This window comes from Dreissena polymorpha, chromosome 3 (assembly GCF_020536995.1).
Source record: "Dreissena polymorpha isolate Duluth1 chromosome 3, UMN_Dpol_1.0, whole genome shotgun sequence".
NCBI lineage: Eukaryota > Metazoa > Mollusca > Bivalvia > Myida > Dreissenidae > Dreissena > Dreissena polymorpha.
Genome location: NC_068357.1, coordinates 93460135 through 93532223, shown reverse-complemented (window position 1 = coordinate 93532223; position 72089 = coordinate 93460135). Strand labels below are relative to the sequence as shown.

The 72089-nt window shown below is 34.8% G+C and overlaps 1 protein-coding gene, 2 long non-coding RNA genes and 1 other non-coding gene across 4 annotated transcripts in view; 2 read left to right on the top strand and 2 right to left on the bottom strand.

Moving 5' to 3' along the window:
* Nucleotides 1–24249: 24249 nt before the first annotated feature.
* On the bottom strand, nucleotides 24250–24331 carry Trnas-uga (transfer RNA serine (anticodon UGA)). Its single transcript has one exon. It is a non-coding gene; the product is annotated as a tRNA-Ser (tRNA).
* Nucleotides 24332–31737: 7406 nt separating this feature from the next.
* On the bottom strand, nucleotides 31738–32538 carry LOC127872737 (uncharacterized). The gene is made up of 3 exons (XR_008045764.1): nucleotides 32501–32538; nucleotides 32178–32262; nucleotides 31738–31837 (listed from the first exon to the last, which is right to left on the bottom strand). It is a non-coding gene; the product is annotated as an uncharacterized LOC127872737 (long non-coding RNA).
* An 18579-nt stretch (nucleotides 32539–51117) lies between these two features.
* On the top strand, nucleotides 51118–58414 carry LOC127874424 (multiple epidermal growth factor-like domains protein 11). Its single transcript, XM_052418735.1, has 7 exons — nucleotides 51118–51246; nucleotides 55962–56025; nucleotides 56365–56451; nucleotides 56732–56854; nucleotides 57175–57273; nucleotides 57732–57860; nucleotides 58085–58414. The coding sequence occupies exons 1-7, from the start codon at nucleotides 51244–51246 to the stop codon at nucleotides 58150–58152; spliced, it is 573 nt and encodes a 190-aa protein (XP_052274695.1). The 5' UTR covers nucleotides 51118–51243; the 3' UTR covers nucleotides 58153–58414.
* A 12958-nt stretch (nucleotides 58415–71372) lies between these two features.
* LOC127875331 (uncharacterized) overlaps nucleotides 71373–72089 on the top strand; it is a 2408-nt gene continuing 1691 nt past the window's right edge. Inside the window, exon 1 of the long non-coding RNA XR_008047369.1 lies at nucleotides 71373–71544. This is a non-coding gene — a long non-coding RNA (uncharacterized LOC127875331). The remainder of the gene's footprint in view (nucleotides 71545–72089) is intronic.

Here is a 72089-nt window from a genome sequence, read left to right as displayed (position 1 = left end):
ACACGGTAGGAAGCAGAAATATGCGAATTGGCCCCGGTCAAAAAGTGAAATATTGGGAAAGGGTAGGTTTCCATGTCAAATTTGAGGGTAATAGGTCTTATTGTATCCCCAAATTGCATTAAATCCTGAGAATATGACCATTTTCAAATGCGAAACTGTGGGGTCATGACCTCTTGTTGTTGTTGTGTTCTTTGTTACTCAGGAAGGAAAACTGCGGTAGGCATATTGTATTTTGGGTTCTTTTTAAGCTGGAATCGCTAGTAGGATCACGCTGTGAAGTATTGCGCGAAAACCACCTGGTTACGTGGTATTTATTCATGGTTTGATGGGTTGTGCTATGTTTTGCGTGTAAAAATATCATTCCAAAAGCAGGCTATCATTTCCATTTCATTCGTCCCCAGCCACTTTCGTACATGGTAAAACGTTTATTTTGAAGGCACTGTTTGCGGCCTTGCAATTCTTTCACTTTTGTCAATAGTATCACCTGTACAGGTTCCATATGCTCTTTTTTTATCTTAAATGTAAGTTTCAGACTACTTGTGTGCAGTGAATGTGTTTTTATGATTGCAGGTTCATTGTTTTCTGAATTGAGCGTGGTGGAGATCAAGAAGGCGTCCGCGGCTCCGAGAGAGTGTGTGTCTACCGTGGTCTGCTACCTTAAGTGGTAAATGACAAATTTTTGTTTACACAGCCTGCCTGTGAAATGTATTTTTTTAAGCTTTTGCACTAACGTGCAGTGTGAAAATGGGCTTTTGTGAGCTTAGTTTTCATAATTTGGATGTAAATAGCTGATCTGAAAAAGGGAGGTAATTCAAATATTAAAAAATGGCTATTTTCAGCTGGAATCCGAAAAAAGCTCTTACAGTGATTTCGCTGTCCGACATCCAGTTTGTTATTATTTTATCACGTTACTCTTACTGAAACATGTTATTTGAGTATTTCTCATGTTCTTATTGTCTTATGTATACTTGAAAAGTTGTATTAATGTAAGAAAAGGAGCCAAATAGACAAAAATCAAGGAAATTAGCACCCCGAAGGCTGAAAAATCAACTATTTTTTTCAAAAATTAGGTCCAGACATGTTGGGAAAGGTATCGGCGGTGCAAGTAAGATGTATATAAGCATGAGCAGAGTGTTTAAATGGTTTCCAAAAGGTTCCAGGAGACATTTAAAGTGTGTCTCTCTTGGAACTCTGAAAGCATGAATTATCAGTGAAATAGGAGTAAAGTGTCACTTTGGGTTAAGTGTTTGGTGTGAAGAAAGACAGTTTTTTTTGCAAAACAGTTGAGTGAAAACAGTCTGTTTTTGTTAGGAATTGTCTAAAATACTAGAAATTGATGCTTAAACAGTTATGAAAAAAAGTACTTGGTGTCCTTAATTGGTAAATGACAAAACAAATGTACACAGTCGGCCTTTGAAATGTATTTTTTTAAAGATTTTTCACCACCGTCCAGTCAAAAAATGGGCTTGGATGAGCTTAGTTTTCATAATTTGAATGTAAATAACTGATCTAAATAAGGGAGATGATTTAAATATTGAAAAACGGCTATTTATGTTCCCCAGACTATACTGGGGGACATATTGCGTTTGCCTTGTCTGTTGGTTGGTTCGTTGGTTTGTTGGTTAGCGTCAAACTTTTACATTAATCATAACTTATGCAATATTAAAGATAGCAACTTGATATTTGGCATGCATGTGTATCTCATGGAGCTGCACATTTCGAGTGTTTAAAGGTCAAGGTCAAAGTCATCCTTCAAGGTCAAAGTTCAAGGTCAAAGGTCAAATTTTGCAATATTGAAGATAGCAACTTGATATTTGGCATGCATGTGTACCTCATGGAGCTGCACATTTTGAGTGGTGAAAGGTCAAGGTCATCCATCAAGGTCAAAGGTCAAGTACAAAGGTCATATATATGTGGTGGGTGTACATAGTGTTTCACAAGCACATCTGGTTTCAGCTGGAATCAGAAAAAAGCTCGTAACAGTGATATGGCTGTCTGACATCGAGCTTGTTATTATTTTATCAGGTTATTCTTACTGTTTCATGTTATTTGAGTGTTTCTCATGTTCTTAGTGTCTTATGTATGCTAAAACAGTTGTATTAATGTAGGAGAAGGAGCAAAATAGACAAAAGTCAAGGAAATTGGCACTTCGCGGGCTGAAAAATCAACTATTTTTCTCAAAAATTAGGTCCAGACATGTTGGAAAAGGTATCTGCTGTGCAAGTAAGATGTATAAAAGCATGAGTAGAGTGTTTATAAAAAGGAAACATGTTTGAAAGGTGTCTAAAAGGTTCCAGGAGAGATTTAAAGAGTGTCTCACTCAGAATTCTGAATGCATGAATTCTCCGTGAAATAGGAGTAAAGTGTGCACTTTGGTTTAAGTGTTTGATATGAAGAAAGACAGTCTATTTTGCAGTACAGTTGAGTTAAAACAGTGTGTTTTTGTCAGGAATAGTCTACAATACTTGAAAAAGCTGCTTTTGCAGTAATGAAAAAGAATAATTGGTGTCCTTAAGGTAGCAGTACACGGTAGGAAGCAGAAATATGCGAATTGGCCCCGGTCAAAAAGTGAAATATTGGGAAAGGGTAGGTTTCCATGTCAAATTTGAGGGTAATAGGTCTTATTGTATCCCCAAATTGCATTAAATCCTGAGAATATGACCATTTTCAAATGCGAAACTGTGGGGTCATGACCTCTTGTTGTTGTTGTGTTCTTTGTTACTCAGGAAGGAAAACTGCGGTAGGCATATTGTATTTTGGGTTCTTTTTAAGCTGGAATCGCTAGTAGGATCACGCTGTGAAGTATTGCGCGAAAACCACCTGGTTACGTGGTATTTATTCATGGTTTGATGGGTTGTGCTATGTTTTGCGTGTAAAAATATCATTCCAAAAGCAGGCTATCATTTCCATTTCATTCGTCCCCAGCCACTTTCGTACATGGTAAAACGTTTATTTTGAAGGCACTGTTTGCGGCCTTGCAATTCTTTCACTTTTGTCAATAGTATCACCTGTACAGGTTCCATATGCTCTTTTTTTATCTTAAATGTAAGTTTCAGACTACTTGTGTGCAGTGAATGTGTTTTTATGATTGCAGGTTCATTGTTTTCTGAATTGAGCGTGGTGGAGATCAAGAAGGCGTCCGCGGCTCCGAGAGAGTGTGTGTCTACCGTGGTCTGCTACCTAAGCACATGCATTAAGCCATGTTTTCACATAGTGTGCTACTTTTCTCCAGATATCAGTATTTGAGACGTGTTCTCAGATTGCACAGGCTAATATGGAGCAGTACATTAAGCACATATATTAAGCCCAGAGGCTGGCTGATATCAAATGTAATTCTATTTTCTCAAGAAAAATAATAGACAAAATAAACTAAATGATTTTCTCATGATAATTTTACATAAAAAATTACTAAAAATAATGTTTTGTCTTGTTGCTAGGTTACAAGGACCAGATTTCGGGGATTCAGCGTGGACTGACCAGGACGGCTGGGGACAGAGAGGAAGAAGGTAAACAAGATAAGGGCTTGTTTTCTTGATTTAGGGAAAGGGTCTTGCCTTCCATTTTGGGAATAAAAATATCGATAAAAATGAAAAAGGGGGGATCCCAAAGCAAGCTTGAAATTTACATCATTTTAAAGAAATTCCCTTTGAAAAGGGGCCTTTTTCTTGTGTGAAGGGGCCTACATTAGGTCCTTGCTTAAGAAGAATTTACAGTTATTACCCTTTGTCAATATGCTTCACAAAATCAGGCCTCGTGTTCAAAAACATTTTTGTAATAGAAAATTGATTTTAACTGACATTGATTTTCCTTTTTACCTATCAACTGCAATAGAAATCCATTTTCAATGACAAGCAAAATCGATTTTCAATTGCAAAAACTGTTTTGTGAACACGGGGCCAGGATTTGAATTCATTGTTAAGAGGATCAACAAAAATGCACGAAAATATCAGTCACGTGATAAACAGGCTGCATGAGTGTAAAGTGTCATCCCAGAAAATCTAGAAAGGCTTATCAGGGAAAACACTTTCTGTCAAACCTGGATTTGCACTAAGAGGAGACTTCCTTTAAACCAAAAATACAATTAAAGTGAAAAGTGATGACCCTAATGAGCCTGTGCAGACAGGACTGTGCAGGCTAATCCTGGACAACACTATATGCACATGCATTTATCCCCATTTTCCCAGAGCAAGGCTAAGATATATTAGTGACAGCATGGAGGATATAATAAAGCATGTTAGCGATGCTGAAATAATTTTGGCCCCCACCCACCCCAAACCCCCTTCGAAGAAGAGGGGGTATATTGTTTTTCTGGATGTCGGTCTGTCGGTAGTTAAGTTCGTTTCCGATCAATAACTCGTCAACGGATAAACCGATTGGCTTAATACTTCACATGTGCATTGGCCCTGGACAGTAGATGACCCTTATCGAAATTGGGTTCACTAGTTCAAAGGTCAAGGTCACTGTAACAATAAGTGGGCAAATCGCTTGCAATTAATAACTCTTAAATGAATTGACCGATTGGCTTGATACTTCACATGTGCATTGGAGTTGGACAGTAGATAATCCCTATTAAAATTGGGGTCACTAGGTCAAAGGTCAAGGCACTGTCTCAATAAGTGTGAAAATCGATTCCGATCAATAACTCGTCAACCTATTGACCGATAGGCTTGAAACACTGAATACACACTGCAATTTTTCCCAATTTTAAGGGACCTGGCCCTATTTTCAAAAATTGTGAAAAAAACACTGGTAATAAATAATGTGTGCGCTCTCTTCAGATGAGGATGTGGGAGTTCCCCTGGTACCCTTGACGGAGGAAAACGAGACAGTTATGGAGGACGAAGTGTTCTTGGACTTCTTGAAACGGCTAGGCATCGCCCCTCCAGCCAATGAACAGGTAAATATAGCCTGCTTCAGGTGGGGTGAAGCAGCATATCTTTGTTGTCCCAAAGCATGAAAAAACAACATAAAACTGGCATAAAAGCGTAAAGTGTCGTCCCTGATTAGCCTGTGTCGATTGCACAGGCTAATCTGGGTTGACACTTTACGCACAAACATTAAGCCCAGTTTTCTCCAAACGCAAGTCATATATATATCAATTAAATCAAGCTTCAGACTTGTTATTTCTTTACTCAACAATTATATTTCCAAACATCTGAAAGTCAAACCATCAATTGTTACTTTTATAACTAGATTTGGGAAAAAAAAAACTTTTTGCAATTGTGAATTATAACGGCTATAAAATCCGCCAAAAAAAAGCCCTTCTCTTAGTTGCCTCCAATATATCTTATTACTGTTAAATCATAATTGTTCGGGTGATATTAATTTTTGCTGATTTCCTGGGTTGAACTGATCTTATACAAACACGAAGGAACATGGCCAACTCAAATTCCAAATATTTTTTTTCAAAACCGCAAATCCATGAATTTTCCTGTCTACTAAAAATTCTAAAATTCTACTTCAATGCCCCCTATTGCGCTGCTTTGAAGTCATATATTTGACCTTCAAGAATGACATTGACCTTTCACCACTCAAAATGTACAGCTCCATGAGATACACATGCATGCCAAATATCAAGTTGCTTTCTTCAATATTGCAAAAGTTATGGCCAATGTTAAAGTTTTCGGACAGACGCACAGACTGACGGACAGTCGAACTGCTATATGCCGGGGGCATAAAAATCTCATGAATATAAAAGATTTTTAAGTATCACTAAAAATAAAGTTTTTTGAAAACCTCACAATTTCTTTCTCGTGAATATAAATGATTTTACGGCATCTGTCTTGCAGGAGGCATTCTGGCGCATTCCTGCAGGAATCTCACCTGCTGAACTCAGAAACATGGCTGACGGACTGGTTCTGGACGAAAATGGTGAACCAGTCAATGCTAGTAAAATAAAGATGAAAGCGCCTATAGCCCCAAAGAAAAAGGAGAGGAAAGAGAAAAGTAAGGAAAAGAGAGAGAAAAGGGAGGAAAGGAGGAAGGAAAGGGAGGAAATGAAGCGCCAGAAGGAAGAAAGGAAGAAGAAAGTGAATAAGAAGTTTGCAATGCTGAAGGAGTTTGTGAAAAACAAAAAGGAGACAAAGAAAAACAGCAGGTCAGTGTAAGGATTTGTTTTGTGAATGTTACTTCAACCACGGGACATGGTTGCAATTATTAACTGAGTGCTTGTTGACAATCGTTAGATAATAAGGTTTGTTTTTTCAGGAATTTTCATATTGCGAATTTTATTTCATAAGGGGCAATACGATCCCTGGTGTTGTCTGATAAGGTTTTAAAAGGAACATGGCTTTTTTGTTCCAATGTGGAACATTTGTGTACTTTTTTAGCATTGAATTTGAACATATAATTTGTGTCACCATAATCTTTTATTTTTTTTAATCATTTGAACAATATTTTAACAAAATCTGAAAGTTATACAATTACTTTGAATGTTTTGGGTTGGAGTTTGGAAAGAAGAAAAAATCGCCTTTTAAAAAAATAACCCAATAACAGAAAAAACATTTTGCAAAACAATTAAATAAATTGAAACTTTGTTACAACTCCAACCTCATTGTTGTATTCTGTCGTATACTCTAAGTATAACGCACACCTGATTGTGTAATGCCAAAATGGAGGAAAAAGCAGTTTTCTAATAAAGAAAATTGACATGGACTTTAAATCTGCGTTTTGCTTTTGTGCGGAAATGTTGATCAAGAGAAAAGCATTTTTATCACTCTGGCCTTTTCCTGGCTATTTTTGGAAAAAATGAAATTGCAGAATTGTGATTTTGTTCGCGCAAAAAGTCCACTGGTTGTGGGAAAAATGATTTTAATATAATTCTTTATTCTTATTCAAATTAGTACTTTCTTAAATAAGAGTAATTGACTGTCTTTGTATAATGTAACTTTTCAGGGCTATATTTCAGATATATTACAAGATTTAAAAATGAAACTCCAAGTGTGTTTAGAAATCAATAAGGACAATTTCAATGCATGAAAACAATTACCCTACACTTAATTATGTTGTTTTAGGATAATACTGTATATCAAGAGATTAGCAACCATTCATTAACAAACTTTTTTTGTGGGGATATAAATTTAACAAATTTACTTCTTATTTACATGCATGTCCTTGATTGGTGTATATTGTAAAGAGGCCGCACAAGATTGACTTTACAACTTTCAATACAAAAAAAAAACTTTACATGGATAAATAATTGTTAACGCGATCATTTAATGTCAGTATCAGTTAATAGTTTATATATAAATATTTGAAGTATGATTATTAAATTAAGAAATTTAGTTGCGTAAGATAATCTATCACTTATGACCAACTCAATAGCTTAAAAAGAATTTTGCAACACAGAAATGATCCATAGAGTATATCATTTAACATAGGTCTGTTGGAATGTTAAAGAAATGTTTAAAAGCTGAATAACAGATCTATTAACATATTTCTCTTGACTATAATTATGGCACAAAATTTACATTGCTTAATTGATCAATTGAATTATTAACGCACTTCAATAATTAAAATGGAAATGCTATACCTTAATATGTTTTTTGGTCCAATTATGACTTTTAAAAATTATTCAGTACCATTGCTTCAATAGCTGCTACAATGAAATAACCCTACCCAGTGAATACCTGTAAATCGTAATATATTAATTAGATATAATGGCTCCACAAATCTCTTTGTGTGAGTGTAGTGTCAGGCAATTTGAAAAGATCTACAATCCATTGAATTGCTTTCATATCATACCTGACAAGTCACTCAAAGCCTTTGACTAGTAAGTTGAAAATAGTTGAAATATGAGAACCATATCTGAAACTTTCAATGTAAAATCCACTTGTGATCAGCAATTAAAGGGACGTGTTCACATATTTGGGCATGTTTAGGCCCCTGAAGGAGTGCGTATATTAGTCACACTGTCCATCTATGCCTGCATTCTGTTGTGTGCATGTGTGAGTATTCTGTCTGAAATTAATATCATCACTGGAATGTTTGCATTCCTAGAAGGATTTTAATGTCAGTTCATATTTAATCTTCCCTGACTACCAGAACATGTGTCCCCGAAAACTTCCATGCTCTAGGTTCAAGTGTCTGATTTGTAAAATAAACATGCCTGGAAGAATTTTAATATTACTTAATATCTTTCCCAACTTGACCATGTATCACTCATTAACCCATTGCTCCTTGGTGAAAAGTTGCAGCTCAAGATCAAAGGTCATGAGTATACAGTTCTCCTTTAAAATATTATTTTTATGCCCCCCTTCGAAGAAGAGGGCGTATATTGTTTTGCACATGTCGGTCCGTATGTCCGTCCACCAGATGGTTTCCGGATGATAACTTAGAACACTTAGGCATAGGATCATGAAACTTCATAGGTACATTGATCATGACTCGCAGATTACCCTATTGATTTTGAGGTCAAAGGTCAAGGTCACGGTGACCCGAAATAGTAAAATGGTTTCCGGATGATAACTCAAAAACGCTTATGCCTAGGATCATGAAACTTCATAGGTACATTGATCATGACTCGCAGATGACCACTATTGATTTTGAGGTCACTAGGTCCAAGGTCAAGGTCACTGTGACCCGAAATAGTAAAATGGTTTCCAGATGATAACCCAAGAACGCTTATGCCTAGGATCATGAAACTTCATAGGTACATGATCAATACTGGCAAATGACCCCTATTGATTTTTAGGTCACTCGCAGATGACCCCTATTGATTTTCAGGTCACTAGGTCAAAGGTCAAGGTGACCCGAAATAGTAAAATGGTTTCTGGATGAAAACTCAAGAACGCTTGTGCCTAGGATCATGATTGATTTATTGATCCCTATTGATTTTCAGGTCACTAGGTCAAAGGTCAAGGTCACTGTGACTCAACTTAGAAAAATGGTTTCCGGATGATAACTCTAGAACGCTTATGCCTAGGATCATGAAACTTCATAGGTACATTGATCATGACTGGCAGATGACCCCTATTGACTTTCAGGTCACTAGGTCAAAGGTCAAGGTCACAGTAACTTGACACAGTAAAATGGTTTCCGGATGATATCTCAAAAAAGCTTACGCTTAGGATAATGAAACTTCATAGGTTCATTGATCATGACTCGCAGATGACCCCTATTGATTTTCAGGTCAATAGGTCAAACGTCAAGGTCACAGTGACAAAAAACGTATTCACACAATGGCTGCCACTACAACTGACAGCCCATATGGGAGGCATGCATGTTTTACAAACAGCCCTCGTTTAAGATTTACTTGTGAACTTTTTCTTGTACACTTATTCTTATCTTGTGCTGCCAGCCCCTCCCCGCCCACCACGCCCCACATACTACCTGGCAATAAATAACATTTATGATGTTGTCGTGCTTCATCGTAAGTCACACAAACAAAACCTGGAACAAGTTAAAGAAGACAGCATTTGTGTCAACTGCAAATGAAATCAGCAGCACTAAATGTAAATGTAGAATTAAATTAAACATTTAATTGCATTGCATTCAAAATTGTATTCTCTGAAAGTGGAAGGGTCAAGGTTTAATATTTGTCTTAAAATCATATAAAGGTACTTTAATAAGTTGGTTCAAATTATGGCCCGCATAATCAAAACTGGCCACACCCTAGGAATGACATAATTTATATTGATTCTAAATAGTATATACATGTAACTGTACATAAATTATTCCAAACCACAAGGTTAGGGATTTGATATGTGTTGTACATCATGATATAGCCATATTTTACCAAGCTTAATCAGATCATGCCCATTGTGTCAAAACTGGCTGATGCCAAGGGGTTTATTAAAACTGGTCAAATAAATAACTAACCAAATATTCTATACTGATACAACAAGTCACAGCACTTTGATATTTATCATTTCGTTGTCCTCTACACGTTTTGTCCAAATCATGCCCCTGATGCCCCAGTGGTCTCATGATTAATAAAGACTTATGACCTAAAAAACATGATTCATAAGTCTCAGACCATATATTAGGTATGACACATCTGATAGATCCTGTACAAAGATGTTTAATTGGAGCCCTTTGGAAAAAAAATGGCCAAGCCCCAAGAATCACATTTTTTTCATGGATTTATTTAGCATAATAACTTCTTCTGATAATCCACAATCCATACAGCTTTGATATTTTGTCTGTGAAATCAAAATGTGTTCCACTGTTCTAGTTATTTCTCCTCGGTTTCTAAAGTGGAAATGCTCCACTGTCACATAATTGATGTATACCAGCATAGTTAACATATTTTTTTTTAATTGTATCTACAGGCCAAGTCAGAGGTGTAATATTTTGCATGTAACATCATATAGTGGTCCTGTACTAAGTTTGATTAAATCCTTCTTTGGGGTCAAAATCTGCCTTCTCTGTACAGTAAAACTGCGATAACTTGAGGACGCACAGGACTGACCTCAATGCTCGAGTAATCGCAAGTTTCGAGTAATCCATGGTATCATTTGTTTTCACAGTTTTGGTTGGTGATGCTTAACTTCTGACCGCAAACGCTTTATTTACATGTAAGACTGTGCTTGGAAAAGAAAAGGATTTATAAAAAAAAATCGCTTAAGGTTAAAGTATACTAAACTAAACAATAAGAATGATCGTTCATTTTTTTTTATACCATACATTTTATCATAATTAGTGATTGCTGGTTATCATTTAATTATCATTAAAACGGTGTAGCTTTTATTTGCGTCTCAAAGGATGGCAATTTACTGTGTTTCTCAAACTGCGACTAACTTCACACCTAATCAAGCTTTTTGTCTGCTTGATTGCCCTGTTTTCACAACTCGAATATTTTTAGCACCGACCACACGAGAAAGTGTCCTCGAACAATTGCCAGTTAATTAGGTGTGAAATGCCTTTTAGGGACCAGCACACATCCTCGAGTTATCGAAAATCGCATGTTTCTGTTATTGCGGGTATTTTTATATAGAAATTAAAGGAAAACGTTAGGGACTTCCTTTCATGCTCGAGTAATCGCCAGTTTTCGAGAAATCGCCAGCTCGAGTTATTGCAATTCTACTGTAGTTGTTCTAACTTAAATATTTTATATTGTACATCAACTTAACATACACATTTGATGTGGTATATGACCTCAGATTTTGGTCCTTGAGAAAAAACTGTTCAACACATGCCCCTGGGGTAAAAATTGCCCATGCCCATAACAGAGGTGAGCAATCAAAGGCATTCTTTGTCCTCTAGTCTAAAAAAATTCATAAATATAACAATGTTCTTTTATAAATATCTGCTTGAAAAGAGAGAATATGTATTTCTTAAATAATGTTTATGGTAAGTTGAAAATATCGTTGTTATACCCCTTTAAGCTACTCTAATCTTTTAGTTCAGAAACATTTCAAACATCTTTATGAGGAACAAAAAATGTTCTTTGGTCCAACAAGTTTCTATTATGTTTTAAAACTAATCAATATTCCTCACAATATTTTGAATAGCTCAGCAAATGAGATACTGGACAAAAGAAGAGTCCTTTGTGTGAAATAGACATGTTAAAATATCCACAAACATTAGTTTTGATTATGTATTCTTTAAGCTGAAGAATGTTCAATATGATATTTAAGCAAATTAGCCAATGGTTTATTTAAAAATTCCAATAAGCATTGGAAACTTATCAACATTTTATTTTTATTACTTTTTGTGCAATTGGCATGTCAGACTTGTGTGAAATAGTAGTTTTGATATTGGCATTCTTGAATTACTTTAATTTAAATAATACTTACATCACTTTTAAAATTAAGTTTGTTAAGTTCCTATATATGTAGTTAAGTTTCGCTCGATTGGTCATTGTCGGCTCAGGAACTACTTAATGCTTGTTCTCTGGGTACTCTTAAGAATATTTTAAGTACCCCGAGTACGGAAAATTTACTTACACATACCCAGTCAATTTAGACTGTACCTGAGTTTTATTTCAGGCTGAAACACATTTGTCTTTGAAAAAAAAGTTCCTCAAAAGTTTCCATAATATAAAGGCCATTTTACAGAAAATTGACATAAATATGAACATTATTAATTTGAAAAAAAGGCAATAACGACCAATTTAGCATTATAATTTCCGGGTACGTTTCAGTATATTTTTCATACCCAGGGTACATTTAAGTATCCTGGGTACATTTAAGCAGTACCCGAAGCTGACAATGACCAATCAAGCTTAAGTTTCCTTTCAAAGAATTGGCTTGTATAATGCTGGGCACATGCCCACCGTGGGTTGGTCGGTTACATATTATAATGAAGACTATTTTGTTCTGCTTAATATCTAGTGAATGCATTGGTGTACAATCTTGCAAATTGGTATGATGGTTATTTGTGAAATGCACCTGTTCATGTTTTGGGCCACTGGTCATAAGTCAGTGTCACAAGGTTCAGTGATTTCTTTGGTGGAAAGTAATAAACATATAAAATTTAAGGTCGAGGTCGCAGGATCTGGAATCATATTATTGGTTTGCCCGCAAAATCTAGAGAACATGTTAATGTTCATGTTAGGAAATATTGAACAATATTTATGATGTAATCAGAGAACATGTTCATGTTAGGAAATATTGAGTAATACTTGTGATGAAATAAGGGAACAGGTTCATGTTAGAAAATATTGAACAATATTTCTGAAGAATCAGAAAACACGTTCTCTCAGACTGTACTCTCTATATTCCTTTCTCTATATCACTGTCTATCATCACCGTCGGAAGTAGATGACCAGCTAAGCACGAAAAAACAAAACAACCATGAAGAGCAGTGAGTATTTACCTAAAATATCTAATAATTACTCGCTCCTGAATAACCAGTGCGTGTTAGGCATATTACAGAAAGATTAATATGTTTAAAAATATGTATCTATAATGCAATTCGTATTGATGAAGCGTTATTTACACAAATTTATGACTGCTTGGTACCAGTTTGAAATTGGTACTGCTCGAAGAAACAGCTTTTTTTATGATTACATGGTTTGTCATAGTGTATGGAGTTGATTTCCTAACTTATATGCAATATATACCATCTGAACGCTATTTTTGGTCTTGGTTTGATTATTGTTTGTGGAAATCTATTAAAATAAAATAACTGTTGTGTATGGCGAATAGTTGTTTATGGCAAATGTCGTGTACGGCCAATAGTTAAACTCGTGTACGGCGGATAGTTGCAGCGTATTGGCATTTTAACACTAGTCTGATAACTGATTATAATAGTAAAGTGAAAACTTTCCATTGAATGTTAATTCATTTGAATGTTTAACCCATTTTACCACTCCTTTGCAGTAAACTGCTATTTTTTTAGTGGTTGCAAATACCATTTTCAGGCGAAAACTCGTTCTGATTTATGATCCAAACATACACTGCGGGAACACGTTACACTTGTTTCGCTTTAAAAAAAAGAATCTATCCATAATATTGAGTTATGCTAAAGAAGTGAAACCAGAATGAAGTATATGCCACTGCAAACCGATTTTTGGATACGGTCTACCTCTAAACGCAGGGAGCCTAATTACATGGGTTTGATAGAATTATTGAGTCGATGACTGTATTATGAGTCTATGCTTGTTGTGGTATTTGGAGTGGAGTGAGAGAAAGGTAGAGATGCAACGCAAACGAAAACAACATGTGGACATAATCATGAGTTAGAGTGAAAAGGGTGAATTAAGGGTATACAATTTTGAGTGATAAGGGGCCGTCCATAAAGTACGTCACGCCCCAGGTGGGGGGAGGGTGTGTAAGAAAGTGTGACAGTTTGTGACATGGGGGAGGGGGGGTCAGGCCATGTGTGTTGTCACACATTTATTTTTAAAAAATCTAATTTATTTATTATTTCTTTAGTATAATTTAAAAATAATTTTCAAAACATTTGTGCAACATTTAAATTAGTATTATGTCAAAATAAGACGAATTGCGTATCTCATGAATGTTTTTAATCAAATTTTTAATAGGCACCTTAGCTGGGCCAGCTTAATAAATAGGCACAACCTCCACGCAGATTTCATTGGTAAATGACGTCATAATTTATTGGACTGTTCCATTTTTTAGTTAGTAAAGGGTTGAAAGAAAATCTAAATTAAAATTTCGTTTTTATTAGAGTCTAACACCTTGATAAATATTCATACTGTCCAACATAACAATCCTACAGTAATAAAAGCCTGAGGCCAAAGGCTCTCAAGTACATGCCAGACCTTATGCTGTTGATAAACTTTGGTTAATTGTCCCAAAGGGTTAATGTTTACATTTCTAAGCTCTCTCTTTATGTTTATCAGAGAAAATGTATCTCCTTGAAATAAAACAGACACTAAATTCTTGAGAAATTCTCAGTTATAGGGACTTAAGGGACAAATGCATTTTGGCCATCATTAAGGAAGGATAAAAAAATTATGTGTTAAAGGTAAGACTGCGTTGGAGAGTGGGTCATGTTGGTCATCAACACTGCTTCTCTCTTGTAACCTGACACGTTCTTAAATGGACCATCTTTGGGTATCACATTAGCTCTTGAAATATGAATATTTCCTTTGATCTCATCAATTGATAAACCGGTAGTTCTACCCTGCTCCCGACAGAGATCTGGTATAGCTTTAAAGTTAATAGTCCGCATCTGATGTCCATCAAATTTTCTGACACGTATTTCATCATCTTCATGACAGTTTATAAGATGCAGTATCATATTCTTGAAGCATGACTGTTTCTCGGGGCAGTAATATCACACCTATGTGGACATCTTTTCCTGTAATAAATGTAATAATGTTTCTATAAACACAGACAGACCGACCGACCGACATTCATCCAGCAAAACAATATCACCCTCTTCTTCGAAGGGGGGCATAACTAAGATAATAAGAGTATACTATTTAACGTCGACGTTTGGCAATTTAAACGTTGAAACTGACGTAACGTCAATTTTGAAAACAACTACCCTCCCCCAAGTTTAGAGTACTCGCCAATGTCCAACCAGGGTACGTACTTAGTAAACAATAGGCCTTTAAACTGATTATTACTTAATCACGGAAAATATGTGCATTTGAAGGCAGAACAAAGAAATTTCTATAATTCGAATTTTTAATTTTTATGTCCCCCACTATAGTAGTGGGGGACAATTGTTTTTGCCCTGTCTGTTGGTTGGTTGGTTGGTTGGTCTGTTGGTTGGTCTGTTGGTTGGTCTGTTTGCGCCAACTTTAACATTTTGCAATAACTTTTGCTATATTGAATATAGCAACTTGATATTTGGCATGCATGTGTATCTCATGGAGCTGCACATTTTGAGTGGTGAAAGGTCAAGGTCAAGGTCATCCTTCAAGGTCAGAGGTCAAATATATGTGGCCAAAATCGCTCATTTTATGAATACTTTTGCAATATTAAAGATAGCAACTTGATATTTGGCATGCATGTGTATCTCATGGAGCTGCACATTTTGAGTGGTGAAAGGTCAAGGTCATCCTTCAAGGTCAGAGGTCAAATATATGTGGCCCAAATCGCTTATTTTATGAATACTTTTGCAATATTGAAGATAGCAACTTGATATTTGGCATGCATGTGTATCTCATGGAGCTGCACATTTTGAGTGGTGAAAGGTCAAGGTCAAGGTCATCCTTCAAGATCAGAGGTCAAATATATGTGGCCCAAATCGCTTATTTTATGAATACTTTTGCAATATTGAAGATAGCAACTTGATATTTGGCATGCATGTGTATCTCATGGAGCTGCACATTTTGAGTGGTGAAAGGTCAAGGTCAAGGTCATCCTTCAAGGTCAAATATATGGGTCAAAATTGCTCATGTAATGTCACTTCTGCAATATTGAAGCTAGCAATTTTATATTTGAAATGCAGGTGTATCTCAAGGAGCTGCACATTTTGAGTGGTGAAGGGTCAAGGTAATCCTTCAAGGTCAAACGTCATATAGGGGGACATTGTGTTTCACAAACGCATCTTGTTGAACATAAAATTGTTAACTGTCAATTTTTGTTTTGAGCATTTCATTTTTTATATATCAATTGGAAAATCAAATGCTCCAAGAAAAACACTTTTTTACGCAGGGGATATATTAAAGTCGACTTATGTGCAATTCATTGGGGAGCACGTGCATTAGCCAGCAACAAAGACCCATTGATAATATTGCAAAGCCAAGCAGTCTGTTCTCAAAAAAAGATTTAAGAATGAATAAAGATGAAATTATTATCCCAAAAATGATGAAATAAAATGTTGTTTTTTAGTTAAATTTATTTATTTATTAAATTAAATTGCAGTGACAAACTTTCTGCTATCAATTGATGGTTTAAGAATGAATTAAACGTCATTTTTTCTCCAAAAGAGCGTGGAAACTAAACTGATTTTGAATGAGGCTTTTTGTTAACGTCAGTATGTTTGTATACACATGTGTCTTGCATCTACGTGCACATGACAGTCAAACGGAACCCCATAAACATGTTCATTTTAATGTGTTTCATTTGTTTGTGCATTTCCACGTGTTCCAAAATAGATGAATTGCACCCATATAGGATACAAACATAACTCAAACAGGGGAAAATGTCACCGATGAAAATAATCCCATTCAGGGTTCCCCTTTTTCTGCATTGTGGGTTACCAAACTGAAAACTATTCTCCGTACAAAATTTAATTTTATTTTGCTATACGCCGTACACATCAGAAGCTATTCGCCGTGCACAACGAAGTTTCTATTTTAGCCAAACATTTGCATACTAACTAGATTTTTGGGCTGAAGCTTTCAAAAAACGATAGTTTATATAATTCTATTTGCACACCATTGAAAAATTTGGCAAAATTAGTATACTTTACTCTGACAAAAGGAAAAGATGTCCAAAATGAACTTAACTTTTGGTACCAGGTAGCTGATTATTGATCTATTTCAACACTCGAGTGTATTAATAAAGAACTCCAACTACTTACGATAGAAGTTTGATATGTCCACTATTCATTTGTCACGCAGTTTTTGGAAAACGTTCGCGATAAAAATGGTATAACTTGCTCTTTTCACGAGCACTATCTCGGTTGTTTTGTTTATTCTCGCTTCGCTGGTCATCTATTTCCGGTGGTGATGATACACAGTGATATAAACCCGAAAACTTGGAAACTAAAAACCAAGATGGCTCCTGTCTTGATTTGTGCACTAAAGATTTAATGCACAAAATATTGCAGTCTACCAGACTCTCTATATTACACATACCAAACAGCACAAGAGGTACATTTAAGTAGTTTACACTGTATAATAAACGTGCACAGATGCTATATATAACCACTGACTGCCAACTGAGTCATCTCAATTTCAGTCTTTTCAATGATCTACATGTAGTAAATCAGCGACATTGATTTTCCAGAAAGAGAATTGATCATTACTGACTTTCTCATCCAACAACGATGAATTGATTGTTTTTGATCATCGTGACATTGATAGTTATAATACTATAATAGTAATGTAATGTAAATTAAAATTTTGAATTTTTTTTGTAATCAAATCAGTTATAATCGCTCATTTTTCATATGCAATACATTTCATAGACACTGTTTTTATGTTCAAATTTGGGGCCTGTAGGGGAACACACAATACATATTCCAAATTGAAGGTTTAAATAAATAAAAAAAATAAAAAATCTCAACATTTTGTTCATCTTCAATGAAGCTCTTTAAATTAAACATTAGTAGATTTATTCAAATCATGCATATTCTCAATTTAAAGTATTTGTTAGCACAAACACAGCATTACTAGTTTACCAATTTTAGCTAAAATGACGCAATTTTTCCCAATTTAAAGGGACCCACCCCCATTCCCAAACGGGTGAAAAAAAAACCTGAGACAACGACCAAGCATTGAGCGGCACAATCTCACTGGTTTGGCTGAAAGAATGAACTAACAAGCGCACAAAATAACGGGTGCCACGCTCGGCTGCAAAAGCTTGTCAGATTAATTTTTTTTAGAGGTCACAGTGACTTTGACCTAGTGACCCAAAATGGGTGTGGCCAATCTTGGTCATTGGAAGAGTTGTCTTTCTTTTCACGTCTCAAAGGGGCAGCGTCACTGAATACAAATTATGTAAAAATAATCTTTATCATATTTTCCTAAAAAACACACCTCTTTAAGATTAAACAAGCAAATTTGTTGAATTGATATCCCCTGTCAAACATACGTTTTGTGACACACACAATGCCAATTCTATATCCCTTTCCATTGCGGGGGGGGGGGGGGGGGGGGGGGGGGGGGAGGGCAATAAACAAGAACACGGAAAACGGGTGTCAACAGCGCCCTTGACCTTTGACCAAGTGACCACAAAATGGATGTGGCGTGTAGAACTCATCAAGGTGCATATACATATGAAGTTTCAAAGTTGTAGGTGGAAGCACTTTGATTTTAGAGCCAATGAAAAGGTTTTAGCACAACACCCGCGGACGGTGGGCAACGAGCAGGCTATGACAATACCTCGGGTTTTCTCCGAAAACAGCGGAGCTAAAAATGTCTTGATTTTGTTGTTGTTTACTTTCTCTATTGTTTTCACTATATGGAAAGCAACAGTGATAAAAGTTTCATCTAAGATTAGCCTATGTCATCTGCATTAGGTAATCAGGGATAACACTCCACCTACACTGGATTTTCTTTTCAATAGACTTCCTTAAAGGGACCTTTTCACAGATTTTGGCATGTATTGAAGTGTGTCATTATATGCATTATATTGATAAATGTAAACATTGGATCTAAAAAGATCCAGTAAAAAAAAATCAGTAAAGAATTAAACAAGAATCATGTTTTTGAACCACAATGCCCCCTACTGCGCTTTAAAGACGCACGGAAGCTATTTTAGAAACAAGGTTATAATTTTAATGTAAAGGTCACAGTGACCTTGACCTTTGACCTAGTGATCTCAAACCATGTTTGATTGTAGATCTCAATGAGATGCATGCACATGTGAAGTTTAAAGAACATAGATCCAAGAGTTTTCATTTTATGAGCAAGGTTAAAGTTTTGGGATAAGACACACACATACAATGACAAGCCCAAAACAATATACTCCCTGATCATTCAATCTTGGGGCATAAAAAAAAATCCAACCAAATCTGGTAGGATTTTCTTGCGATGGCAGAGATTGTATGTGAGAGCAAGAAACAACAACTCTGCGTGGGGATTGTTACTGAGTCTGCCTTATTTCAAAACCCAGCTGTATTAAAATTTTATTATTGGTGATTATATCTCTTTAGAATGCATCCAAATTAACATTGTTTAAATTGATCATGTATTATACGAACTGTAAAATTATTTCAATTTTAGATGTTGAATTGATTCTATTTCTGGGTTAAAAGATTGTAAGCTTAGAACCTAAAATAAAATCAACAAAACCAACCAATCACCCAATTTTTTTTTTAAATCAGAATAAGGTTACCACATTTTTTCGGCTGTATGATTTTTTTAAAACCCAGACCTTCAAAATAAAAACTTCATTTAAATGATCAAGTGAAAGTAAAACTCCAAAATAATAACTGATTATCATATATTTCATGATTGTTTTAGGTTGGGTCTATTTATATTTTATCAGGTTAAACAAAGTTCACTTTTCTTTTGAAATAAGGCAGTCCAAGAGACAGCTATATTCCACTTTGCCACTCTTCTGACCTTCAGGTGGTCTGGACTTTTAAGTTAAAGTGATTTAACTAATGCCTTCTGCAGATTGTCTCCATGACATAAACTTTTCATTACCATCCTTACATAGTTAAAGGATATAACAAGTAGACACAAACCTTTGACCCTCTGCAAATCTTTTCCGTGATCTTTTCATCAAATTTCATGAAAATGCTTCAAAGAATAAAAGGGCTTGCATAAAACGATTGAAGGATGTGCATGAAAAGTTAATGTCATCGAGACAATGTGCAGAGGGTCAAAGGTTTGTGTCCACTCTGAATGTCCTAGGATATAACAAGTGGACACAAAACTTTGACCTGCTTCACATTGTCTCAATGACCTTCGCGTGCCGGTCAACTCATACCTAAGTCAACTCGCACAGTAGTCAACTCGCACGTTTTTTGGTCAACTCGCAGTCTTTTTTGGTCAACTCGCACGGTTTTAAATCAACTCGCACCCCCCCAAAATCTATTCAGAAATAGATGTAGGATATATATATATATATTATGATCATTAGTTTATATGTGTAAATCAGTGGGTTTGTTACCATTTTGGTAATGGGCCGGGTCCCTTTGAACTGGGAAGATTTGTGGCGTTTTGACTAAAAATGGAAATAAGTACTGTTGCTGTGTTGCTAAAAATGCTTCAAATCGAGAATAGAAATGTTTTCATTAATATTTTTACTAAAGTTAATAGACATGATGTTTTTAACCAGGTTTTCCGAAGGAAAAAACTGGTTATTAGATTGGCGAATGCGGGCGGGCTGGCTGGCTGGCGGGCTGGCTGGCTGGCTGGCGGGCTGGCGGAACAAGCTTGTCCGGGCCATTACTTTGTCGTTCATTGTGAGATTTTAAAATAATTTGGCACATTTGTTAAACATCATTAGACGGTGTGTCGCGCGAAAAAATTACGTCAATATCTCCAAGGTCAAGGTCACACTTTGAGTTCAAAGGTAAAAAATAGCCATAAATGAGCTTGTCTGGGCTATAACTATGTCATTCATTATGAGATTTTAAAATCATTTGGCACATTTGTTCACCATCATGGGACGGTGTGTCGCACGAAAGAATCACGTCAATATCTCCAATGTCAAGGTCGCCATGACTTAAAATAGATTTATTTTAAAACAAACTTACAAAGGGGGTTAATTTTGTTTGTTCATTTCAAAAGTTCAGTTTGAGTTGTCTCCCTTTATCAGATTTTTTTTCACAATGAAAACCTGGTTTTGTGACAATTTTGTCCCTTGTTTTTATTATCTGAATATATGGTTGTCAAAATTAAAGGGACCTTCTGACGTTTTGGTAAATTGGCAAAATTTAAAAAAATGTTTCCGATTCAGAAATTATTGATGTAGTTAGGATATTTGTGAGGAAACAGTTGAGTAATACTAAATATTTACCATGCTCTAAAACATCCATTATATGCATCTTTTGACAATTTAAAAACCTAAATATTATAAAGTGTTGCAGCTCAAACGATTGAATTATTTAAAGGGTTATGTTGTTGTCAATATAAAGCATGTGAATGACAAACTTCAACACATGCCAAAATCTGTGAAATGTCCCTTTAATGTTTCTTTTACACTTAATTGTGGTCCGTGTTTTTTAAGGGTAATATGGGTAAGAGGTGTGTTATATACAACGACCATTAATTAAAATTGCCTAACAATATATATTTATAATCAATAAAAGTTATTTGGTATGTTAATAGATCAGTTTTGCTGTAATGTTTGTCACAACACGGACAACAGTGTAAAAGGTGTTGTATACCGCACAAGATTCAATTAAAGTTAATTTATCATGAAATTAATCATTTTGGTGTAAATCTTAAAAAAAAATATATGAAGAATACAATTAAGTGTGTGTTTTTTTTTAATATAGATTTTTTTTATTGAACTTAACTCTGAAAGTGTTTTTCATTTGAGTGTTTGCATAAATTACTTACCTAGAACTAATTAACACGTCAATATTTGGACTAAGGTATGAGTTGACTACCATGCGAGTTGACCAAATAATGTGCGAGTTGACTACCGTGCGAGTTGACTTAGGTACGAGTTGACTGTAAACCTGACCTTCACCTTTTAGCCAAGTTTCATGCAAATGCTTCAAACAGTATCAGGGCATTTTTTCCTGTTTTTGTGAAGCTGCCTTGGCCCCCCCCCCCCCCCCCCCCCTTCCTACCATTGTGAAAAAAATGAGTGGCGAACTTTTCAAAATTGTGAAAAAATGAGTCGCAAACTTTCTATTAGTGTGAAAATTAGAGTAACAAACTTCTTAAAATTGTGAACATTTGAGTTGTGAACTTCTTGAAATTGTGAAAATTTGAGTCATGAATTTCCCAAAATTGTGGAAAAGGGCTATTTTCACAAAAGGAAAAAAGCCCTGCAGTATAGGAGAACTCGATCAGGCACAAAAATAGACTGGCTTTTGACCTTGAAGTGTGAATTTGAACTTTACCTTGCTTGACTGACTTATCCCTTTTGTTTGCTTCATGACCTTAACAATTGATGCAAGTTTCTTGAACATCCATGAAAAGGTATAAGAACAACATCACGGACACAAAAGTGTTGCAGACTCAAAAGTATTACGAACAGATTGAGAAAATTACTATAATGAGAAAATTACTATAATACCATGTCTCGCTTTGCGGCCCCGGATTAGAAATAGTTTTAAAATAATTGGTTCAAGTCTGGAGTGACTGCTCGCAGATTTATATTTGTAATTATGATTTCACATTGAATTGAATACATCATCCCCCTTTTGGCCATTATTGATTCTTTTTTACTCTTTATTATACACTACATTGATATCTGCCAGATAAAATGCTACCGGATACATTGTTTTATAAAACTTCAACAGGAAATTGTTATATCAGCCAATGTTTGGTAATATTACTTGGAATCAACACTTAGATTTTTGGTGCAATATAATCAGATTCAACGAAACAAACAATTTGATACAAAGATGTCATATATTTTTGACAGAAACATTTACAAACACAGCGAAACACATATTTTACAAGTATTAAGCGCAAGTGCTCATGACGTCATTATTTAGTAGTCAAACATAAAAAATCATATTCATTCCCGCTAAAAATGCAGCATTTCAGCGATAATGTCATTATTTCTTTCAAAATGGAGACGAAGTTATGATGAACAGAAAAACAGATGACTGCCTGATCGTATTGTAATATATCAGGCTTGGTGAGAATAAACTTAAGGTTTGGCAAGCTTCACCATTATTTTATTCTAAGCCTCGCCTGATGTCATACAAAACAAATAGAGAGTAACTTGTTTTCCTCTACCAACTCGGGTTTTGGTACACAATTATGATTAGCAAAGCAAAGCCCAAAATGATGGAAAACAATCATACAAGCTGTAAAACAATAACAACGCATTTCAAACTATCCGCTAGTATAATTGATCCATAAGTATTCCCTTGACTTAAATATATCAGAGCCACTTAAAAAGCAAACAAGGGCTGTTTGTAAAACATGCATGCCCCCCATATGGGCTGTCCGTTGTAGTGGCAGCAATTGTGTGAATACGTTTTTTGTCACTGTGACCTTTACCTTTGACCTAGTGACCTGAAAATCAATAGGGGTCATCTGCGAGTCATGATCAATGTACCTATGAAGTGTCATGATCCTAGGCAAAAGCGTTCTTGAGTTATCATCCGGAAGCGATTTTACTGTTTGGGTCACCATGACCTTGACTTTTGACCTGAAAATCAATATGGGTCATCTGCGAGTCATGATCAATGTACCTATTAAGTTTCATGATCCTAGGCCTAAGCGTTCTTGAGTTATCATCCGGAAACCATTTAACTATTTCGGGTCATCGTGACCTTGACCTTTGACCTAGTGACCTCACAATCAATAGGAGTCATCTGCGAGTCATGATCAATCTACCCATGAAGTTTCATGATCCTAGGCATATGCGTTCTTGAGTTATCATCTGAAAACCATTTTACTATTTCAGGTCACCGTGACCTTGACCTTTGACCTACTGACCTCAAAATCAATAGGGATCATCTGCGAGTCATGATCAATCAACCTATGAAGTTTCATAATCCTAGGAGTATGCGTTCTTGAGTCATCATCTGAAAATCATTTTACTATTTCGGGTCAACGTGACCTTGAAATTTGACCTTGTGACCTCAAAATCAATAGGGATCATCTGCGAGTCATGATCAATCTACCTATGAAGTTTCATGATCCTAGGCGTATGCGTTCTTGAGTTATCATCCGGAAACCATTTTACTATTTCGGGTCACCTTGACCTTTGACCTAGTGACCTCAAAATCAATAGGCGTTATCTGCGAGTCATGATCAATCTTCCTATGAAGTTTCATGATCCTAGGCATATGCGTTCTTGAGTTATCATCCGGAAACCATTTTACGATTTCGGGTCACCGTGACCTTGACCTTTGACCTAGTGACCTCAAAATCAATAGGGGTCATCTGCAAGTCATGATTAATGTACCTATGAAGTTTCATGATCCTAGCCCTAAGCGTTCTTGAGTTATCATCCGGAAACCACCTGGTGGAGGGACCGACCGCAGACCGACAGACCGACATGTGCAAAGCAATATACCCCCTCTTCTTCGAAGGACGGCATAATTAAAAGCATCGCAAAAAGTATGTGTTGTCGGCAGGATTCGAACCTGCGCGGGAAAATCCCAAAAGATTTCAAGTCTATCGCCTTAACACCTCGGCCACGGCAACGTTACACTGGCTCTTCAATCTTCGAAGAAATCGCGGGAAATCATTATGGGTGCGCTACCTTAAAATTTGCTATTTTACAAGAATATGTGTAACCATTCAGTTTTTACTGCAAATAATGCATTACTAAAAATTGGCAGGTGGAAAACAACTTATATATGCTCAAGAACTTTAAGTGTTCTAGTTTTTCATGTTGTTTTTTTATCAAAATGTATTCATTGTTTTCAAAACCTATTGCAATACCAGTTAACAGTAGTGCAAAAAATAGATATCATGGTTAGCGTACGTACACAGAATAAATTGGTAATTTTAAACTTAACAAAATGATATGTAACATTAAAGTTATTTCTATTTTAGTAACATTTCAATAGGTATAACATATCTTCTATTGAGCTTGCATGACGATTAAGCTGAACGGAATTCACTGGGGAGGGATATCATGTTTAGTCTATTTGAGGCGTATCAACCCTCACCAAGTTCATTTCTTTGTTTTATCAATGACAGGAACAAAGAAACACTGATTGTTTTTTATGATAAACCTATTGAAGAACAATGTGCTTATAAGCTTATGGCTGCCTTTTGTATGCTGACATTTCTTTTAAATTTGAATTTCAAACTACAAAGTCATTTAAAGTGACAAACCACTGGGGAGGGATATCATGTTTAGTCTATTTGAGGCGTATCAACCCACACCAAGTTCATTTCTTTGTTTTATCAATTACAGGAACAAAGAAACACTGATTGATTTTTATGATAAACCTATTAAAGAACAATGTGCTTATATTATAGCTGCCTTTTGTATGCTGACATTTCTTTTTAATTTGAATTTCAAACTACAAAGTCATTTAAAGTGACAAACCGGTACCTTCAATCAATATGTAAAGCTATACTTGTTAAACAATAGATAATATTTTGAACCAATAATGCGTTGACAATTAAGATAGACAATATAATTCCATGTGTTAAGCTATAGTGGAAACAATATTTTTACTGCAGTAATTTTGAATTGCAAAACAAACACCATGTGCAATGCAAAGTGCTATTATAATAGCATAAATAAATCTCAATTTTTGGGGGTAAAACCAGTTGTGTATTATTCATTACACTTATCATATAGACCTTGAATCCAGCCATCAAACCATTATGAAGTCATTATAATTTAATAACCATGATATAAAGTTTCACATTTTCAATGATCACTTTTTCATAAATTAGCTATCAGGAAACTATCATGATTACCGTAGAGATCAGCAATATCTCGTAGAGATCAGCAACATCCGCCTACATGTCGTATTTGTATATTCTTTTACCAAAGTTAATTAATAAACAAGGGCTGTTTGTAAAACATGCATGCCCCACGTATGGGCTGTCAGTTGTAGTGGCAGCCAGTGTGTGAATACGTTTTTTGTCACTGTGACCTTGACCTTTGACTTAATGTAAGTTATCATCCGGAAACCATTGTACTATTTCGAGTCACTGTGACCTTGACCTTTGACCTAGTGACCTGAAAATCAATAGGGGTCATCTGCCAGTCATGATCAAGGGGGGAGTGAGAGGGGGGGTATTATGTGGGGTTGTGGTAATTTATTAGATGTTTAAAAAAAAATTGGGGGGGGGGGTAAGGGGGGTGGGGTATGAGAGGGGGGTATAATGTGGGGTGTGGTAATTTATAAGATGTTTAAAAACAAATATTTTTTTTGGGAGGGGGGATGGGGAGTAGGGGGGTGGGGGTGAGAGGGGATATACTGTATAGTGAGGTAATTTATAAGATGTTTTAAAAAAGATTTTCTTTTTTTTTTTTGGGGGGGGGGTGGGGGGTAGGGGGTTGGGTCGAGAGGGGGGTATAATGTGGGGTGTGGTAATTTATTAGATGAAAAAAAATTGAGGGGGTTGGGGGGGGGGGGGTAGGGGGATTGAGAGGGGGGTATCATGTTGTGTGTGGTAATTTATTAGATGTTTAAAAAAATGGGAGGGGGGTGGGGTCAGGGGGGGGGGGTAGTGGGGTGGGGGTTGAGAGGGGGGTATAATGGTAGGGTGTGGCAATTTATAAGATGTTTAAAAAAAAATTAGGGGGGGTGGGGTGAGAGGGGGTGGTATAATGTGGGGTGTGGTAATTTTTTAGATGTTTAAAACAAACAAAAATTGGGGGGGGTGGGGGGGTGGGGGGTAGGGGGGAGTGAGAGGGGGATATAATGTGGTGTGTGGTTAATTTATTAGATGTTAAAAAAAAAATATTAATTTTTTTTTTTTGGGGGGGGGGGATGGGGGGTAGGGTGAGAGGGTGGTATAATGTGGTGGTTGTGGCCAATTTATAAGATGTTTAAAAAATATATTTTTTTTTTTGGGGGGGGGGGGTGGGGGGGTAGGGGGGATAGGGGGTGGGGTGAGAGGGGGGTATAATGTGGGGTGTGGTAATTTATTAGATGTTTAAAAAAGAAAAAAGAAAACAACATTGGGGGGGGTAGGGGGGGTGGGGAAGTAGGAGGGGTAGGGGGGGGTAGGGGGAGTGAGAGGGGGGTATAATGTGGGGGTGGGGGTAAATTTATTAGATGTTTAAAAAAAATGGGGGGGGGTTAGGGGGGGTAGGGGGGAGTGAGAGGGGGGTATAATGTGGGGTGGGGTAATTTATTGATGTTAAAAAAAAATTGCCGGGGGGTGGGGGGGGGTTAGGGGGTGGGGGTGAGAGAGTGGTATAATGTGGGGTGTGGTAATTTATTAGATGATGTTTATAAAAAATAAAAATTGGGGGGGGGGGAGGTGAGGTTGAGGGGGGGGAGGGATTCTGGTAGGGGCGTGTGGTAGTGTTTGGGTGGAATCCATTGTGGTATTCAGGTAAGTGTTGTTTTGTCAAAGTAATAATAAAATGTGATCATAAAAAATAACAAATGATCTCACACTGACATGAACAAATATCCTCTAATTATTAAACATGAAATTTAAACTTATTGCATTTGTTTCCCCTGTATATAAGAAAGATATAATAGTGTATTACCTCCCCTGTCCTGCTTATATTTATATTAATCAACAAAATTAAACATTAACACAATATTTAATATACAAAATAAACAAAAAATCTCATATTCTGATAATATTTTTACTGATCCACTTTATTTTACTCAAAGGATGATGTTTCATTGGACTGATAATTATAGATTTAGGATTACAGACCAGTTGCTTCAGTTATATTGTTCAGAGTTCGCCCTGTTGGCTGCGTATGCGTTCTTGAGTTATCATCCAAAAACCATTTTACTATTTCGGGTCACCGTGACCTTTACCTTTGACCTAGTGAACTCACAATTAATAGGGGTCATCTGCTAGTCATGATCAATGTACCTATGAAGTTTCATGATCCTAGGCCCAAGCGTTCTTGAGTTATCATCCGGAAACCACCTGGTGGACGGACGGACAGACCGACATGAGCAAAGCAATATACCCCCTCTTCTTGGTAGGGGGGCATAATAATATGTTATGTGCAATAATATTGCTTTTAATGAATTTATAACAATCAAATTTCTAAAATCCGCAAAAACAGATAAAAAACATGTTTTCACAATATTACACATTGAAACAGTTGGTGACGGTTTCTAAAAGCATATGCATATATTCAACATAATGAGTACCATAAGCGGTTTAAAATGTGTTGTAATACAAACACTTTGTGTAAATAAAATGTGTAATCTGATTAAGGTAATAATTGTGTTCGCGTACAATGTTATTATTGTTGTCAATTAAATTACAAGAACCTTAATTAATTTATTTTACAGGTGTCTTGTATACTGTATAGCAAATCTGCAAATTGCGTAATTTACCTAAAGAGATTTGTTCAGATATTTGTGCATTTGTGAACAATGTCGTTTAAGTAATATACTTATAAAACTGCAGAATTTTACCAGTTTTATATAAGTATAACTACACTTGAAAACATAGAAATTACTAGAAATGGCGTGGCACAGGCCAACGCATATCCCCACACCACATGTTTGACCCAGGGGCGCCCCAGGGTTGGTAATGGGGCCATGCATAGTTGAGATTGACCCTATTGTCATAAGAGAAGTTCAGTATCAATTAGAAGTGAATCGGTGTAGAAATGAAGAAATTATAGTAAAAGGCAATTTTGGGTGGGCGTGGCCTATGTCAGCGGGGCGCCCCAGGGTTGGTTATGGGGCCATGCATAGTTGAGATTGACTGTTTTGTAATAAGAGAGGTTCAGTATCAATTTGAAGTGAAACGGTGTAGAAATAAGGAAATTATAGTAAAAGGCAATTTTGGGTGGGCGTGGCCTATGTGGGCGGGGCGCCCCAGGGTTGGTAATGGGGCCATGCATAGTTGAGATTAACTTTATTGTCATAAGAGAGGTTCAGTATCAATTTGAAGTGAATCGGTGTAGAAATGAAGAAATTATAGTAAAAGGCAATTTTGGGTGGGTGCCGCCTATGTGGGCAGTGCCCCCCAGGGTTGGTAATGGGGCCATGCATAGTTGAGATTGACCGTATTGTAATTAGAGAGGTTCAGTATCAATTTGAAGACAATCGGTGTAGAAATGAAGAAATTATAGTAAAATAACCTTAAAAAATGAGTAAAAATCTCTGACCCGGCTCCAACCCAAACCCCATAACTTTTGACCCAGGGGTCAGATCAAAATTCCAAATAGTGCAGGGTCGCTCATATGCTCATAGCTATCATGTGTGTAAGTTTCAAGGTTCTAGTGCTAGTGTAGGAGGAGATAGTGGCCAGGATGGACAGACAGACAGACGGACGGCGGAGATAACCACAATATCCCCACGCTTTTCAAAAAGCGTGGGAATAAAGACAATTTAGGGTGGGTGTGGCCTATTATGGGCGGGGCGCCCCAGGGTTGGTAATGGGGCCATACATAGTTGAGATTGACCGTATTGTCATAAGAGATGTTCAGTATCAATTTGAAGTAAATCGGTGTAGAAATGAAGAAATTATAGTAAAAGGCAATTTTGGGTGGGCGTGGCCTATGTGGCCGGGGCGCCCCTGGGTTGGTAATGGGGCCATGCATAGTTGAGATTGACTGTATTGTCATAAAAGAGGTTCAGTATCAATTTGAAGTGAATCAGTGTAGAAATAAAGATATTATAGTAAAAGGCAATTTTGGGTGGGCCAGGCCTATGTGGCCGGGGCGCCCCAGGGTTGGTAATGGGGCAATGCATAGTTGAGATTAACTGTATTGTCATAAGAGACGTTCAGTTTCAATTTGAAGTGAATCGGTGTAGAAATGAAGAAGTTAGGGTAAAAGGCAATTTTAGGTGGGCGTGGCCTATGTGGGCGGGGCGCCCCAGGATTGGTAATGGGGCCATGCATAGCTGAGATTAACCGTATTGTCATAAGAGAGGTTCAGTATCAATTTGAAGTGAATCAGTGTAGAAATGAAGAAATTATAGTAAAAGGCAATTTTTGGTGGGCGTGGCCTATGTGGGCGTGGCCTATGTGGGCGGGGTGCCCTAGGGTTGGTAATGGGGCCATGCATAGCTGAGATTGACTGTCTTGTCATAAGAGAGGTTCAGTATCAATTTGAAGTGAATCGGTGTAGAAATGAAGAAATTATAGTAAAAGGCAATTTTGGGTGGGCGTGGCCTATGTGGCCAGAGCGCACCAGGGTTGGTAATGGGGCCATGCATAGTTGAGATTGACAGTATTGTCATAAGAGATGCTCAGTATCAATTTGAGGTAAATCGGTGCAGAAATGAAGAAGTTAATGTAAAATAACATAAAAATATGATGAAAATCTCTGACCCGGCGCTGCCCCAACTCCCATTACTTTTGACCCAGGGGTCAGATCAAAATTCCGCCACTGTCACCGTCGCACATATGCTCATAGCTACCATTTATGTAAGTTTCAAGGTTCTAGTGCTAATAGTGTAGGAGGAGCAGGTGGCCAGGACGGACGGATGGACGGACAGACGCACATCACCACAATATCCCCACTTTTTCTCCAAAAAACAAGGGGATAATGATAGAGATGAAATATGTATAAGCAATACTATATGATTACCAAATACATGTTTTTGCAAACAATGACATTGAAAAACAACCATAACCTTATTTTGCATTATTTAACAAATTGAACTGTTATAAGTTTTTAATGGGATTAAATACGGAGGCACCTTTATCGGTGAGTAAAAATAATTTCCTTTTATAGTTTACCGATTTATATAGGCTATTGCGTTAAGGTGCCACCCGTATGTTTTTTGTGATAGCCAGCGAAAATGGTTTTTTTATAAATATTTTGTATTTCATTCTTAATTTAATAGCCAAGCGAAACGGTCAAACAAAGTTATTGGATCCCAGAATCTGTTATTCCATCCCAGCATGTGCTGCGCAGGTTTCAGGACATGTGCAAGAGAAGAAAGTGATAGTTTGCTGGTTTTATGCTAGTTGTGCGTGTGTGTGTAGTCATAGTGTTGTTTTATTACCTTTTTTTACTAGGGCACCCATTTGAGATCACTCAAATGCATGAATTATTTATTTATTTGCTCAAATGATTGTTAGTTTGTAGGACATATGACATATTGTTTTGCTGTATAAATGAAGTAAATGTTGTATTAGAATACATATTTTGTATGTAATCTTTGAGATGACATATTGCTCTCTGAGATGTTGTGTAAGACATGATATGACATATTACTCTTTGAGATGTTGTTTAGAGCATATGACATATTACTCTGCTGTATACATGAAGTAAATGTTGTATTAGAATACATGTTTTGTATTTATTAATCATTGAGATATTGTGTTTAAATGCATAGTGTTAAGTGACAGTACAATGCAAGAAATAAATGTTAACATATTTTTTAATTTGTTGCTTTTTATATATTATATCTCAGTAATTTGCTTAAATTGCAAAAAATCATTGACTCTCCTGCGTTATTATTAGGACTCTTAAAAGTTTGATTTTGACTCTTGAAAATATGGTCCCAAGAGTCCTTGACTCTTGAGATTTGAGGTCTAAGGAAAGCCCTGGTTTAACGTTTGTTGATGATAGTTAGAAAGAATGAAAAAGGCATTAATATCATGTGAATGTGAAAAATGTTTATCCATTTCAGTGCTTAATTGCTCCAATGAGACCACAATACTGATGTTATTGCTGTGTGTTGATGAAAATGAAGTGAACATTGATGTAGTCTTATAACTTGGATGATGGCTTACAATCTGCAATCTGCTACTCCTTCTCCATTGCAAAGACCTATAGATAACATTATCTATAGGTCTTTGTCCATTGACATTCTATGTAAAAAGTAAAATATAACCTCAAAGCACAGACATTTGAAAAAGTATGACGGACAGACGGACATACAGACCGAAATGCAATCACTAGATGCCCACCTTCAAGGGGTGTAAAAATGTAGTCCTGTTATAAATCACTTGACACTTTTTAACATGTTTACCTTCGCCATGACTTACAAAATATCCTAATGGTGACTGGGACCATTCAACTTCCTGACCACATTCCTCCAGAGGTGGCTGTGTTTCTTTGTCAGATGGCTGCAAATGTGTATGATATTTTATTTAATATACAAACAAGTTATTGTTTCATGTCAAACACAAACAAGTCAATGCGTTAAATAATTTCCTTTCATCTAAAATATGCCATATTTATGTATTAATGTTATGATCAAATCAATATCTTATTTTCTCATTTAATTAAATTAATAATCTTATATCTCTTCAAGAATATATAATAATTATACCTTCCAAAAATATATATTACATAAATTGTATTGCTTTTAAAACATAGCACTTACTGTATACAAATTGTTTAACTATTTATAAAACGATTTTCTCTAATAATCCTTCCTTTCCCCTTGCTTGCCAGTGTCTGTACCTCTATAACTGCATCACTGCCATCAGTTACTTCAGAATCATACTCATACAGGTCTTCACTCATAGTTCATTAGTGACTGTGTAATCTATAAAATATTCAAAATTTTAATCATCTGTATCAATGTTATTTTCAATAATTATGTAAAATAAATGAAATTTGGTACCCATGAAGTTTGGTACAAATCGTAAAATTTTGTTTCATAAATAAAACAGTTATATTCGATTGTTATCCTTGATGTTTACACAAAAACAAGTTCAGTGGGTTCAAACAAATAAAAAAAACATACACAGGTGCAAGTATTATAATTATATTATTAAACAAACCAATAAACTTCTCAAGTGTTACAGCCAAGTTGTTGTTGTTGTTTGTTTACAATTGTTGTGAAATAAGGTCACTTCCAACAACCTTGCTGTTGGGCTAGCTCTTTAGCGACGTGGTTAAAGTGTCGGACTACCACTCTGGAGGTCGTGGGTTCAATCCCCGGCTTGTTCTCAGTATTTTCACATTACAATGTAACAGTTACCTCCCTTGTTGTTGTACAAGTGACTGGTAACCAAGAATCATAAGGGCTTCTTTGCTCAATGATTGAGTTACATCAACCAGCTGTCTTTTAGTCACGCTTAGGCCCTCTAGTTGTGTCTTATAGTCACACTGTAATTTTAACCTTCAAGTTGTGTCTTGTAGTCACACTTGGTCAGTCTATTTGTGACTTGTAGTCACGAATCTCACGAAAGTTCAAATAAGGTTAAAACCCAAAAGAAGTGTCCTTAAGGGTGACAGATGACTTAAAGCTGTGGGATCCGACAGCCAGAGTGCAGAAATATCCTTCAACGTATCCTTTTAGTTAATGAAAAACAGTGCCTTTATGTTGCCAAATATTTGCTCATAATATCATTATAATTATTGTCTTAACCCTAGTTATTTCAATTTATTACATAATATTTTTCTTTTACTGTGTTTTAATAGTGTAGCCAGGATTTGTTTTATTGCTTAAGTTTCTTACAGCATTATTATTTATATCACACATATTTAGATCATTAATCCTTTAATTAATGCTGCATAATATTATCAATACCTCTTATTTTTTTATCAATTTTATGTACATATATATGTTTTGTACAACGCCATTGAATATAATTATATAAATAGGCGTTTCATCAAATTAGCAAGTTTTCAAGTGTTTGGGCTAGCTCTTTAGCGACGTGGTTTAAGTGTCTGACTACCACTCTGGAGGTCGTGAGTTCAATCCCCGGCCTGAGCTCAGTATTTTCACATTAGTTGAAAGAAACACGAGAGTCATTAAATTAACAAATATTTGTTTATTCTTTCCTTTAGTTAATAGGAAAATAAAAGTGATTTAAACGTTGTTATTCATTATATCAAACTTCAACAAGCAGTGAGATTAACAAATAATTTAAACTTGATCAAAATATTTTGTTTAACTTTTTATGTCCCCCAGTATAGTATGTCCTCAGTCTATACTGGGGGACATATTGTTTTTGCCTTGTCTGTTTGTGTGTTGGTTTGTTTGCGTCAAACTTTAAAATTGGCAATAAATTTTGCAAAATTGAAGATAGCAACTTGATATTTGGTATGTATGTGTATCTCATGGAGATACATTTTGAGTGGTGGAAGGTTAAGGTCATCCTTTAAGGTCACAAACACATCTTATTTTTAATATGATAAAAAATCTATATTTGCACTCAGGACTGCGCAAATTATGAAAAATTTAATTTCTCTACATATGTTACAAATGCATATCCTCTTTCGTTATCTATAAGCCAATAAAATCATGTGTTGTTATGGTTTTGACTTGGCAATATATTGCTCTCTTAAGGCAGCAATTTTGAACCAATCTTCCTTTAAATAAAATATAAAAAATGTGATTAAGATTGAGTATCAAAGTTTAAATTGAAATAAGTATTAGAAAATTTTGCCTTTAACAGTATCTTACAAAAATATAATTCATCCTAGTGCAACACTTACTCTTAAAGTACATAATAGTGTTAATAAAATACATATAGTAGTTCAATAGGTTTGCCAATATCCCTTCATGTATTCAGTCTACAGAAATTTAAATTACTTGAAAAAATTATTCTGGTATGATCTTGAAACCTGGATTAGTTTTTTTTATGCCCTCCTTCAAAGAAGAGGGGGTATATTGTTTTGCACATGTCGGTTCGTCATTCCGTCGGTCCGTATACCAGATGGTTTCCGGATGATAACTCAAGAACGCTAAGGCCTAGGATCATGAAACTTCTTAGGAACATTGACCATGACTGGCAGATGACCCCTATTGATTTTCAGGTCACTAGGTCAAAGGTCAAGGTTTCAGTGACTCGAAAAAGTAAAATGGTTTCCGGATGATAACTCAAGAATGCTCAGGCCTAGGATCATGAAACTTCATAGGTACATTGATCATGACTGGCAAATGACCCCTATTGATTTTCAGGTCACTAGGTCAAAGGTCAAGGTCACAGTGACTCAAAACAGTAAAATGGTTTCCGGATAATAAATCAAGAATGCTTATGCCTAGGATCATCAAACTTCATAGGAATATTGATCATGACTGGCAGATGACCCCTATTGATTTTCAGGTCACTAGGTCAAAGTTCAAGGTCACAGTGACTCGAAATAGTAAAATGGTTTCCGGATGATAACTCAAGAATGCTTACGCCTAGAATCATTAAACGTCATAGGAACATTGATAATGACTGGCAAATGACCCCTATTGATTTTCAGGTCACTCAGTCAAAGATCAAGGTCACAGTGACTCAAAACAGTAAAATGGTTTCCGGATGATAACTCAAGAATGCTTATGCCTAGGATCATCAAACTTCATAGGAATATTGATCATGACTGGCAGATGACCCCTATTGATTTTCAGGTCACTAGGTCAAAGGTCAAGGTCACAGTGACTCGAAACAGTAAAATGGTTTTTGAATGATAACTCAAAAATGCTTACGCCTAGGATCATGAAACTTCATAGGTACATTGATAATGACTCGAAGATGACGCCTACTGATTTTCAGGTCACTATGTCAAAGGTCAAGGTCACAGTGACTCGAAATAGTAAAATGGTTTCCGGATGATAACTCAAGAATGCTTACGCCTAGGATCATGAAACTTCATAGGTACATTGATCATGACTGGCAGATGACCCCTAATAATTTTCAGGTCACTAGGTCAAAGGTCAAGGTCACAATGACTCTAAACAATAAAATGGTTTCCTGATGATAACTCAAGAATAATTAGGCCTAGGATCATGAAATTTCATAGGTACATTGATCAATCCTGGCAGATGACCCCTATTGATTTTCAGGTCACTAGGTCAAAGGTCAAGGTCCCTGTGACAAAAAAACGTATTTACATAATGGCTGCCACTACAACTGACAGCCCATATGGGGGGGCATGCATGTTTTACGAACAGCCCTTGTTTCTCAGGTGTCAAAGCATGAATACAAGCAGACTTTTCTCACCTTTCAAGACTTCTTGATTGATATACATGGAATATCAGGTAGAATGTAAAACATGTAATGCCTTATATGTTAAAACATGGCTTAAGTAAGGTATTTCTACCTGCGGCCTTTTATAACGTAATTTGCATTGTGCTCTTCTGTGACTTATCTAGATTTAACAGTGCCAGCTCAAAAATGTACTTATTATACCCCCAAAAACGAAGTTTAGGGGGGTATATAGGAGTGAACTTGTCTGTCGGTCTGTCGGTTGGTCTGTATTGAGTGTCCGCTCTCTAATTCAAGTAATTTTCATCTTATCTTCACCAAACTTGGTCAGAAGTTGTATCTACATGATGTCTAGGCCAAGTTCAAACATGGGTCTTGTCGGGTCAAAAACTAGGTCACGGGGTCACTTAGTGCGTTTTAAACATTCAGCATGTTGCCCGCTCTCTGATTCAAGTAGTTTTCATCCGATCTTCACCAAACTTGGTCAGAAGTTGTATCTACATGATGTCTAGGCCAAGTTCGAACATGGGCCTTGTCGGGTCAAAAACTAGGTCACGGGGTCACTTAGTGCGTTTTAAACATTCAGCATGTTGCCCGCTCTCTGATTCAAGTAGTTTTCATCCGATCTTCACCAAACTTGGTCAGAAAATGTATCTTGATGATCTTAAGGCCAAGTTTTATCTAAATGATCTCTAGAAAGTTTGAACATGGGCCATTCCGGGCCTCAAACTAGGTCACGGGGTCACTTAGTGGGTTTTTAACATTCAGCATGGCGTCAGCTCTCTAAATCAAGAAGTTTACATCTGATCTTCACCAAACTTGGTCAGAAGTTGTATGGATATGATCTTAAGGCCAAGTTAGAACATGGGCTTTTCTGAGTCAAAAACTAGGTCAAGGGGTCACTTAGTGCGTTTTAAAAATTGAGCATGGTGTCCGCTGTTTTTGTGACGACGACATGCAAAATATTATGTGTCAATGCGGCATGTGGGGGTATTCGTCACGTCTGTGACAAAGCTCTAGTTGAACGGTGTGTTTAAGTGAGGTAACGATTCCACTGCTGGAACGACGGCTTGTTTACAGCTTTATAAGTTTACATGTTTAACGGTCAATTTCGAAAACAAACATATTTTCGTCAGAGCGTATATCACTTAATTGATGCCGAGAGTTGAGTGTGTTACTGTTTTAAATTTCAAACAGTTTCATTAGACAAAATCGTTTCATGCTTAACACGAATTTAACATCGTTGCAAAACGCACTGTAGTATCCCTTTTCATACCGTATACTTTCTAAAAAGATAAAGTAAATTGAATAACATATTAAAGTAAATGTGAAAACTGTTTGTAGATTGTACGTCTGTTATTTCAACAAGTGTTAGGCCTACCAGCGGGATATTGTATATTCAAATTCATTGGACGCGCACAACGGTCAGCTAAGGTGAAAAGCTCGGTTAAACAGCTACGCCGAAAAATAGTTATATAATAAAAATAATAATAATATGTAACTGTTTACGTACCTTTCCGTACAATCCAAGACATGTCATGCATATGGTTATAATCACTCACTATACTTGGATCAATTCCACAAGTACCAGCAAGCAACCGATAATCATACACACGTCCCGTTCATGTATTGTTTGCTAATATCCTGGGCGTTTATCTTAAAGACAGTTTAATCATCTTCAACACACAAATATATTCTTGTACGCTATCCTCCGCATCCAGTTGTCGGCCGTTTGAAGTGCATATAAGGTTAATCACTTAGGATACTTGGAGCTTCTACACAAGTACCCGTAAGCAACCTTCAATCATATGCATGTCTCCTCAATGGCTAATATCCTAGTATATTGACCTATTTCTATGCATCTTTCTTATATTTGAATCAATCACGATATTTCCACGAGTACCAGTCATTAACCTCGAATTATGCTCATGCATAAAATCTCAATGTGATTTAGTCCACTGGCTGATATATTGCTTGTCAGTTGTTGATAGTATGTGTCTTGTTCTGATAAAACTGGGCATAATACATGTGCGAAAAGTGTCTTCCCAAATTAGCCTGTGCAGTCCGCACAGGCTAATCAGGGACGACACTATCCGCCTAAACATGATTTTCGGTAAGGATGGACTTCCTTGAAACTAAAAATACCATTCAAGCGGAAATTGTCGTCCCTGATTAGCCTGTGCGGACTGCACAGGCTAATCTGGGACGGCACTTTACGCACAAGCATTAAGCCCAGTTTTCTCAGAACAAGACACATATTTAAATTCATACAACAAGGCATTTATAACTAAAATATAATCATCCAAGTATTTTATAACTGCAACTTCGGCAACAACGCGTGAAAAACATGATATCCTTTCGCACCACTGTATCCAACAATCAAACACGAGAAATGTTTTTTGCTTAAGACGTTTCCTTATCATGCGTATGTGCTGAATACGTTTATTTTCCTTGAGATCAAACTGAATAAAACGACTAGTAAAACTGGTGTATTTGATTATGTAAAGTTTAAGGAAAATATTAAACATGCATTAAAATTGATAATCAGACAATAACATTGCTGTGTAGTCTTATGAATAATTTTAAAGCTTTTTGTTTTATCGTTTGAATGATCCTTGAAGCAAATGTTGAGTTCCGAATCGATGAAATTTATAGAAAACGTCATCGGTTATTTTTTCCGGAATGTTATTTCAAAATTAACATTATTTTACTCCTTTTTTACGCATTTGGGCTTCTTAATGAGTTGTTATAGGCGAACTGTAATTATCTTCAGTGTCTATCGACATATACATTAAAAACACCTATATTTAATAGCAAACAAAACATGAATTGAAATATTATATACTTGCAATGGACACATTTTTTTACTAATGTTGCCTAGCCTTTAACCAAATTACCCAAAACGAATGTGCCTAAATCGATATGCGCGCGCATCGATAAAAAGTCTTTTTTTTCTTCAGAAAAATAAAAAAATAAAACAGCAGTACAATATACAAATCTTTGCAAGATTGCTTAATCTGCGAAGAGATATTTAAAACACCTTATATACACGTCAAGTGTGTAACACCGAATAGATTCGTTATTACCCCTTAAATCAACAATTATTTGAAATGCAATTAATATTAGCATTTATTTGTACGTGTGTGTAATGCGACTGAGTCTGAGCTGACAGTGAGATTCGGTGTAATTCCTTTCAACCGATTTAAATCCCCGATGCTTTATATTTTCCGTTCCTATGCCGTCACCACAGCCTTAATATATTTGTTTTATTTTGTGTTGAAATGTTCTGTCTTGTATAGGCTTTTTCAACTTTCATTATAAAAGACAGATCACTACAATTTCTGTCAAGATATCGTTTCTGGTTCCATTATTCGTATATAATTAGGCCTTTGTGCCAGCTTGTCGTGTAAGATTATCGTTCAATTTTTATAACAGATTTTTTATATTTTACAAATCTTTCAAATTGTATCAAAGATTCCAACACATCCAAAACTATTCAATGTATAGGATTGTTTTTCCTAAGATTCACTGTACAAATACATGCATATAATAACAAAATGCGGATTCAAATATAATTAGCAAAAAAATAGAATGGCTAATTGGCGATATTCGAAATAAAAAAATAGGATTCTTTTTTTTTCATAAATTTGCATTTTTTATATTCAATCAATATTTTTTATATACGACTTAATCTTGTGTTTTATATTTTTGTTTCATAATACACGTCAAATTGTAACATACTAATACTATCTGATGACGACGACCAAATAATCGACAGAATTACATTTAAAACATAGTTCTTGCGAGTGTGTTAATGAATATGATGTTAAAGTTACAGGTAACGTGTAATATTCCCCGAAGCTATAGCCCGAGCTCAGTGTATATTTTCATAAGACGTTATTAAAATACTAAACGTTGACACTACAATTACGCCTTAAATTCATTTAATAATGAAATAACACCATACAGTATATATTTATATATCGTCTATGTTTTCATCACTAGGTTTCATTAATATGAGTGTAAAACAAAATAAATAAAGCGACTTCACATTAATTTTTCATAAGACGTGACTCGATCACGTCATTGTATCGAGAATGCAAACAGCCATATCATTGAAGTCCCATTCCATTAAAAATATTTTTCAATGCATACAATTTAACAAAAGGAACTAAAAATTATAATTAAAATACCGCATTAATATATTGTCATTTTTCGAAATATACGAGTATTTATAATTTGCCGCGGTTATCATGTTCTTACTGTTTACAATAGTGTATAACTGGTAGCAATGTGACGTGATAATGGACGGATTGTTCGTGTTATAACAGAATATTAAGTGTACAAAAATGTATTGAAATAGATAAAATTAAAATTAAATAAAATGCATTACCGATACGGTAAGAATAAAAAACTTTAGTTTTGAAGATTTATAAATATTTGCCGCTTTACATATGATTGTTTCCATTTAAATAGTTTGAGAATCTCGTGGAATTCGTTACTAGACATTATTTTAACTACAATTGTTTAAAAGAATAATTGCAATACTTTATAACTTTAATATTTTTATGGAATAAACAATATATTTTGATAACAATAAACAATAACTGTTGACATGTATCAAATATATTTCATAAATAAAGCAAAGTACTGAAATAAATGCTTCAATGCCAAAAGTGGCAATCAAAGATAAAACGAACAATTGTATGTTATTATATTTGTATATTTATTTTAAAAGTTCAACCTGACTGAAGCGACATGTAATATTTATCAACATAATAGAATTTTCGGGGATAATTTGATAATTAGTTCAAGTAAAATTTCACATTTAGAAATCAGAATAGCACACGTAGAACGTAAAGCAAGATACGTCGAATACATAAAGACTATGTTACATTTTTAAATAGTTTATATTGGTAACATTTATTGGCGCTTAGTCAGTAGCAAGAAGCATTGATCGTACGATTTTCGGTAAGGTGGGACTTCCTTGAAACTAAAAATACCATTCAAGCGGAAATTGTCGTCCCTGATTAGCCTGTGCGGACTGCACAGACTAATCTGGGACGGTACTTTCCGCACAAGCATTAAGCCCAGTTTTCCCAGAACAAGACCCATATTTAAATTCATAAAACAAGGCATTGATAACTAAAATATAATCATCCAAGTATTTTATAACTGCAACTTCGGCAACATCGCGTGGAAAACATGATATCCTTTTGCCATCACTGTATCCAACAATCAAACACGAGAAATGTTATTTGCTTAAGACGTTTCTTTATCATGCGTATGTGCTGAATACGTTTATTTTCTTTGAGATCAAACTGAATAAAACGACTAGTAAAACTGGTGTATTTGATTATATAAAGTTTAAGAAAAATATTAAACATGCATTAAAATTGATAATCAGACAATAACATTGCTGTGTAGTCTTATGAATATTTTTTAATGCTTTTTGTTTCATCGTTTGAATGATCCTTAAAGCAAATGTTGAGTTCCGAATAGATGAAATTGATAGAAAACGTCATCGGTTATTTTTTCCGGAATGTTATTTCAAAATTAACATTATTTTACTCCTTTTTTACGCATTTGGGCTTCTTAATGAGTTGTTATAAGGCGAACTGTAATTATCGTCAGTGTCTATCGACATAAACATTGAAAACACCTATATTTAATCACAAACAAAAACATGAATTGAAATATTATATACTCGCAATGAACACATTTTTTTTTACTAATGTTGCCTCGCCTTTAACCAATTAACCCAAAAAGAATGTGCCTAAATCGCTATGCGCGCGCATCGATAAAAAGTCTTTTTTTTTCTTCAGAAAAATAAAAAAATAAAACAGCAGAACAATATACAAATCTTTGCAAGATTGCTTAATCTGCGAAGAGATATTTAAAACACCTAAAATACACGTCAAGTGTGTAACACCGAATAGATTCGTTATTATCCTCTTAAATCAACAATTATTTGAAATGCAATTAATATTAGCATTTATTTGTTCGTGTGTGTAATGCGACTTAGTCTGAGCTGACAGTGAGATTCGGTGTAATTCCTTTCAACCGATTTAAACCCCCGATGCTTTATATTTTCCGTTCCTATGCCGTCACCACAGCTTTAATATATTTGTTTTATTTTGTGTTGAAATGTTCTGTCTTGTATAGGCTTTTTCAACTTTTATTATAAAAGACAGATCACTACAATTTCTTTCAAGATATCGTTTCTGGTTCTTCATTATTCGTATATAATTAGGCCTATGTGCCAGCTTGTCGTGTAAGATTATCGTTCAATTTTTATAACAGATGATTTATATTTTACAAATCTTTCAAATTGTATCAAAGATTCCAACACATCCAAAACTATTCAATGTATAGGATTGTTTTTCCTAAGATTCACTGTACAAATACATGCATATAATAACAAAATGCGGATTCAAATATAATTAGCAAAAAAATAGAATGGCTAATTGGCGATATTCGAAATAAAAAAATAGGATTCTTTTTTTTTCTTCATAAATTTGCATTTTTTATATTCAATCAATATTTTTTATATATAACTTAATCTTGTGTTTTATATTTTTGTTTCATAATACACGTCAAATTGTAACATACTAATACTATCTGATGACGACGACCAAATAATCGACAGAATGACATTTAAAACATAGTTCTTGCGAGTGTGTTAATGAATATGATGTTAAAGTTACAGGTAACGTGTAATATTCCCCGAAGCTATAGCCCAAGCTCAGTGTATATTTTCATAAGACGTTATTAAAATACTAAACTTTGACACTACAATTACGCATTAAATTCATTTAATAATGAAATAACACCATACAGTATATATTTATATATCATCTATGTTTTCATCACTAGGTTTCATTAATATGAGTGTAAAACAAAATAAATAAAGCGACTTCACATCAATTTTTCATAAGACGTGACTCGATCACGTCATTGTATCGAGAATGCAAACAGCCATATCATTGAAGTCCTATTCCATTAAAAATATTTTTCAATGCATACAATTTAACAAAAGGAACTAAAAATTATAATTAAAATACCGCATTATATATATAGTGTCATTTTTCAAAATATACGAGTATTTATAATGTGCCGCGGTTATCACAATTTACAATAGTGTATAGCTGGTAGCAATGTGACGTGATCATTGACGGATTGTTCGTGTTATAACAGAATATTAAGTGCAAAAAAATGTATTGAAATAGATAAAATTAAAATTAAATAAAATGCATTACCGATACGGTAAGAATAAAAAACTTTAGTTTTGAAGATTTATAAACATTTGCCGCTTTACAAATGATTTTTTCCATTTAAATAGTTTGAGAATCTCGTGAAATTCGTTACTAGACATTATTTTCAACTACAATTGTTTAAAAGAATAATTGCAATACTTTATAACTGTAATATTTTTATGGAATAAACAATATATTTTGATAACAATAAACAATAACTGTTGACATGTATCAAATATATTTCATAAATAAAACAAAGTACTGAAATAAATGCTTCAATGCGAAAAGTGGCAGTCAAAGATAAAACGAACAATTGTATGTTATTATGTTTGTATATTTATTTTAAAATTTCAACCTGACTGAAGCGACATGTAATATTTATCAACATTATAGAATTTTCGGGGATAATTTGATAATAAGTTCAAGTAAAATTTCACATTTAGAAATCAGAATAGCACACGTGGAACGTTAAGCAAGATACGTCGAATACACAAAGACTATGTTTCATTTTTAAATAGTTTATATCGGTAACATTTATTGGCGCTTAGTCAGTAGCAAGAAGCATTGATCGTATGGTTTTGGGACAACATGAAATACCTTAACAAGTTTGCACATCATTGACAGTATAATTTAAAAACGTTTCAATTACATAAATATAAATTGTATTTTATTTGACCTAATTACACAAACACGAGTGAGGAAACGACTAAATGTATTTTGCCTACGTTTATCGAACCCCAGTAAAATACTTATATAAAACACATCTGAAAATAGTTAGACCCGTTATTTTCTTTAAAAAAAAATGTTTTTATAAATCAACCCCATGTTTCAATGTTAACAGCTCTATAAAGCACACACAATTGTTTGACAACGAGTGCGATATTAAACGCAATGTGCATCAAGTCGCTTTACGTATTTTTAACTCGAGTAAAACTGATATAAACAGACAACGTTTTTAAACAAGTAAGATATATTATATGAACTTAATTCAAAGAAATAAGCCTGCTTGTTTATGCAAAAAAATAAGAAAACAAATACTAAGGGAGTTTGGCCATTTTACCAATAAAATATAGCCTCATAAATAAAATAACTTTAGAAGATTTTACAGTTTTGGGCAACCTCAGCAACAGTATGCCAGATTTGTGTTATACTGAAGTAGAAGTTTTCTGTGTAAATAATGATTTTAACATAGAGAATTAAGTCTGCATTACCTTAACTAGACATACCTATATATGTGCAGAAGTTTGCATTTTTAACGAGCATTTAATAGAATGCAGTAATATTTTACCTGCCCATTTGTGTGACTTGTTTAACGGTGTTTTTGTATCGGCCATAAATGGACAGAGGGAATTATGCCTTTGCATAAAAAACTGATGTTATTGTGATGTTTATAACAAAAGAAGTGTAACTTTAGTTAGTTCCCTTTAAAATATATTTACCATGATTTCAAAAAACCCATTGAAACTTTTTTGCAATTTGAATTAAGGAAAATTTATTCAACAGTTAATGAAAATAAAAGTTTGCATGTTATATATGTCGATATGTTAGATTGTTTTTTATATAGTTAATATCGTAGTGCATTATGGTTGAACATATTTAAATCGGACAAATAAAATTGCTTAGAATAGTGAATGATATGTATACAAGTGAAAAGTCATGTCTTGAATCGCGTTCATCTTATTCAGATTATTTTAGTTATGCGTTTGTAATGAAGCAAGGGGAAGTAATGTCGCCGATTTTGATTTTCTTTATTTGTTGAAGACATTAAATTTTACCTACAAGATAACATAAACTCTGTTTTGAATAAAGATGATATTGTGTTGATTGTATTAGTACTTGCTGATTGGCTATTTAAGGCAAGTCACCAGCTGAAGTTCATTCATATTTCAATAGTTAATATGTATATTCCAATTATTGGGGAATTTATATTAATACTGTAATAAAACAAAAGTAATTGTATTTCGGAAGAGGAGTGGATTACAAGAAAAGAACAATGGGCATTCAATAGTAATGTCATTGAAGTTGTTGATAATTTAAACTACATAAAGAAATGGTGTTGAATTATACAGGTATTTTTAAATTTAACAAAGAGCATATGCTTGGAAAAGCCCGTAAGGCAATGAGTACATTATTGTTTAAATGCAATGCCTTTGACATGTAACCAACAATACTTTGGCAATTGTTTTTCTCCCTTGAAGCTTGTTTATGAAATTATGCTTCAGAGTTATGGTGTTTGAAAAGATGATATTGAACGCATTCATTTTAAATTTTGCAAACGATTGTTACGGGTTAAAATAAATTCATGTAATGTTGTTATTTATGGTAAATTTGGTAGATATGTTTTGTATGTAAACAGGTTTGTTAAAATTATTAAATATTGGTTTACAATTCTTAACAATAAACATATCATAATTCAAAAAGTTTACAAACGTGCTTTAAACGAGTGTTATAAAAGTTATGCAAATTGGGTCTCAATCATATGTTTAATAATATTAAATCTGGTTATGCATTTGAGAATCCAAACGTTGTGCAAGTTGATAGTTTTATTAGCAAGTTTAAATGTAGACTTGTTGACATCCTTAGACAAGAATGATACGGTAATATGAATGATAATTCTGTATGAGTTCATGTATATAAGTTTTCAAAACATCTTTTAATAGAAGGAATATTTAGATTTACCTCCTGGACGATTGCGCTTATTGTTTTAAAAAGTTTTAGAGTCTCTGCACACCCGTTGAGAATTAAATTTTAGCAGATACGCTCAGAATAACATGAAATGAACATTATTGTCTATATTGTAATCACAGGTGGTTAGCGTGTGGTTATGATGTAAGTTAGTAAAAACATCATTTTGAATAAAAAATAATCAAATTATAACGAAAAATTCACTTCCTTGAAGGAAAAACAATCACTATCAAATATATATATAACAAGGTATTCAATTAAAAATGACCAGAAAACGGGGTGCATCGCTTTTAACAGCCATAACTTCATAAATCATGAACTCGGTAAACGCAGAAATAATTTTATTTTCTGGAAAGGTTCATATCTTGAAATATTTTATTTTATTTTCATTTCAATACCTTTTGATTAATCACAATAAACAAATTTTAATATAAATCTTGAGGACGCAAATTAAAGTCTTAAACTAATCAAATAACTACATAATAAGTATTTTAAACAACGTCATTGCAAGGATGTCATTTAATCATATGTGATTATAATCGAGAGTAAGAAATATTGACAAAAACTCAAGGTTATATTCTCATAAAATATTAGTATTAGTAAAACTCACTACTTAGAAACCACAGTCATGACTTAGAATGTTAGATAATATATTGAAAAGAACGTTTCAAATTAATTCATGACAGTGTGAATAGGTTACAGAGGTTAATCGTAAATCTCAAATCGTTTTGTTTTATTTATATTATTATTAACATTTAATGGTGAAATAGTGATAGGAAAATAAATTTGAGAAAAAAGACATTTAAACATCAACTATGATTTCGTCACTTGATGTATTGGTTTATATTTAAATTAAAATAAATCAAGCGACTTCTTATTCCTACTAGTAAAACGAAACTCGATTAACCATTAAATCGAAATGTTTTCAATAATATTTATGCTCAAAAGCGATTTGTGAGAAGGGAAAATATAATACCGATGCTAGATTCGGGATGAGTTTACTTTCTCATTTCACATCGGAGCCATCGCTAGCTTTAGCTATTCGATAAATTAATACACGATATTTTGTGCGTTGCATTGTGTTAATTCTTTCATTTGTTGTTATGTACGTTGCTGTTGTACAAAAAGAACCGTTAAAGTAAAATCGTCTAAAATTATGTTTATAATCAAAAGAAATGAAGGAGTACAAAGAGACAGTTAATTAAATTAATTTTTCATTTAATTGGAAACTAATGATTTTGTTTAAGTTGAAATTTTACAACAATAATACAGATATTGTACTCCAAAGCTATTCGTTTGATACCGGTTATATGCACAACAGAGACAATGATACTCGAAATAATTTTGTTTTAAATGCAACTTGTGTCTACTTTTTGGTCGTCGTAATTTTATAGGTTTAAGTAATTGTTCCACCAAATCTAAGATATCAATTAAAGTTTTATGTCAGCGATGAAGCAAAAATGCGTTTTTAGTGTCAATTATTTATGGAAACCATTTACACACTAAGTTCTTCAAGAAAACATGTGTATGCTGAGGCTTTACAAGTAAGCCTTAACATATTTTTTTAATATTTCTATGTTTAAGAATTAAAATGTTTTAGCTCTTGCAATTGTACTAGAATTTTGAGAACCTGCTCGAATTATATTTGAATTGGCGGTCTTCATTTAGCATAAAATTAACATTTAGTAACAACCGGCTTGTTTCTAGTGTTGATGTTACTTTTTAAAGTCAACTTTTTCTAATAAGAGTTTTATTAAAATAAATTTCTCAAAAGTGTTAATGCTGTGTTTAAAGTGATGGAAAATTGTATTACAAATGTTGTGTTATTTGCCACATTACGAAAAAGAAGAATACGGGTAACTAAAATATTAACATTAAGCATGTTAACATAATTGAAGTGTTATAATAGTAAAACAGCTTTAATTGTTTATTCGGAGTTGAAAGACATAAAACATACAAAAAAGAATGCATGCAGATCAAAGAGCGTGGATGTTTATAAATAATAGGGATATTTACCTTTGTTCACTAGTCCAATAGAGATCAATAATAAATCTATCTAATTAAAATAATAAATCCATCTGATGTATGTAATCCATCTTCTTAAATCCTCTAAATTATCTATTTTTATAACACATCCAATGCTTTAACTCGCTGTAAAACACAACATTTTTTAACTTTATTAAAACACATCCAAATTAACTTTATTAAAACACATCCAAATTTTAATTGACTTATTTGTCTTATAAGAACCGCTATTAACCGACGAATATAACAACACACCCGATTTAAAATTGGGGAAAGATTCGTGTTCTCCCAAAACATACACAATATAATCGCACTAGGATTCGGTCAAACGAAACGATTTGACAAAGCTTTTAAACATTCCATAACCCAGACTTAAATATAAACGGATAAGCCATGCAAGTAACGACTTCATCGGCTCTACTCAACACTGAATACCCGAGTTTGCGATGGCATACGAATATTTTCCAGCATTTTTCAACATTTTCAGTCGCGATTTTTTTCGTTAACCTTCCAGAAGCCGAAACATTTGTATCATTAAGGTAGTGCACCTCTAATGGGCACATATCCAAATATAATCTAATTAATTATTTTCTTAATCAGCATCATTTCACTGAACTACATGCAAATTTGTAGGTAGGCTTTCCATGCTTTTTAAAAAAATATACCGATTTTTTCAAAACAACCCCACGCTCGGCTTTTGTCCAGTTTATTTTCTCCCCTGGAGTATATAAAAGTTCCATAATTCATTCAAATTTCCAAATATGGGCATGCAGTTGGTGTGTACAGATGCTGTACAGGTGTTTAAAGTTTAAACAAGATGAAATAAGAATTCTTTTACAGACATTTATTTTTTACAAATTTTTATCTATGGAAGAGCGACATGAAATGTAAGTGATTTCAGCCAAGTAAAAATTGGGTCGGTTAAAAACAAAGTGTCATAAAATTCAAAATAGTATCATTTAAGTCATATTTTAAACTTAGTTTTTATAGAAACACTATATACAGCAAAAATACCACGAACTAGACAGATTTACCGTTTACTTTTTGAAATAAAAATAAAAATGCAACATGCATGGTTCGTATTTTCAACAGTAAATCACCCAATTTCGCCATAACGTTGTTTTAATTTTAATAATTGAAGAATGTGCATAAAAATTGCAACACATTTAACAATAAATATAGCTTATATGGCATATTAAATCAAATTACGTTAGAAAATAAATAAAACGCGTCGCAAAAAAGTATACGTCGTCGGCAGGATTCGAACCTGCGCGGGAATATCCCAAAAGATTTCTAGTCTATCGCCTTAACCACTAGGCTACGGCACCTAATAGTAGGCTCTTCAACCTTCGAAGAAATCGCGGGAAATCATTAGAGGTGCGCTACCTTAAGTTGGACTAGATTAAGAGGTTTGTTTAATCAGAAGCGACGTCAGCAATATTTCGGGCTAATAATTATGTCGTTACATTTGTACACACATTACGCATAAGTTTGAATCACGATCGACATGGGAGTAATATTAACCCATTTATGCATAGCGTCTAGAAAAAAGGCCTTGGCAAACAGCGTAGACCCGGATGAGACGCCGCATGATGCGGCGTCTCATCAGGGTCTGCGCTGTTTGCTTAAAGGGATTTCTGTAAGAAATATTATATATATATATATATATATATATATATATATATATATATATATATATACTAGGCATCCCTAATTTTGGAAATAAATTGATCCAATTAAGAAGGATGGCAGAGTCCACTAGGCGTAAATGGGTTAACTGCATGTGGTTGAAATAAACACATAACAAAAAATATAACATCTTTCATAAATAAATTTCAGCAGTAGTCAGCCATTCTCAGGCCAGACACCTCACATTTCACAATCGGTAGATAACTGTGTTCGTTAAGTGATATATTAATGGCACAGATTTGTCGGGAAAAAGGTTTGAAGCGCACTTTCTCAAAACACACGCGCTTTTCCGGACGAATGTAACATATAGTTGCGTCCGAAAAAAACGGGTCTCTTTTTATCATTGGTAAGGGGCCCGATTAATTGCGACTGTCATACATTTATATTTGTCCTTATTTGATTTGATAGCCGTTCTAACACAGCTGCACTATACGGAGTAATCGCTTCATTGCAGGACCCGGTTGCTCAAAACTTTTACGACCAATTAATGTACCAGTCTGTTTACCTTAGACCCGAATAACATTATTTTTTTTAAGCAATATTATCATCAAACATATGCAACAGATAAAAAAACTTGCAAATAGGTTTACAATAAACATAGATTAAAGAGTTAATAATAAAGTAACATAAATAACTGGATCCAAAAAGTAACGCTTGTTAGCGTAAAGACCGTACACGTGTTTAGCAACCAGGCCGCGACATCCGTCCAGACCTCGCATAGTTCCATCAAGGATGATTGTACGGGCGACAAGTTTACGATAAAAAAAAATCGCCGATGCCTTCTCGAAGCTTCGTTATCGGAGCGATGGCGTACAGAACTTGTTCGGGATTTTACCGGAGCCGTTGATGCATTTACGATAGAATTTTAATGCACGTGTCAAGTATTAAAAAAAAACATTAAATTTAAGGCGTGCGATATAAGGTGTCTTAGCAAATTAAATAACCAAAACGAAATCGATTGGCGAATTAAATTGCTCGCATGGGTCGTAATTCGTTTAATGCGAAAACGACCTACGATTAACGTGACGATTACGGGCGGTACCGTTTATGAAGTCCAAGAGCTTAATAACTGCATAGACGATCGTCATATATTCTAGGATGATTTTTAGGAAGAAAAACGACATAAGTGTCCTTCTGATACCGACGTATTTGCGTTCATTTTTTCAATAGGCGTTTAAACTTCTAACACGAAACCAGAGTCAAAATATACCGAGATTTGTGTGTACATTTTCTAAATTATCATTTCTACGGATATACATGGAACTTTATAATTATTTATCAGTTGCAAATGTTCGGAATAAGAAAGAGAAGTATGTAAAAAAAAAAGACAAACAACAAACAAATTATACGCGGAAATTGAGTTGCGAGAAAATTATGTTTTAAGGTTTAAATGCAATAACATTTACTCTTTGTACCTTATTAATCTTTTCCTTAATTCCAATAAATTATAAATAACTGGAAATGATATATTTCTAAATAATAATCACAGTAAAAATCCACTTCAACGTTATTTCCGTTTTTTTCCAACCGTCTTGGTATCCAGCTAACACGAGAATGACAGCGTGGAATGATGTTCCACGTATATAACCTGAATGTCGATATTGCCTTACCCGGTGAGTCATCGAGATAGGCAAGTTTCTGATTGGTTATCACGGCTTATGTATGGCTATGGGTTTTTTCGTCGATATTGGGAACATAGTATACTAATGGTCAAAAACTATAATTATAATTATTGATTATAGGAGCTCTTGTGGGAAGAATTTGAAGACCGGAAGTGTTTAGGTCAGCATAAACAGTTGTTTTGTTGTGATTACAGCGGTCAAACATTGGGACCCGTGGTTACCCGATTCTCTATTTAAGGATGGAACATAATGACTGCAACACATTCGAGAGTTGGATACAAAGCAAAGTTGTCTATAGAACTGGACTTATACGAAGGATTTAATAATGGTATTTGTTTATTCGTCGCCTTTTTCCCGCAAATTCTTGTTTGTTTCCATGTTTTCATTTAAAATTTCAAATACCTGGTAATGGCAATTTGCCTACTAATATTAATTGCTGCTTTTTGTAAGATTATGTTTAAACATTGTTTAAGTATTTTCTTTAAATGTATAAAGGATGATTTTGGATTATGTTTAAAAAAATCCATGTTAAATATTAAACAAATAACATTTAAAAGCGGCATAACCGTATTTCTTAATTATCCTTACCAAGACAATGATGCTTAACCCATTTATGCCTAGCGTCTAGAAAAAAGGCATTGGCAGACAGCGTAGACCCAGATGAGACGCCAATCAGAAACTTGCCTATCTCGATGACTTATCAGGGTCTGCGCTGTTTGCTTAAAGGAATTTCTGTAAGAAATATTTTAAATTTAGAAAAACATATACTAAACATACCTAATTTTGGAAATAAATTGACCCAATTTAGAAGGATGGGAAAGTCCACTAGGCATAAAAGGGTTAAGTTATAGAAACAGAGGATCATACTTGCGTCTAAATAATTGTGTGCAACATCTGAAAATACAATTTTATTTACGCATCAAGTTCACAATCAGTTTCACGAACGGCGATATGAATATGGCATGGATTTCTGAGGGTGACGTTCCTGTCTTGGATTACATTTATAGTCATCGGTGGATCAGCCGCTAACCTTGATAAAAATATAAAGCGTTACAAACGCTAAACGTGTTAACCGAATATGGGTTATTTAATTTTTATGTTCTTTCATTAAATAGCAATATGTTTGAATCCAACATAAAACAAACAGTTGATTGGCCGGAAATTGACGCAATATAATTTTAATCCTCGTAGATTCAACTATTTTTTTTCGGCGTAGCTGTATACGCCAGCTTTTTACCTTAGCTGACCTTTGTAACAGTCCAATAAAATTCAAATAAAATTTCCCGCGGCTAGGTCAGAATGAATACACTTCATTTATCCCACAGGCTGATTTGAGCATACGACCAGAACATTGGAAACATGTCCGCGTCTTTGTAACACTGTTTTACTGCGTGTTCAGCAATTTTATCTCTAAGGAAAATGCTTAATAGATAGAACAGTTTTACACTCAATCTCGACATCAATACAGTTTGTGCGTGCACCTATTATTTTCAGAGGATTAAAGGCTATGTTCTCAAATTTAGTACTAACTTCCATATTCCCGTCAACATGTTAACAAGTAAAAGTATAAAGAGCAGTGGAAGCGAGGCCTCACTTTAATGCATTGCATTCAACCCGCGAGGTATCGGGTCACTTCGCGGCCAGTGTGTGTGAATGTCAGAGTTTATATACAGGTCATCGCTGCGTCTTCACGACTACCTTATGTGCTGACCGGAGTTCGCGGCCAGTAAAATAATCGTTATATAATAAAGACGCTATAGCGTGAACTAGGTGAACTGGAATTTTCTTTATACCAGAAAGATGTTAAATGAAGATATCCAGCGATATAATCATGGTATGTCAATAATAGATTCATAATGTGTTTTCAACAATACCATGATAAATATTATTTTTAATTAATTTAACAAGATTTATTCCACCATATAGTGAATTAAGCATGAGCGCGATGATTCTCGATACTGTTAATAATCGAATCAAATAGCAATGGCCGACACACCACTTAAATAGGTTTTTTTGCAGAACGCGCGTATAAATATTTAAAATATGTACGGATACTTCGCTTGTGGCCGGTTGACTCGATCATATGTATTAATTTCACTTCCATTCCTCTTTTGGTTTTCTGTTTTGTATATATAGGTCTATGACCAGCAATATAAATAATTTAACAATGTAAAATGAGCCGCGAAAACTCCGCGTAACATCCCGTACTGCGTGTGATGCAGCTAAGAACTGCACAAAAAAAGACATTCGCTATCCTTGATCTTATTCATTGAACTCTTTACCTGTCATAAACTCCAACCACAATCAACGCCGTATATCTTTTTTAAAGATATTTCTTGTTCCTTTATAATACGATTTATGACTTAGTCTCTCGATCTCTTACTCTCAGTCAATCATCAATTTAAATATATAAATCTAGTAAAGGAAATGAAATATTCCAAAATCTGCGAACGGGTCCCTTTAACGGGGTTGTACCTCGCCTCTTGCGCCATGTAATATTCAAAGTATCAGATTTCAACTCGAAACCGTATCCGCGTTATTTTCATTCTATCTAGCGTAGGTATGTCTTAATATTTATTGTATTGTAATCGTTTTAAATAGACATTCATGTTATCTATTCCTTCAACCATTTAGGTACACGCTTACATTTGCAGATATTAAAGGGGCGAATCGACATAAAAATCAAGTGCATAATCATCTTTTAAGAACTATCTATTGATTGCTTAATACATCTGTCACGCCTTTATAAACGTTCTTTATAATACATTTTTAATGATTTTTTTATGTGGTTTCTTCGACATTGTTGCGGACCAGACATTTTTTTTTTGATTTTTACAAGTTGCTTTTATTTGTTTAATTAAAACGGACGAGAAGAGTTGCGACGAGAAATTTCATTTAAAAAAATAAGAGAGGGAGTTTATATAAAGAAGGTGTTTCCTTATTATTTACAAAAATGTATTACAGTACATGTGCTATCAATCGAATAAGATCCATAGAAGCAGTTGATTGACACATTCGTTATGACTAGTTTTACTTAAAAAGCAACCACCAATCAACTAACGTTTATTTGCAGAGCACGTCTTAAAAATATTTCCCGATATTCAAGAGTTCTTGAAATAACGAATGTTTTAAGCCAATTGACGGGTGTTGACTTTAAACAAAGTCGGCAACACGAGGAAAAAAAAAATATATATATATATTCATAACTGAATTAATGATTTTGATTATTAATTCGAATTTTAAAGTAAATCCCATTGGCATTCAAAAGTACAATCGATATCCATTTTAGAGCCATAAATGACATGAGACATGACCAAGAAGATAAGTTACGTAAATTCCACAATCCCTCCTAAGGCTTTTTTCGGACTAAGGCGGCCCATCCACACACAAAATCATTGTCAATTGTATTGTCAGTAATGAAGATTGTCAATTAAATTGATAGTGAATGGATGATATTGAAGACACTGTCAATGTATTGATAAAAATTAGAGAGCTCAAATATTTATAGACGCATTGTCAATATTTATCTGGTTTGAATAATTACCGGAGTACAAATGAACAAAATATTGAAAAATATTTGTGTACACTTGAGGGCAAAAAAATATTCTGTCAATATTGTGTCAATAAAATTGACAATGTGTGTGTGGATGGGCCGCTTTGTTCACACTATAATGAATATTATCACACGAAAAACTAAGGATAATCCTATCCTATAGAAGTATCAGAGGTGGTAATCACGTGAGAGTCAAGATGGCGACGTCCACGCCGAGACAGTTCTTTTTCGCCGTTGTATACCCTTTATTACTCTTGTTTAATTTTTAAACGACGCTCACTTTCCAGCCATATCAGTAAAAAAGTGATAAGCGTTTAATTCGTATTAAAATTCGCTTTGTATCTCGACTTTACTCCCTGCACATTTTTTAATAGAGCCCTAATTAGGTCATCCCGCTAATAAATTTCGCACCGATGAAAGTCGAGATATAGAGCGAATATTACTATGAAATAAACGCCAGCAACTTTCTTGCTAATGTGGCTGGAAAGTGGGCAGAAAAGCTGGCTTAATACAGCTTACGCCGAAAAATTAAACAAGTTATTAAAGGGTATGACACGGCGAAAAATACCGGCCTCGTCCATTCGCCATCTTAATAATCACGTGATTACCCCATCTGAGTATTAGACGCTAACAAAATAAGCACAGTAATTTTCAGGAAAGTTGACAGTTTTAACATTTTGTCTTATAACAATATTTTAGCCAGCAAGGATGAAGTTATATATTTAAAAAAAATATTGCGAATTTGTGTTGAATAATGAAATTTACGCATAACTAATGAATACACTTGTATTTTACTTGTAGAATGGGCAAATACATGTCTTTGACAAAAACTAAATACGCAAATTGTGTACTCATACTAGTTAACTCATAAAATAAATCTTTATATAAATATATATTGACACTTAGATAGATTAAATAACATTTAAGTTATAGAATTTGACATACGATTTTGCCATTTTATACTTATGTTAATATCAAAACGTAATCACGATCAAATTAAAAAATATGTATGCTCTGCTATTGTATAAATAAGAAAAATCCCCATTTAAAGTTCGTCTAAAAGTATCCTTATGTATTTCGTAAAGTGGTACATTCATTATCTATTTCAAATTTTGCACATTATGCGAGTTGTTTGATATTAATTTGTTAAAAAACGACTAAAAACATGAAGTTTATAAACAGATACTAATATTTTCTGAACATAAAACGCAAAAAATGTATAGTTATATCATTAAAGAATTATTTGCCAAGTAATCATTTTTAACTTCATGAAGACTAGTATGATTGTGACGTTTCAGTATTAAATGATTAAGAATCTTAAGAACAACCCATTTTAAATTTTAACTTATTCAATAATATTTTTGTTTTAATAAATTTTCGAAAAGTATAGAAGAAGTAATTTTTATTTATTCCATTTCATAATGGTGATATCAAAAACATGCGTGCATATTCAAGTAAAAATACCATACTATTTTTTTAATGCATTTCAGGAACGGACCGGTTTGTTGATCTGTATTGGTTTGCTCGGATATTTCCACGGCATAAGTGCTGCGGGTAATTTGTTGTAATTGTTATATTAGATACTCTTATTCTTATACATTATTATAAGAGTGAATCTCCAAAATCTCGTTAACAGTGCAATATTGATATATTGATTCATATCAGCATACTTGTACATACAACCATGCAATATTGATATATTGATTCATATCAGCATACTTGTACATCCTACCACCGGATGCGAAATTGCTCCTTTAGTGTAAAGTTAACAAATGTTAAATTTAATTTAAAAAAAAACTGAAAAAAATGCAATTTTTGAAAAAGGTTAATTGCTAAATCATATTCTTTGTATTACATTATTTTTTACGATTTGTTGTTTTATAACTATAAAAGCATTGGGAGCGGCATGTACAGCGGACGCCGATTGCACCGCTCCTGCGACTGCCGACACCAAATGTCAGAATTCCGTTTGCAGACTGCGTAAGTAATTCGAACATAAATGCTATGTTTGAAATTAACAGTGATGCAGCTACCATTGTATTCTGACACAGTATCAATTATGAATGTTTACTTGTTTTATCCCTATTGCATCATAATCAACACTGTTTATATTGGTAACACAAAATATTTAAAATTATAAAATGTTTCAAAAGTAAAAATAGATCATTAATTCACCTATTGCGCTTTAAATCGTGCTAAATGAACTCAATAGTATAGTTAGTGCCATATTCTAGTCTTTACAGTGATTGTTATTTAATAGTGGCAACGAAAAGTTGCACTGGCAACACGGACAAGTGCGTTGCCAACGCAGAGTGCGGAACAGGAAGCCTTTGTGTGTGCAAGACGGGGTATGCAGCAAGCGCTGCTAATCTCTGCCTAGCAAGTAAATAAGTACAGACATACTTTCTACAATGTAGTTACATCATAAATTAGACAAGAACTGATTTTCAATGCCAACAGAACACAATGAACTCTGGTATATACAAAGAAATCCCTATCAAATGGAAAAAAACTCCTGTTCACAATCTTAAAACATGTATATTTTGCAAGAAAATTAAAAATGAAAGAAAACAATAAAATAGCATACTTTGCAAAATTTAATTTTGTCAAGCTCTTTGTTTGATATCCTTCACATTAGTACCTTTGGTCGAACTGTAGACTGTATACATAACAATGGTTCTTGGTTGCATGTGACTCTTGCAGGTCTAGGGACAACATGCGCTGCTGTAGCAGACTGCGATACCACCACAGTAACCGGAACAATCTGTGACACGCAAGTGTCTGCGCCTGTTTGTGCGATTGGTAAGTGGTATATATATGTAGACAAATAATGTACACTTCTATAGTTTAGTTTTATTCTTCATATCATATTGTTTATGCTTCAAAATATTTATATGTGAACGAATCGTAGTGTTAGAATAAAACAGATGTGATTTTTGTACATTTTGATTTCTGTTAAATCCGTTTCGTTCGTTTCCTTTCAATGTGTACTAATGCTAGAATATATTTTTTATGTTTGTCTTGTAGGAACAAAGCGTGGTGATTTCGTGTATTTTTGTTAATATTCAAATTAAAAATCAGTATGCCTATATATTATTTATAAGGGGCTGCGTCTACATGCGGTGCAAACACGCCATAGGTAGATTCGCTTGTGGCATCTAAAAATTGCTTTGCATTGTTAAATGAATGCTTCTTGCTTAAATGTGGTGGAGTAGTCTTGTATATTGTACGTAGAAACTTACTAATTTTTTATAATATAGGTGCGGGTTCATCATGCACCGGACAGACAACAAAATGTGTAAGCGGTGCGACATGTTCAACAGTCGGAACACTGTGCTCGTGCAACACCGGATATAAAAGACTATTTGAAAACACGTGTTATTTATGTTGTAAGTATATATTTTGTATTGTTTGCCCGTTTTTAATTCTGCTTATTGTTTCGGACTGCTGTAGGTATAAATGCCTTCCATTTTTTGGTATGACTTATGTTTGGTACACCCACAAATGTGTTTTTCCTACGTTTACCCTTACTTGTTTTCTTACCTTTATGTTTGGTACACCCACAAATGTGTTTTTCCTACGTTGACCTTAACTTGTTTTCTTACCTTTGCAGCTGGAACTGCCGGTGTTGTTGCCTCAGTCGCGCTGATATTTGCGCTTCTTGGAACAGCAGTTTTCTAAATGATGCCTCCAGATGGAAATAGAAGAGACTTTCAGTTGTTGGTTTTGTTGTGTGTCTTTTTTTTTTACTTCTTCGTGATCTTTAGTACCAGACAACAATTGATATCGTGTGATGCACGCCAATTAACAACATTAACATACATATTGAATTTTAACAAACATGTGATATTGTATGCTGTTTTTAACAATCGCTGTATAATGCATTGCATTGAATGAACACGATGTAATTGTTATTTGTGATTGAATAAAACTATTAAGCCTATTTTGTTTGCTGAACGTGGTATAAACATTCCGAGAGCTTTATTACAGACGCAACTTATTACCCCGCATGCTTTGTCAATTATGTTCAAGAAGTAAAAAAAAGAATGGACAACTGAAAATGAAAAAAAACAATGTATAATCCAAATCTACACTAATGTGGATGACATAGTGCAAGGTTGAACATACACTTGGAGACTTTTCAAACGCATCACTCAATCATATCAATATATCTCCCTTATTTTTGAACGTCTTGTGATGAAATTTGGACCAAGACTAATTCAACACATATCTGATAATTGCTGAAAATTTAATTGAAATTGAAAAACAACAAAATATAAAATTTAACAAATTAAAAACGTCACTTCAAAAGTCAAATTCGCAAACTCGCACAACGTTAAATAATAACAATGTGAAAAGTAAAACGAATAAACTTACACGTCTTAATAACTAACCGGATTGCAACATGCCGATTGAGCCGTTTCGCTCCTGAATATTCATACTAGCCATATTGTTTTTTCTTTAATTAATGTTATGTTTTTCTTGTGTAAAAACTTACCTAGAATTATGAAATTGAAATTAAATTGGAATAACATATATATCGCCTTTTACTACAGTTGGTGATTTTTTCTAACGTAACACTTTTAAAACCTACATATCTCAGTAACGAGTAAATATTTTTTATTTAAAATTGCACATGTGATCATTTGACTACAATATGTGCAAGCTAACGATTAAATCATTCATCCGTGACAATCGGACGCTTAAGCAAATGTATCCTGTAAAATGCAAAGTGCGCTATTGCGCTCCTGAATATTCATACGAGCGATATTGTTTTGTAAATTAATTTTATTTTTTCCTTGTTTAAGAACCCACCTAAAATAATTAAATAGAAATAAAACTAGAATTAAATCGCGTTTCACCATTTCCACGTGCAAAAACAATGGGACCACACCTACCGCATGTGCTAAAGCGCCCACTCGTCACATATGAATGATTTCCTCGTGAGCTTGCCTAGAATGTAGTCAAATGATCGTATGTAAAAAAAATAATCAATATCTCTACTCATAACTGAGATATTCAAGTTTGAAAAGAGATGCGTTAGAAAAGTCACAAAGTGTATTCGATAGAGGAATCTGGAAGTAGTTCGCTGCACAAACTTATTACAGTTTATGAAGACAAACAACCAAGCGACAAATACCATGTATAAATGTATTTCTGTTTTTACTACTTCTACTACTACTGCTACTGCTGCTGCTGCTACTACTACTACTACTACTACCACTACTACTACTACTACTACTACTGCTACTACTACTACTACTACTACTACTACTACTACTACTATACTACTACTACTACTACTACTACTACTACTACTACTACTACTACTACTACTACTACTACTACTACTACTACTACTCTACTACTACTACTACTACTACTACTACTACTACTACTACTACTACTACTACTACTACTACTATTTCCACACAAACCTGGGCATTACTAAAACAGAAACTCTGTACATTATTCAATGTTTCAAATTACAAACACACATTAAGAACAAATATAAAGTTGCAATATAACAAAGTTAATTAAATACAGTTTGACGTAGAAAATTACGTCAGTAATAATATAAAACAGGCACTGGTCTGATTTACACTTATAGAAAAACGGAAATTAATTTAGATTAAACTTTTGATTTACATTACTATTACGAGACATAATCATAGTCACGCATTTCCACTTCAAATAGAAAAACTTGTAATGTTTTAGTTTGCGACCATTTGCAAGCATGAATTAATAAACCGTAATGTAATGCCAGGAATCGTTTCGTAAGCATGAAGCGAAGATCAGATTAACCAAAAGTGTGGCGCTACTCAAATTTATTCTGTTATGCCACATAATCCTTCTGAATGCATCCAGATCGCAGAAGTCATCGCCATTGATTGAGAGAGCAAGTCAAGGGACACAACTATTGTACTTATTAAATACTGAAATACGATATTTATCGCCCTTTATTTTGTAGTGTTAGTTCCTGACAACAGTAAACAGTTATTGTACTTTTTAAATACTGAAATACAATATTTATCGCCCTTTAATTGGTAGTGTTAGTTCCTGACAACAGGTTGCCTAATTGATAATTTAGCAATGTATTCAGGATATTTGTTTCTTGTGATAAATGATTGAATTTTAATTTATAAGAGGTTATTTTAATTATTTTTACGATTAATGCAATATAAAAAAAGTTCTAAAACTTCATAAGTGCACATAAAAAAGCAATAGTTATTTACCTGTATAAGATACAGTTTAACGGTAAAATTCTATACTAACAAGCAAATTCGTTGAATTGATATCCCCCGCCAATATTCTGGACACAATAGTGTTATATTTGACACTCAAAAAAGCATTTTTTTCAAGATACAAAGGGCCATAACTCCGTTATTAACAGACGGTGTACAATGCCATTTGGCTTGCATCATCCTCTTATCAATATATATACTCATACCAAGTTTCAATGAAATCCCCCAAAGCACTTTCAAGATATTAATCCGGACACAAAAGTGCCGGACGGACGGACGGAAAGACGGACGGACGGACGGAAGGACGGACAACGCCAAAACAATATCCCTCCGCCTATGGCGGGGGATAACAAACTATTCGACCACTGCCGGACTCATCTGACACAGGATTTTAGTATAATATCCAATTAATCTATTTTTGCATATAACCATTTGGTAACCCGAAAATATTAATTGAAAATAAGTAGAATTTCTATACCCACCGAATTCGCCCATGAGTACAACACATTCGCCCTAAACACGGACAAACATTCGTGTTGTGCACCGATTAGGTTATACATTCCCTAGATTTATAATAATTAAAATATTCGCAGTTACAGTTCTGTGCTGAATTTATAAGCTTTTTTAATTTGTCAACATGTTGACAAACATAAGTTTTTAAAACGAATCCAACTAACATGGTAACTTCTAGTCTCCATTTGTCCTTTTTTACGATGAAACCATTTGTAGCACTGGGAATGACACAGAAAAGTACGAAATGCTAAGATAAAACATTATATGAATCCTGTTATTTTTAGGAAGGTGATACTTAATACATAAAGTCGTGTCAATGGAATGAACATGTGTATAATTTCCATTTATATGCCGAACCGAGAATGTCCCGCGCACCACTGAAGTCATCATAGCCGCGCACCACTGAAGTCATCATAGCCGCGCACCACGGAAGTCATCATAGCCGCGCACAACTGAAGTCATCATAGCCGCGCACCACGGAAGTCATCATAGGATCATTAAAACCGGAAGACTAATTACTGCCTCCTTGCCTTCGACGCGCACAGTTTTCAATATGTTCTTCTATCCCTACCAATGGAACTAAATGATTTACTTCAATCTGAAATGTCTTCTCACCGATGAAAGCATATTGCTCAGAGTTAGTTTTTAGTTTCCGATGACGTCACCCTGAGGACAGATTTTTCCGATGATGCTTGTTTGTTTGGATTTCAAAAAATTTAAACTGACTTATCAGTAGACTAATATTTTTTTACATGAGGTTGTGTGTGTCCTGGGCAAATTTTATATTATCTGTTACTGATTGCAAACGTTTTATGGTTTATCATTTATTTTGTGTGCCATCTTTTTAAAATGAAGGTGCGGTTGTCTTTTCAACGCCATTTCCTTAATGAAAAATTTCAGCGAGCTGTTGTGTAATTGATGTTCAACGCCAATAATTTCGTCGAGTTGCATGAGAAACCGTTTCGGTCGCTTAGGACATTCTTATAAGAGAGCTCTAAGCTTTAAGTTTTTCACAGAGTCAATGATAACTTTTAAATGTGTAATTAGAAATTGTAACTGTTGCAGACTTGCAACATGTTTATATAGCGGTGTTTCATTACTTGGGCTTGATAAGTTAAGAGGGAAGCTTGTATATCTTTATTGTAATGTCATGTCTAAAAATTAGCACTCCTTTGAGGTGTCGATAGGGAAACACGTGCTTCATATCGGTCATGGTGTACACGCAGTCTCCGAATATGGTGATTGCGTTCCCAGATGTCTCCTAATTTGGTGAAGGGTATGTTTAGAACATGATGCTGTGGCTTATGCTTGAATTCAATTGGTTTAAAATGATGTCATTTTCATGGTTTTATTTAGAATTATTTTACTTCCTACTGGCACGACGCTCAGAGCCCTCAAAAAAGATTACAACTCTGAAAACAAGTGGGTCTGGTTTCTTATCATCGAACTATTTTGGGGGGATGTAAGAAGGCATTGTACAGTAAGTAAAAATTGTTATTCTATAATAATGATTGTAATAATATGTTTTCTTTTTTTTCTAAAAGTGCTTCTTTGGTAAATTGATATATTTAGTTTGAGTTAGTATTTAAGGTCTGATTTATTAATTCTGTAATAAGGATAAAGAAACAACTTCACAGTTATTTGTGAATGTAATTTATTTCATTTTAAGTATGTGTTATTTGTATCAATTGAAATAAAGGTTATGTGATTTAATAAAACCACATATTATTATTACTCACACGCTTGTTTAGATCCTGCATGGATTATTGTCGTTTGTTTATTATACTTTCTATTCGTCTTGTTAATTACAGATAACCGTCACACAAATATTATCATCGTCGAATTTGTCATCGTTGCCATAACCGTTGTAGACGTCATTATCGACGTATTGTTTTTTCATGACGCCGTCAAAAGCGGCATTGCTTATGTAGATGAAATAAAAGTTGAAACGTAACGCGTGAATTGCAGTGTTTCACCCAAATGGTTTATATTGTCCGACCTAGAAATAGTCGGGTTCGATTGATAACATTATTTTACAGTTGTCTTTGAAGACTGAAAAGTTAGTAATCACCTGAAGACAAATTAAAACAAATGATGTTAATTATTAATACATAATTCCAAATCTTCCGGTATGTATGCCGAATAATCTTAGAAAGGTAATGATTCTGTTTTGCAGTACAGTCGAACATCACTGATGATAACCTGCTACAATGACCTGATTAAGTGAACAGTCTGGTTTGCATGCTAATTAGGTTCTGTGAGCAACCAGTGGCTCAAGTTGCCGACATTAAGACTATGTTTCATCAGGTGAAGGTCAGCGATAATGAAAGGGATGCATAGTTTTAAATGCACTGCAAATGATAACGCATCACAATACAGGCATGAAACTTTTAAGACAGAAGAGCAACTTGTCTACGTAGATGACCTGTTGCAGTCCGTTCCTAATGCAAAGACTGCTATTGAGTTGGCTTCAGAACTCCGAGACATACTTGCAAAAGATGGGTTTAAGTCGACAAGTGGATTTCTAACATTAAATCAATCTTTTGCACTTTTCCGGAATCTAAAAGGTAGGACAAATCTTGAAGGGGGACCTTGAAAATAAGTTATAGCATGCTCTTGGGTTGCAGTGGTGTAAAGAAAAGGATAAGTTCATATTTGATGTTGAACTTCCGGACAAATCCCACACTCGGCGTGGCATACTTTAAGTGGGTAGTTCATTGAATGACCCACTTGGACTTGTGGCACCAGATATTTCTATTCCAAAGCTGGCTTTGCTGAATGCTTGCCGACAAAAGCATCAGTGGGTTGAGAAGATATCACCCACGGATATTTTAAAGGTGACCCAGTGGTCAGAATGTTTACCTGTATTGTCACAGGTAAGTATTGATATATGTTTGTAGCAGAGAAATAAGTAGACTCTTCGGCAAACGCGGAATGACATATGTTATGTGACGCATCAAAGCAAGCGTACGGATTAGCCGTATATATTATAATATACGATGCCATCGGTAGCTGCAAATGCAGTTCTGTTATAGATAATTGTATGCTAGCACTTATTAAAGCAATGCTGATTAGAGCTAGCTTCATCAGTCGTAGCTGTAAAGTTGATTCAGTTGGTGATGCAAGAGTTGGACTGAAAAGTTGATGACATCTTTGGACATACTCAATGATAGTTTAAGGAAACAGAAAAAAACGAGCCTCGACGTTTTAAGACGTTTGTTGCAAACAGATTAGCAGTAAGCCATGATAACACTTCGCAAAATGACTTGACTTTCGTTCCTACTCAAATGGATCCTGCTGACATAGCGTCAAGGGGAATATATCTATAGGAGATATCAAAATTTAACATTTGGCTGAACGGACCGGATTTCCTTCTGTAAGGTAAGTCAGACTGGCCATCAATATCACAACCAGTAGTCAGTCTAGAAAGCGATTTTGAGTTTTACTGTATACTAAACATTTTGCGTGTGCACAGCCATACTGTCTGAAAACATGGACATCATTTATTTTAAGACACAATACTCTGTAGGGGCACTTGCCATAACTCTATTCTAGAATATCTCTTTGTTCATGTGGTAGGGAAAATATTGTTGTTTACTAGAAATTCACTCTTTTTCTTGAAGGTTGGAGACTAAATTAGACTTTGACAGATGGCGGGAAACCCTCATCAACTGAAGAGAAGCCAGCAAATGGATTGCCTAAAAACAGTGACCGTCGATTTCGTGTTCTTTCTTTCATTTCGCATGGCATATCTTTTTTTATTGTTTAAACCAATTCGGCTTGAAATGGTCTTTGAGAAAAGTTATGGTTATGAGAGTCTTTATCAGATAAAGTTTGATTTTATTTTTGAGTTTAAGTTTTAGGATTCTAGATAAAAGTTCCTTGGTCAAGTGAAGTTCACTGTTTACAGATTATTTGCTTTAAGTGAGTGGGCGTCTAGAGAACGCTGACTGAAGCAGTGGAACTAAGCATCGGAAAGTTTTTGCCAGTAATCACCACGCTGCACGCACTCTTATTACGCCATACCATGAAACAAACGCTCATATTGGCGCTCATCATATTTTGTCGTTGATGAGACAAAGATATTGGGTATTCCAATGTCTTAAGTCGATTAAGTCTGTTTTGAGCAAATGTTGTATTTGTAACAAACTAAAACAGACAGACAATCCACCGTTTAGATACGTACGTTGGTATGGACTTCTTTGGATCAATGTACGTCAAATCCGGAAGGAGGCAACTGAGAAGGTATGTTTTTTCATTTACATGTTTGTGCACAGGGGCCGCAAACATAAGATAACGTGCAGTGATTCGTTTATATGCCCCACGCAGCGATTTGTTTTTCTTCGAGACAATCCAGAAACAGTTTACAGTGACAATAGCTCAACTCTGACGGGTGGCAAAAAGTAGCTACGTGAGTACATTTACGAATTGAATCAGAGCCGAATTTCGAGGCATCTGCAACAATAATGAATTGCTTAGCACTTAAACCATCCATACGCAAGACACATAGGTGAGTTTGATACGCTCTTTCAAAACCGCATTGAAATCCATAGTACACGAACAACTGCTGGACGACGATGCTCTGTCAACAAATGTCCATAAATATGACCGGAAATTTAGCAAAATAAGACCCCTTTTTATCCAGAAGATTATGGGTTAAGTTTTCAGGCAACAGCTCTATATGTTTAAATTTACAGCAGGTATTTAACTAAAACGTCAAATTTATTTTCAGGATCTTTATGAACATTCGCTCACCAACTTTACAACTGGTCTACTTCATATTCTAACAGTCTTTTTTATTACTGTAAGCGCTTGAACAAAGCCAGTATAACTGCAAAAGGTTCATTCATATTGGCCCCCGCGACTGATAAAATATTGATGTCAAGTACTTAATTGCACTTATCGGATACTGGCGATTAATAATTAGGACTTTAACAAACAATGTGGCAAGTTGTGTTTGGTGGAATTTCGCAAAGCCTGTGCTCAGTCTCATACAGGCGGGTTGGCAAACAATGTTAATGTTGTCATTAAGTTAACAATATCATATTGATGTGTGCGTGCTCAGCCAATATGCTAAATTGTACTAATACATTACATCAAATGTGAACGAATTTTTACTCTGTGTCGGTTTCTTATGTTTAACATAAGTATAACAACACAAACACATACATTTGTTTAATCAAATATAATATGAAAAAAAAGACGAAGAAAAAATCGGAGACCATAAAATTCAGTCATGGATAACTGAAAGCGGTTGTCTCAAGAATCACGTGTTAGAAATGGCATGGTATTTCTACAGACCGTTAGCACGCTATTTCGTGATCATTCTTGAGTGGCGATTTTGCGTACTGAGTAAATTATCAACTGAAGAAATCACGCAAATTTGAAAGTCTTCCAAAATAATTGCATTTATTTAGGTCGTTGAAATCTGACACTATTGCTGAACTCTCCTTTTAAATTCTTCCGCATTCAACTACCGATTCTACCATTAAAACTCATAAAGTTATTCGACCATTTTGTAACAGTTCATGAACTTGTGAATTGGGTGAAAAGAAGAAGCCAAAATAATGTTAATTATACTTCACATATTGATAAAGCTATGCTAACCACGGCTTTACAGTTGGGACTTTCTTAGGGTTTTTTATTAATAAATCAAGGCTTACGTGTCGGTAGCTATCTTAAGAATTTTAAAACTTGCATAAGCTGTGAAACTAGAGGTAAGCTTTTCGCAGTTAAATTAATGTACGCAAGGTATTTTATTTCAGAACTTTTCATTCGTTGAATAGACTATTTAGTTAACTTTAAATGCAACTTAAATTTGTATCGAAAAGTAACGTAACACGGATTATTTTGCTAGTATTTAATTTATAAGATATGTAAATTTAAATTTTACACTTGATGATACAAATACTAAATGAAACGCGTTCTGTAAAAAGGGGGTTTAATGCATGTGTATAAAGTGTCGTCCCAGATTACCATGTGCGGATCAGGGACGGCACTTTCCGCTTAAACTAGACTTTTGCTAAGAAGAGACTTCTTTAAATTAAACATATCATACAAAATAAAACCGGAAAATATCGTCCCTGCATAGCCTGGACTGCCCAGGCTAATCTGGGACGACACATAACTCACATGCATTAAACCCCCTTTTCACAGAGCACGGCACATATGCTTATACATGTAATTTTTATACATCTCGCACGAATCCCCATCTGTTAACATTATTCGAAGCCGGTGGTGCTCTCTTTATCTTTCGTACAGAAAACTCGTTTTTCATTCGTCTACGGACCGCGTTTTTTTCTGAATCAGATCACCGTTTTTATATAAGGTTAGTTAAGTTTTATGAATGGAAAGCGGCGGTCATGATCCGTGGTGGCCCTTTCGCCTCCTAGCCGATGAGCGCTCTTTGTGTCGACTTGGATAGCGCCAGGGCTACTAACTGTGTGTGTGCATAATCCTCCTGATCATGCTACGAGAACAGCAGTCATCTGAAATATATCGCCTCTGCCCAGAATCAGTTCATCTTTATTCTCTGATTACAAGTATGGTGTGGTTAAACTGCTTCATTTATGCGACCACTTTCGCACTAATCCTGGTCTCGTACTTGGTTCGGATATTCCTTGTACCGAAGAGGGTGGTGGTCCTGGTGAAGACAATTATTTTCGACCTTACGGCTTCCAGTTAACTCTGGCTTTCAACGCCATTACGCCATACGCACTCCAGCTGGAGGTCCGTCTCTTCTGAGGTCAAATGTCTGACGTTAAATTACTCGGCGTTTCTGTAGCTAGCGGCTTGTTTACAGGGTATGATAGCGAACCCATCGAAAAAAAACTCATCCATTTCAGTCGGGCTAGGCTAGGGGACGTAATTGTCGGAGTGTCATGCAAAGATGACGAGGTTCAATATGGACATAATCCAATCCTACGCCCCTACGAACGCCATTGATGAGGGGGAGGATAACAAGTATTTCAACGGACACTGTCAACCATCGTACATGACAGACCAAATAGGAAAATCATGATTGCAATGGGTTCACAGATCGCCAGTTACAACATAGGATATAAGGAAACCATAGAGCATCAAGGGCTAGGCGAGATGAACGACAGCGATAAATGATTCGCCGTCATGTGCGCAGCAAGTAACCTGGTCGTCGGAGGGGTTTTTCCACAACAGAATGATACAAAAGGCACTTTTGTCACCGGACCTATCAACGAACAACCAGATCGACCACCTTCCATAGGAAGGATGTTTCGTCGCTCTCTTCAGGATGTACGCGTCCGACAACGTGTACACGTAGCTGCTACAAATCATCATCTCCTTGTCGCCCGATTGAAACTGAAGCTAAAAAAGAATTCGGGATTCAGACAACGCCAGCATTAACGCAACAAGATACTCAGAAACTAGAAGAATAACAGATCACTTTTTTACAAGTGCTAGGTCGTATGGGACTTCCTTGTGGGAGCTCCTTGGAGAAGAGAAAATAGAGCAGAAGAGGCAGAAATTGAAAGAAGAAGTGTCCTCAGCATGCAAAAACGTCCTTACCCCCCATGAAGACGTACACCCACAATGAGTTAATCTCAGCAGAGACGCTACATTCGTTTTAAGATAGATTAAAAAAGACATCAAGTATCACCAAACGCAGGACAAGAGAAGCAAAAGAAAAAGCACAAGAAGAGAACACAGTAGCAAATGGAAGAAATTCCAAGCGAAGAAGTAGATCGAGTAGTTCGAGAAACTATTTAACATACAAACTCCTGCGAAGCAACCGGAGATACCGCCAGCTATACGCGCTCTGCTAATCAAGGGTGGTGCACCCTCGAAGGAAGTGGTCTACAGTGCCATCTTGCAATTGCAGAATGGCAATTCTGCAGTTTAACGCTGTTGTCCATCACAGGAAAGATGTTTATTCGCATCCTATTGAACCGAATGACAGATCCGCTTCTCCGTGATCAATAAGCCGAGTTAAACAAATAAGTATTTTTTTCAGCAAAGTGCAACCGCGCGTTCGTACTATGAAGTCCCCACAATGATCCGACATTTTTTAACCGTTCTAACCGTTGCAGTTAACTGAAAATATACTTATTTTAAAAAAAAGATCATGATACCTATAGAAAACTCTTACGAATGAGTGGGCTCTCCACTTTATCCCCTTAAAATGGTGAAATAGATCCTTAAAAATGTAAACTGGGTCTCGCTTTATTCTCCAAACACAGATCCGAAAAAGTCACGTGGTATAGGCACCGTGTCTCAATATATTGAAAATGACATAGACAACGAAACTTAAAGTAAATCATACTAGATAATCACACTTTACACTTACGATCAATGACGTTAATATTATTAAATACTTTATTTCTAAATTATGCGAACACAATAGGAATCTACTCAATTCATTTTTAGTTATCAATGCATGTCAAGTAAATTACAAAACTTAATTAGTTTTAAATATGGTATAATATATAAGTTTTTTTTAAAACAAGATGTGTTTGTGAAACACTATGTCCCCGTATATGACGTTTGACCTTGAAGGATGACCTTGACCTTGACCCTTCACCACTCAAAATGTGCAGCTCCATGAGATACACATGCATGTCAAATATAAAATTGCTAGCTTCAATATTGCAGAAGTGACATTACATGAGCAATTTTGACCCATATATTTGACCTTGAAGGATGACCTTGACCTTGACCTTTCACCACTCAAAATGTGCAGCTCCATGAGATACACATGCATGCCAAATATCAAGTTGCTATCTTCAATATTGCAAAAGTACTCATAAAATGAGCGATTTCGGCCACATATATTTGACCTATGACCTTGAAGGATGACCTTGACCTTGACCTTTCACCACTCAAAATGTGCAACTCCATGAGATACACATGCATGCCAAATATCAAGTTGCTATCTTGAATATTGAAATATTGCAAAAGTGTACATTAAATGAGCGATTTCGGCCACATATATTTGACCTTTGACCTTGAAGGATGACCTTGACCTTTTACCACTCAAAATGTGCAGCTCCATGAGATACATATGCATGCCAAATATCAAGTTGCTATCTTCAATATTGCAAAAGTTATTGCAAATGTTAAAGTTGGCGCAAACCAACCAACAGACCAACCAACAGACCAACCAACAGACCAACAGACAGGGCAAAAACAATATGTCTCCCACTACTATAGTGGGGGACATAATAAATACATTCAAACCATGTTTAAAAGTAAACATCACTATTTTTAGTTGAACTTGCTGTTAGTAGACCAGCTATAAGTATGGATTGTTTATGTTGGAATTTTAAATTGAAATAAAATTAATCATTAATACAATTAATTTCATTTACCCTTTCTTTAAAAAGCATATTTATGAACTTTGCATATTTTGTTTCCATGCCGTTTAAAAAGTGAACATGTATACATATACATGTATGTTAATTATATCCACTTGAAAAATCAACATCAAAACGGAATGTGTATTATATATTTATTTATTAATTTCACTTTCACACTGTTGTTTTTTTCTAATTGTTAAAGAAGACATTTGCAGTTCCATATAGGTCTTTTCAGTATTTAAAAATACACAATTTAGTTTATTATTCATACGACAGGCTTTAATTCCTATCACCATTTTACAAAATTACTGAAACAACCAGATAATAATCTGGAAATTGATTCTGCAGTTTGACTGGCAGTGACAGAAAGCTCTTTTCATGCACTTAATAGTATGTTCATGTATAGCGTTTGAGTGACATAATTTATGAAAAAGATCGTGTAAACCGAATTCTGATGTCAAAGTAGAATTAATAAACAAAACGTCATTTGGGTTTCGACCCTACTCTCAACCCCAAGAATCACGGACATCAAGAACAAAACACAACCCCAGAAGCAACATAAACACAATAAGCAACAATGCAACAAACCGATTTAACGGAAACGTAGTTAGAATAGAGTTAAAATAAATGGCTGAAAAATAAATCTCCTTTTTTAATTTCTGTACCATTTCATTTTACAATTTGAAGACAAATTATGAAGCTTTAATAGGTTCATCAAAAATAAAAGGATTGATCATCAAATTAAAAAAGAGACATAAATCTATGTGTAAATTGTTGTTACTTTATGCAGATAAAAGTTAGAAGAATGATTGGCGTCAAAATCCTGGGACTCCTACTGCTAGAGGGCGCCCTTTTAGCCGCCATATTAAGCACGGCTCTCCCTACCTGGCTTCAGTTACCGTTAGAGGAGGAGGAAGAAGGAGCATCCTCGGCTGTCTACTACGGGCTGTTCCAGCAGTGTAGATGGGACTGCACTACGTGGCGAGGTACTCATATTCGCATGCAAATACTTTGTTTGAATCATTTACTTATTGAATCATTTTCAAAAACATAAATCAAAAAGGATTATTTGATTCCGTAAAGAGTTCTGAATATTTGTTTGTATTCGTATAAATAACGTTTCACAATTATATGATATAAATGAAAAAGTATCATGCATTCAAAAATATACATATAAAAAGTAAAATACCAACAAAAAAGCAGGTAAATAAATATATTTATATTAATATGAATGCGTGTTTTCCTCGACATTGTTCTGCAGATGTACAGTCTAAAACCCTGGTAATGTTTTGACGATTATGTTGAAATAAATATTTTGCGTCGTTACTTTTTTTCGTCATTAAACATGATTGAAGTGTTGAATAAGGGTTAACGCCTTTGAGGTTATGATATATAATGATACCACTTTATATGTCGTTGATGTCGAGCCTGCTTGCGCTTAGCCCCATAAATCTGTCAGAATGAGTGGGTGTATGTGAGGCGTCAGTATGTACTTCAGATGTAGGTCGATTCTTAAACATGGGCAATATAA

Bases quoted from the DNA above. Each gene is read 5' to 3' on its own strand.
- LOC127874424 (XM_052418735.1), top strand. The intron at 56,855-57,174 runs GTAAATAAGTAC...TGACTCTTGCAG, and splicing joins TGCTAATCTCTGCCTAGCAA to GTCTAGGGACAACATGCGCT. The intron at 57,861-58,084 runs GTAAGTATATAT...TTACCTTTGCAG, and splicing joins AAACACGTGTTATTTATGTT to CTGGAACTGCCGGTGTTGTT.